General features: G+C 43.0%; 3 protein-coding genes across 5 annotated transcripts in view; 2 read left to right on the top strand and 1 right to left on the bottom strand.

Annotated features, from left to right (window-relative positions):
• The first annotated feature begins 4,805 nt into the window (after nt 1-4,805).
• On the top strand, nt 4,806-15,752 carry taf5l (TAF5-like RNA polymerase II, p300/CBP-associated factor (PCAF)-associated factor). 2 transcript variants are annotated; one of them, XM_084318594.1, is made up of 6 exons: nt 4,806-4,921; nt 5,942-6,086; nt 9,074-9,178; nt 10,794-11,134; nt 12,030-12,500; nt 14,892-15,752. In XM_084318594.1, exons 2-6 carry the CDS (start codon nt 5,945-5,947, stop codon nt 15,705-15,707), a joined length of 1,875 nt encoding a protein of 624 aa, XP_084174720.1. In that variant the 5' UTR covers nt 4,806-4,921; nt 5,942-5,944; the 3' UTR covers nt 15,708-15,752. The 2 variants fall into 2 exon arrangements, with proteins under 2 accessions (XP_084174720.1, XP_084174719.1); XM_084318593.1 differs by having other exon boundaries at nt 4,814-4,968.
• Nucleotides 15,753-22,991: 7,239 nt separating this feature from the next.
• Nucleotides 22,992-56,735, top strand: capn9 (calpain 9). Its single transcript, XM_084319390.1, has 20 exons — nt 22,992-23,338; nt 30,797-30,866; nt 33,080-33,198; nt 35,762-35,895; nt 36,366-36,534; nt 37,957-38,040; nt 38,591-38,676; nt 39,881-39,958; nt 43,350-43,510; nt 44,163-44,320; nt 46,899-47,107; nt 49,453-49,489; nt 49,894-49,974; nt 50,788-50,845; nt 50,933-50,997; nt 53,272-53,340; nt 54,611-54,689; nt 54,864-54,980; nt 55,518-55,576; nt 56,540-56,735. The coding sequence occupies exons 1-20, from the start codon at nt 23,138-23,140 to the stop codon at nt 56,564-56,566; spliced, it is 2,061 nt and encodes a 686-aa protein (XP_084175516.1). The 5' UTR covers nt 22,992-23,137; the 3' UTR covers nt 56,567-56,735.
• A 3,163-nt stretch (nt 56,736-59,898) lies between these two features.
• The window catches only part of LOC311232027 (radial spoke head 1 homolog), a 23,882-nt gene continuing 11,691 nt past the window's right edge, over nt 59,899-72,089 (bottom strand). For both annotated transcript variants that reach the window (XM_084318691.1, XM_084318692.1), the window contains 4 exons: nt 65,649-65,784; nt 63,447-63,509; nt 62,723-62,804; nt 59,899-60,081 (listed from right to left, as the gene is read on the bottom strand). In XM_084318691.1, the coding sequence (XP_084174817.1) occupies nt 59,978-60,081; nt 62,723-62,804; nt 63,447-63,509; nt 65,649-65,784 (385 nt within the window). In that variant the 3' untranslated portion in view covers nt 59,899-59,977. The remainder of the gene's footprint in view (nt 60,082-62,722; nt 62,805-63,446; nt 63,510-65,648; nt 65,785-72,089) is intronic.

Here is a 72,089-nt window from a genome sequence, read left to right as displayed (position 1 = left end):
TACCCCAGACAATGTACCGGCCTGAAGAAGCGAACGGCCGACGAATGTGGAGGTACAGCCAAGTATTAGCCGACAAGTTTTGGAACAGTTTCCTACTGCACTACCTACCGTCTCTACAGACCCGCCAGAAGTGGGTAAAGGAGAGAGACAATTTGACAGAAGGAACAGTCGTCATGATTATTGATCAATCACTGCCCAGAGCTATGTGGCCGGCCGGCCGCGTAAGCAAAGTGATCACCGGTGCCGACGGCAAGGTCCGAGCAGCTGAAGTGCTCGTCCAGGGTCGCACTTACACCCGTCCCGTGGCAAGGCTCATAGAACTGCCTCGACTCCCAGACACAATCGATGATGACCATGACCCTACAACCCTATGACTTTGTGAAGTTGACTGACCCCTACAGCAAACCCTTATGTGTAAATAGACAACGCGATTAATCTGTCTCCGTTTAACTGATTAGGTCTGGGACCTATTCAGGGGGTGGCTGTTGTGAAGGGCCAGATTAAACCGAATATATATATTTATTTATATATATATATTTAATTGTATTTGTATATTCTCTAATATTCCCTGATATCCCTTGTATATTCCTTGTACAATATGCATTGAATATCCATTCTAGCCTACTGAACATCCCATAATAGTCTCCATTCTACTATTGGTCGAGACCTTGGTGCCAGGCTGCCATACCCCTCAGACCCAGTTCAAACGTACCGCTCGACATGTACGAACAAGTCCTAGTTCCGCGTAGGAATTTGGCTACCGCACCACTAATGGGACTATTTGTTCATAGTGCGTATATATACTGCGCTACTAAAGTAGGACTTTCTTTTCAGTCCAGTTTCTTACCCTCCAATAGAGTCACAGACGTAAAGCCTCCCCGCGATGCCACGTGTGGGAGTAAGGCCAAGTTCGGCCTACCATCGGTATTGAGACATCGTGTATATTAATATTTGAATAGTCATATTTGGCACTATATCGTCGAGTTGGACGTAGTCTATTAAGCTAATAATAGTCTGTTAATATATAGTGCTTCGTGCGGTGAGAATACTACCGTAGTCAGTACCCCATCGTTTCGGGCAGAGAACTGGCTGCTTACCCAGGGTGGTTGACCCTATGTGAAGCTGCACCCGAGGAGCCCCAGAGCCGACGAGCGAGTGGACCTGTATACCGGATTATTCTACCGACGACAGCCCGCCTTCCCAGGCACGGATTATGCTTTGGATACTTTGATTATTCTATGGATAAAGACCCCCGACACTACTGTGTGTTGGAACCCCCCCCCTGGAGAGGACGCAAGGTGAGGAGACGCTCTGCAAGACGAGGTCTCTCCACATCTCTCCCCCGTGGACCGGAGAGAGCCGGCCCACAAAGAGTCCACCTGCTTTCATCTGTGGTCCAAGGATCGCCGGCGCATTGAACGGCACTACAGTGGGTTCACCTGGGATACCCTTGGCCGGACGAGGCAGCTGGATTCTACCCCCCCCCCCCCTCCTACTCCTGTCGGCTTACAAGCGACCGGATTAACCCCCTCTAGTGTATCCAGCCTATAATCATTAAAGTATCATTGCTGTTATTCCTTAACTATTCCAGGTCGTATATTTACCACCTGCGCCTTCAGAGATTGGACATTATCTATTGATATACCGACGAATACTCCTTGCCATAAAAGTGCATCCTATTTCAATTCATAAATGTAATTAAGTGATTAAGTGTTTATTCTACACACCATCGCTGTGTAGGAAATAAAGACCTGTTTCTAATTCGTACATTTGTGTTGGATCCGTTTCATCTACGTGAGAGTGTTCATGATAATATATTTATGCCGTGTACTGGGTGGCCGAATATTAAGTACAAAGGTAGTGGTAGTAAGTATCATATCTAGTAATACAGTCAGGGAATTGTACCCCTCAGTTACAATTACTATTGTTTTATTGCACAATCGTAGCGGGCATGGCCAACTGCATTTCACTGTATGCCCTGGTATTTATAAATAAAATATATTATTATTATTATTATGTGATGAATAAACTCTTGAATCTTGCAGGACGGAGGTTGAAAGTGTCTCCAGCTTCAAACTCCTGGGTGTCCGCATCTCAGAGGACCTCTCTTGGACCTTCAACACCTTGACACCATGCATCTCAGAGGACCTCTCCTGGACCTTCAACACCTTGACACCAGCGTCTCTTCTTCCTGAGGAGACTGAGGAAAGTCCACACGTCTCCTCCGGTTCTGGTGAACCTCTCCCAGTGGGCCATAGAAAGGATACTCACTAACCGCATCACAGTCTGGCACGGGAACTGCACTGCCTCCGACCGGAAAGCACTGCAGAGGGTGGTATAGTGAAAGGGTTAACCCTTTGTCGTGTGCCAGTGAAAGGGTTATTATCCTTCTGTAGTGTCGCAGTGAAAGGGTTAACCATTTGGTAGAGTTGTAGTGAAAGGGTGAAAAACGCCCAACACATCATCAGTACTGCTGCACTCCCTGCAATTGACACAGTCCAACACAAACGGTATCGTGAGGAAGGCATGCAATATCATCATGGACAACTCTCACATATATATCTATGAACTCTCACCCCAACCACAGATTGTTTGTCCTTCTCCCCTCTTGGGGGCGCCACAGGAATCACAGCTTCTTCCCCTCAGCTCAGTCAGCTGTCACCTTGTGGAACTCTAGTCTACACACAACAGTGGCAACCCCCAAAAACCCCTCTGACTCAATCTACTCCAGAACTCTGTTGCCTATACACTCAATCCATACTATAATGCCTTACTCTGTACGTACAACTACCTTCGTTATACCACTATATCCAATCTATAATCTATCCATATTACACTGTATAATTACAATGTACAATAATAAGATAAGATAAGATAAGATATTCCTTTATTGATCCCCTTGGGGAAATTCAGGCATCATAGCAGCATGGGGGGGAGGGGGGTACAGGTAGTAAAACAACACAGTGTACAGGTAGTAAAAAAAAAAACACAGGCAGTGTAAAAATTTGGAAATATTCACATTATTCACAGTGTCACATAACATAAGGTGCAGTATGCATAAGGTAGTGTTATAATTTACTATCTACTGAGTATACATTATTCACAGTATCACGGTATCCACTGAAATATACATTATTCACAGTATCACAGTATCCACATAAGGTGCAGTAAGCCTAAGGTAGTGTAGGTTGTCCTCCTTGGGTTCCTATAAGTCCCAGGTCAATGTCTGGTAGCAGTCGCTGTCGCTGCCCCCTGTTGTGGAGCCTGGAGGCTGCTAGTCGCTGCCCACTGTTGTGGAGCCTGATGGCCGCTGGTATGAAGGACTGTCCGAGGCGGTTAGTTGAGTGTCGGGGGGAATGAGTCTGTGGCTGAACGAGCTTCTCATCTTGACTAGCTCGTCGCTGTACACAACACTGTATATACATTTATCTATATCTGTTTATATATCCACGTCTACTCATTAGTTGACCCACTGGCTTGACTGGTTCATTATCATAGTCGTGTATTTGAATAAAAAAATGCATTACAAAAAAGAAAAAGATGTTTAAACACCTCTGGCCCAAGAGAGCAAAACATTTGACCAAATCAGGACAACTGCGACCAAATTAGTTTGAAAGAAAATGCGGCTATAACTTTGAATTGGGTGTTGTACACACAAATAACTAATAATAAATAATAAACAAATAATAACAACGTCAAATAAATACTGTTAAAACAATAATAATAATAAATAAATAAAGGGGGTTGACAGTAGAACGCAGGTGGAACCCCACCCACCGGCACCCAACCACCTCCAATGTACAGTCCCCCCCCCCACCCACCTACCCAACTCCACCCCACCTACCCAACCACCTCCAATGTACAGTTCCCCCCCCCCCCCACCCCACCTACTGTAGCTGTAAAGGAATGTGAATCACTACCCATCTTCAAAAATACTCTCAAAGAACACCTACGGGAGACTGCAATTCGAAACTGGCCCCTACAAATGTCCTAACCCAGTTGTACAGTCAATTACCAAGTATGGCTTTGTCGGTATTCCAATGTACAGTGTACAGTGTCCCCCCCCCTAATCCCACCCCCCCCCCCACCTCCAATGTACAGCCCCCAACCCACCCACCCACCCAACCCCACCCCACCTACCCAACCTCCTCCAATGTACAGTTTCTACGTCAAATGTATATACACTCTTTTTCTGGACACTTTTTGTATCACAAACAGTACTGTATTTGCAAATCTGATATGTCATAAATGTATAGATGTAGCAGTACTGTCTATCTGTATGTCGTGTGTGTCATATATGTTATGATGAATTGAAAATGGGGGACCCTGATGTAAACAAGACGAAAGTCTTTCTCTGGTCTGCATCCCCTTAACAATTGTATGTATTGAGCTGTACTGTACTGTACCCATTCTGCAATCTGTTAATAACGTTTTCAATCAATCAATCAATCAATCAATCATGTATGTCATATTATGTTATGATGAATTGAAAATGGGGGACCCTGATGTAAACAAGACGAAAGTCTTTCTCTGGTCTGCATCCCCTTAACAATTGTGTATATATTGAGCCGTACTGTATTGTGTACCCATTCTGCAATAGTTTTCAATCAATCAATCAAACCACAGGTGGAACGTCGTCCCGCCTCCTCTCTGCGCAGGCGTGTGAGCTGCACACAGAGCAGCAGCAGGCGGAGGCAGCGGATCACCGAGCGCCTCCCTCGCATCGAGATGAAAGCAGGTTAGCTACATGTAGCAGCAGCAGCTAACTAGCTTAGCTTAGCCGCCTGACTGTCTGCAGGGGAGATGATGGACCTGCTGGTGATGATGATCATGGTGGTGATGATGATGGAGCTGCAACAACAACGACGACCAGAGATAATAACAACAACGGCGTTAGTTTGTTGAATAGTTGAATAGTTAAGTGAGTACCTCTGAGCACCGAGGAGGGAGAGAACGGCACGATATGCAGTGAGTAACGACACTGAACTTGGGGGGCTCTCTCAGCTAGTCATCCCGCTAAAAGTTTGGGTCCAGGCCCAGCTAGCTAGCTAGCTCCCCAGCTAACTGGAGGCAGCATCCCCTCTGTGTGTGACACCAGGCAGGGTGGACAGATGAGATGACAACACTAGATGTGTGATCCTGGCCCAGTTATTCTGATGGTGTGTGTGTGTGATGTGTCTCTAGTCTCTACCCTTCAGACAGTTGGCTCCCCATGTATTTTGGTTGAGTGAGCTAGTAGCATTCGCTTTGCTAACCTGGCTACTACTACCCCTGTTGGCTTGCTAGCTAGCTGTAGCTACTACACAAGGTAATAAGATGCTATGCTTGTGTGTCTATTAATGAAGGTTAATGATGGAGAACATCTTAGAGAGAAGATGATAACAAAGCAGAAATGTGTCAGTTTCCTATGAATTGAAAATGGGGGACCCTGATGTAAACAAGACGAAAGTCTTTCTCTGGTCTGCATCCTGTATTGAGCTGTACTGTATTGTACCCCATTCTGCAATCTGTTAATAAAGTTTTCAATCAATCAGTTTCCTTTTTGAATACTAGTCTATATGGAGGAGATGCCACACTGGGGTGGTATATAAAGATGGATTATATGAATGACACAACACAGTTGATGGTTTGGTCTCCTCTGACGTTTCCCTCCATCTCACTATGAATTGAAAATGGGGGACCCTGATGTAAACAAGACGAAAGTCTTTCTCTGGTCTGCATCCCCTTATTAACAATTGTGTGTATTGAGCCGTACTGTATTGTACCCCATTCTGTAATCTGTTAATACAACGTTTTCATTCATTCATTCATCCACACTGGTATGGTATATAAAGATGGATTATATGAATGACAATCCCCTTGATCAACACAGTTGATGGTTTGGTCTCCTCCTGTCTTCTCTGAAGTTTCCCTCCTTGCCCCCCCCCCCCCCCCCCCCCAGGCCATGAAGCGGGTACGAGCTGAGCAGATCCAGTACACGGTGGCTCAGTACCTCAAGAGGAGGCAGTATGTGGACACGGAGAGCTCCGTGCTGAAGGGGGCCAGACTCTTCCAGTCGGCTGAGGAGATGGCTGCCAACCTCACGGGTGAGGAGATGGTGCAAATTGTGTTGATTTTCTGTTCTTTCTTTTTAGTCTCTGCAAATGATGGGATTACCGTACATTACGGGATTAATGAAATAATCTGCAACACGGGACATTGAAGGGCAACTCGCACATGAGCCAAAGTAGAATTCCCCAAACCCTTCCGTCACACATATGGGTGAATGATCACTGTTATGATTCATCTTATCCAAGTGAAGTACCCCCAAATAATCATAACTACCTACCTTAACCTATACTCTACTCATATATCACTGTATTGACAACCATGTACAATAACTGTTGTGAAGGGCCAGATTAAACCGAATATATATATTTATTATATATATATATTTAATTGTATTTGTATATTCTCTAATATTCCCTGATATCCCTTGTATATTCCTTGTACAATATGCATTGAATATCCATTCTAGCCTACTGAACATCCCATAATAGTCTCCATTCTACTATTGGTCGAGACCTTGGTGCCAGGCTGCCATACCCCCCAGACCCAGTTCAAACGTACCGCTCAACATGTACGAACAAGTCCTAGTTCCGCGTAGGAATCTGGCTACCGCACCACTAATGGGACTATTTGTTCATAGTGCGTATATATACTGCGCTACTAAAGTAGGACTTCCTTTTCAGTCCAGTTTCTTACCCTCCAATAGAGTGACAGACGTAAAGCCTCCCCGCGACGCCACGTGTGGGAGTAAGGCCAAGTTCGGCCTACCATCGGTATTGAGACATCGTGTATATTAATATTTGAATAGTCATATTTGGCACTATATCGTCGAGTTGGACGTAGTCTATTAAGCTAATAATAGTCTGTTAATATATAGTGCTTCGTGCGGTGAGAATACTACCGTAGTCAGTACCCCATCGTTTCGGGCAGAGAACTGGCTGCTTATCCAGGATGATCGACCCCATGTGAGATTGCACCCGAGGAGCCCCAGAGCCGACGAGCGAGCGAGTGGACCTGTATACCGGATTATTCTACCGACGACAGCCCGCCTTCCCAGGCACGGATTATGCTTTGTATACGTTGATTATTCCATGGATAAAGACCCCCGACACTGCCGTGTGTTGGAACCCCCCCCCCTGGAGAGGACGCAAGGTGAGGAGACGCTCTGCAAGACGAGGTCGCTTCACGTCTCTCCTCCGTGGACCGGAGGACGCCGGCCCACAAAGAGTCCATCTGCTTTCATCTGTGGTCCAAGGATCGCCGGCGCATTGAACGGCACTACAGTGGGTTCACCTGGGATACCCTTGGCCGGATGAGGCAGCCGGACTCTACCCCCCCCCCCTTCCTACTCCTGTCGGCTTACAAGCGACCGGATTAACCCCCCCCCTAGTGTATCCAGTCTATAATCATTAAAGTATCATTGCTGTTATTCCTTAACTATTCCAGGTCGTATATGTACCACCTGCGCCTTCAGAGATTGGACATTCTCTATTGATATACCGACGAATACTCTTGCCATAAAAGTGCATACTAATTCCCATTCATAAATGTGATTGATTTGATTAAGTGCTTGCTCTACACACCATCGCTGTGTAGAAATAAAGACCTATTTCTAATTCGTACATTTGTGTTGGATCCGTTTCATCTACGTGACAGTGTTCATCATAATATATTTATGCCGAGTACTGGGTGGCCGAATATTAAGTACAAAGGTAGTGGTAGTAAGTATCATATCTAGTAATACAGTCAGGGAATTGTACCCCTCAGTTACAATAACACTGTATGTATATATATTTATATATATATATATATATCCATATGAAGGTATCTGCATATATTCCTGTTTATATACCGATATCCATACCTACATACCTACACTGTACACACTATACTTACTATATCGATTCTACACTATATCTATCCCATACCTACTCTCTTATTAGTTATACCACTGGCCAGTATGGCTTACTACTAGCATAGTGTATTTATACTTCATCACTGTACATAATAATACTGTATATACGTTAGATTATTTATCATATTTACTCTGTAGCTTTGTTATATATATTCCATATACAGTATATATATATATATATATATTAGGGCTGACCCCTATTAGTCGACTAATCGGTCGAAAGAAGCCGTAGTCGACTAGCCAACCTCTTAGTCTAATCCAAAAATATATATATATATATATATATTTATAATTTTATTTAAATTTTTTTTTATCATTCTTTCCAAAAGAAAAGAGGCCTAGAAGCGTGGCTAACGCTAATGGCACGCATACCAGAGGCTAACTGCCTAAGAAAACAGGCACAGAGGCACTGAAAGAGGATTTCACCCATCTAATGAACACACTAGACTAGACAAATATCAAGATGTATCCATCAGTGGACCAATTGCATGCTTTTGCAGAGGACAAGAAGCCTTCAGTCGACTCCTTCAGACATTAAGCACCCCCCACAGCCCAAATGGAATGATAAAAAATAAATAAAAAACAAATATTAAAAATATACGTTTATTTTTAATTTTTTTTAGTCGACCAATAGTCGACTAACGGCAAATTTTGGCCAATCATAGTCGACCATCCAAATCCTTAGTCGGGGACAGCCCTAATATATATATATATATCACTTGTTACATGGTCATATTGTTAATGCACTGTTACCTTACACTCTGGTTGGATGCCAACCTCTTTACATTGCTGTACGATGACAATATATTTGAATCTAACATGAGGCGCCGTTTGATAAAACATTCTTTATACATCATTTATCTCGTTGAGTTTTTCTTCTAGTGAATTAAATAAGACATTATAAACTATTCCTCATTTTACTGGAAACATTTCAAGCACTTAACTTTGATGACCTCTGTCTCTCTCCCTCTCTGTCTCTCTCTCTCTGTCTCCCTCTCTGTCTCCCTCTCTGTCTCTCTCTCTGCCCTCTCTCTCTCTCTCTCTCTCTCTCTCTCTCTCTCTCTCTGTCTCTCTCTCTCACTATGTCTCTCTCTCACTCTCTCTGAGCAGTGCAGACAGAGTCAGGGTGTGTGAACATCGTTGCCGCAGCACCGACCCAGTCTGACCCTCAGCAGTACGAGATCCAGTTCTCCAGGCTACGCAGCTTCCTCTCCGGTACGTCAGACGTCCCCGTTGCATTATCGTTGTTGTTGTTCCTCTCTCCGGTACGTCAGACGTCCCCGTTGCATTATCGTTGTTGTTGTTCCTCTCTCCGGTACGTCAGACGTCCCCGTTGCATTATCGTTGTTGTTGTTCCTCTCTCCGGTACGTCAGACGTCCCCGTTGCATTATCGTTGTTGTTGTTCCTCTCTCCGGTACGTCAGACGTCCCCGTTGCATTATCGTTGTTGTTGTTCCTCTCTCCGGTACGTCAGACGTCCCCGTTGCACTATCGTTGCACCCCTTGGCTTAAAGCAGACCGTGCACTTCCCTCTCGGGTGAACGAGGCGCGTTGTGTGAAAGAATGACCCCGTTTGTTTAGTTTCCCCCTGTGGTTAGAGACGGGTATTGCTCGTCAAATAGTGTCGACCTTGAGTGCTACACTCTTAGTGCATAGTAGTATAGACATTAGCATGATGGGCAGTAGTAGTATAAGTATAGTAAGATAGACATATTAGCATGATAGGTAGTAGTATAAGTATAGTAGGGTAGACATATTAGCATGATAGGTAGTAGGGGTGGGGGGAAAAATCGATACGTAGTAGTATCGCGATACTTTGTGTGGCGATACTGTATCGATACAGGGACGCCAAGTATCGATATTTAATTATTCATAATTTTTTATTTCTTTTTAAAAAAAAATATAAAGAAGTTGCATTGTTAATATCGATACCTCTAATAGTACAGTAGTCCACACACGCACACGTGTGCATTCAGTTAAGTTGGAATATGACTGTAATACAAACAGTTCAGTTTGTCAGGTACATGCAACACAGATTACAGTGTTGACATCTGTCTGCTTGAGAAAATACCATGTTCTGCAATAAAAATGATTGAAGTGAGATGAACAGACTGAAGACTTTATTTTATTAGATAAAACATGTTGACAAAGTTTTACTTGGTTAGTTGAAAAAAGGTAATAAATGTAATTTGATTTAAAAAAAAAAATATATATATTTCTTTTGGAAAATCGCGATCTATTTAGTATCGCGATACTATCGTGACGCAAGTATCGCGATAGTATCGTATCGTGAGGTCTCTGGCGATTCCCACCCCTAATAGGTAGTAGTATAAGTATAGTAGGATAGACATACTAGCATGATTAGGTAGTAGTAAAAGTATAGTAGTGTAATGTATAGACATACTAGCATGATAGGTAGTAGTAGTATAAGGATAGAAACGGTAGTAGCACATAGACATTTACTATAATATCTATATAATATAATTAGGGATGCTCGATATTCGCTTTTTTACCTATACCGATATTGTCCAACTCTTAATTTCCGATACCGATATCAACCGATATCACATTTGAATGCCGATATCGGCCGATAATATCGGTAGGCCGATAATATCGGACATCATTTCTATAGAAATGTTTAAATTTTTTTTTTGGAAAACCGATACCGATATTTTCCGATATCACATTTTAATGCCGATATCGGCCGATAATATCGGACATCCCTAAATATAATATATATCGTTGCGCCCCTGTGCTTCCCTCTCTCGGGTGAACGAGGCGGCCCGTTGCGTCGTGTGACGGCCGTGTGTCTTGTCCCCCGGTGGTCCAGAGACGGAGCTGCCGTGGGCCAAGGAGGTGAGCGGCCTGCTCTACCCGCTCTTCGTCTACCTCCACCTGGACATGGTGCGCTGCGGCCTGAAGGGCGCGGTGGACGGCTTCTACGGCCGCTTCCACGGCGCCTTCCTGCAGGACGCGGAGCAGCGCGCCACCGTGGAGCTCCTGCGCCACGTGCTCACGCTGCAGGACGCCACGGCCAGCCCGCGCCTCGCCGCCCTGCTGGAGCACAAGTACGTGGTGCACTTCTCGGAGCCGGCGCACAGCTACCTGCTGCGCTACCTGCAGAGCGAGGACAACGGCGCCCTCTGCAGGGCCCTCAGCGCCCACGTGCAGGTAGGGGATGGGAATCATCGAGAACCGGTTCCCAATTGTCTGATTCCTGGAATCGCATGCCTCCGTGTGACTTATCGCTTCCTCTTATCGATGCCACGTTTTTCCCCGACAGTTGCAGCATTTTAAAACAATGGATTTACTGTATTAGTTACTTAGTTATGTGTCCGTTGTGTTTTTTTTTACTTTTTTAACCTTTTATTTATACAGGTAGGTTATTGATAACGAATTCTCTTTTGCAACAACGACCTGTTGAATGCAACTACAGTTCAATAGATTAAATTAGTTTAAGAGAATCTCAAATACATAATTTTATTTAAGTGTATAGTTAATTATATTACATTTTTTTTTACAGTTTTTGTATTTTTCTGACATGGGGGCTTAGTTCTGTTGCATTTCCAATTTATTTATTAAAATTATAAATGTAGCAGGAATCGATAAAGAATCGATAATGAATCGTATCGATAATTCAGTTCAGTTCAGAGTTTTTATTTGCCACATGGAATCATACAATCATAGTTTCTTCATTACACAATCATAATTATCATTCCATGGTCAAAAGGAGCAGGAAGAAGAATAAATCTTCTGCCCTGCCCCTTATTCCTAAACTAACAAGTATTTACTTAATGGTCGCCGTACAACCTAATTTACACAAATAATCATTTATACCATTATAAAAAAAACACACAATCCACAGTTAAACAAGAAAAAATTAAATAATAATAATAATGATAAAGAATAAAAGAGAGAGAAAAAAATAAAATAAAAAATCTCACTATTCAGATCACATTTGATTTTCATACTGACTAAATTTTTTATTTTTTTTTATTTTTTTGAATTGTAAAAAATAATGGAATCGTATCGATAAAACCTGATCACTTCCCCTCCCGACCTGCAGGTGGAGGTCACCGCGTCGCAGCGCACCGACTACCAGCTCTACGGCGGGGCCGGCGTCACCGCCGCCGGCCCCGACTCCTCCTCCACCCCGTCCTGGGCGGTGGGCGTCGACGGGGCGGAGGCCGCCGCGGAGGAGGAGGGGGGCGCGGCGGCGGCGGCCGCGGGGGAAGGGGGGGTGGAGGTCCCCGCGGGGGCCCCGCAGAGCGAGGCGGCCCTGGAGGCGCTGCGGGACTGCGTCAGGAAGGTGCGCGAGGGGCCGCCGTCGCTCACCACCGTCTGCTTCTACGCCTTCCACCACACGGAGCAGCTGCTGAACACGGCCGAGGTGTCCGCCGACAGCCGGCTGCTGGCCGCCGGGTTCGACAGCTCGGCGGTGAAGCTGTGGAGCCTCCGCGCCCGCAAGCTGAGGGCCAAGCCGCACCCCGCCGACGTGTCTCTGATCCGCCTGGCCTGCGACCTGCTGGAGGACGACGTGAGTGCATCTTTCTTTCTAGTCGCTCTTTCTAGTCACATGTGTCCCTCTGGAGGACGACGTGAGTCAGTGCATCTTTCTAGTAGGCCTGGGCGATAAAACGATAACGATAATTATCGCGGTATATTTGAATAATCGATAATAAAAATAATAGACAATACATTTTTTTTATTTAAATTGTAAAAGTATTAAAAGCAACAGGGCAGCTTTAAAAATTTAAATATCGATAATTAGCGATATCGAACGATATGCTAAATGTTATCGTGATATATCGTGATAAAATGTTTGCCCATATCGCCCAGCCCTACTTTCTAGTCAAGTCTTTCTAGTCACATGTCCCTCTGGAGGATGACGTGAGTCAGTGCATCTTTCTGGTCGAAGGTAATTACGTGTTCAGTAAAAGTTAGGGATGGGTACCTTTCACATTTGAACCGGTACCTGTGAATCGATACCGGTACCCAACGGTACCTTTTTTCGGTACTTTAGTCTCAAGAAATTTAATTTACCTACCTCAGTCGAAAAAAAAAAAATCCAAACTTCAAATAACTACAATTTCGACAGTTTCCGGCTTGTCATTGCTCCGACTGCTTTGTTGTTGAATCAAGTCAAATCCTAGGTAAGCATATATTGTGCGTGTGAACGTTGACACAAAAAGAAAAAAGTAAAAAAAAAGAAAAAATCAATAAAAAAAAATTATTTTTTTTTTATTTTTTTTTTGGTTTCTCACTTGATTCGATACTCGGTAGTACCGACGTGTTTCGGTTCGGTACCTCAAAAGTACCGAATTCGGTACCCATCCCTAGTAAAAGTAGCGAGGAGACGTTCGTACTATTTAGACTAAGATCCGACTCGTGGAAAGAATCTGAGCAGCTTTGCAGCGCAGAGTGGCTCGCTGTTGTTTTTAGCTGAACGCTTTTATCCAAAGTGACTTATTAGTTCTGTACAAACAAGGGCACAACTCCGGCAGCTCAGGGTATCAGTGGTATTGTTCATCTAGCAGTGTTGAACTTGAGTAGTAGTATAGACATAGCATATAGAGGGTAGTAGTATACGAATAGGAGGGGTGACAGACAGTGGCTCAGTCTCTAGAGCAGTCGTCTGGCAATCGGAAGGTTTCCCGTTTGATTCCCGGGGGCAGCGTGTCGAAGTGTCCTTGAGCAAGACACTTAACCCCTAACTGCTCCCGATGAGCAGGTTGGCACCTCGCACGGTCGCCTCCGCCGCCGGTGAGTCAATGTGTGGGTGAATGTGAGGAACAAAATTGTAAAGCGCTTTGGATAAAAGCTGCTATATAAATGCAGCCATTTAACAGTAGTAGTACATAGTAGGGCTGCAGCACGATTCTTGCTCAAATGTGAATCACGATTTTTCTCTCAAGAATTGAGATCACGATTCTCTCACACGATGATTATTTTTTCAATAAAATTATTTATTGCACTCTTTCTTTTTTTTTTTAAACTTTGGCCATTCCCCTGGCTCTTTTTTGCGTTTATCGCATTTATTCTGGTCAAGGATGACCGACAGAAACAGGCTGAAAGGGTTCAGATGGGGGGGAAGACACTCTGAGAAAGGCACGGCTGCAGTCCGGGATTCGAACTCGCTAAACCCCAGATCCGTGACGAGCACGGTTGTCCCCGGCGCCGAAATAGCGCTCGAGGTACGTGGTGAGCTACTGGAGCTCCCCTATTGCACTCTTTCTTAAACAGACAACATAACATATATCAAAGTGCTTGACTTAAACTTAAGTCTCTTGTAACATTACATACAAAATAACGCAAGTCAGAATCGTCGTCATTTAAAAAAGTAAAAAAAGAAAAGAAAATATATTTATTAAAGAATATCGTCATGGGCGCCCCAGTGGCACATACCATAGTGCCCCGCGCACCTACGCGGCCGACCCGGGTTCGATCCCAGCTCCCGTCGTTATTTGTCGCATGTCTCCCCCACCTCTCCTCCTGTTCGCCCTCTCCTCTGTCGGTCCTGCGTGACCAATAAAGCTGTAAAAATGCTATAAAAAAAAATATAGTCACGGGCGCCCCAGTGGCGAACCACATAACACGCTGAGTCGCGGCACGGCCGACCCGGGTTCGATTCCCGGACCCATCGTTATTTGCCGATAACGTCTTCCCCCCCCCCCACTCGGTCTCCCGTTCCTCCTCTCTCTCTCTCTCTCTCTACTAGTAGCAAAAAGCGATAAACGCTAAAAAATAAATCTTTAAAAAAAAGAATATCGTCATAATTTAGAAATGAGATTGCCATAGGTCTATGAATCGAGATCGTGATTTTATTTTGCTGAATTGTGCAGCCCTAGTACACAGTGCTAAGGTACGTAATAGTAAATCATTCCGAATGTCTCTAATTAATAAATAAATTAATAACTTCTCCCCCCAGACGGACGAGGAGGACGGCAGCGAGATCAAGACGCTGCGCGCCCACAGCGGCCCCGTGTTCCGCACGGCCTTCCTGACGGACGGCTCCGGCCTGCTCTCCTGCTCCGAGGACACCTCGGTGCGCTACTGGGACCTGGGCACCTTCGCCAACACGGCGCTCTACCAGGGCCACGCCTACCCGGTGTGGGACGTGGACGTGAGCCCGTGCAGCCTCTACTTCGCCAGCGCCTCGCACGACCGCAGCGCGCGCCTCTGGACCTTCTCGCGCACCTACCCGCTGCGCCTGTACGCCGGCCACCTGGCGGACGTGGATTGCGTCAAGTTCCACCCCAACTCCAACTACCTGGCGTCGGGCAGCGCCGACAAGACGGTGCGCCTGTGGAGCACCCAGCAGGGGGCGACGGTGCGCCTGTTCACGGGCCACCGGGGCCCCGTGTCATCGCTGGCCTTCTCGCCCGACGGCAAGTACCTGGCGTCGGCGGGCGAGGACCAGCGGGTGAAGCTGTGGGACCTGTCGTCGGGCACGCTGTACAAGGACCTGCGGGGCCACACGGACGCCGTGCGCGGCCTGTCCTTCAGCCCCGACAGCAGCCTGGTGGCGTCGGCCTCCGTGGACAACACGGTCCGCGTGTGGGACGTCCGCAACGCCCACGCTGCCCCCCACGGCGGCGGGACCACCCCCCCCGCCGCCGACGGCTCGTCCGCCGAGCTGGTGGGGCTTTACACCGGGAACACGGGCAACCTGCTCAGCGTCCAGTTCATGGCCTGCAACCTGCTGCTGGTGACCGGCACGGCGCAGGAGAAGACGGAACAGTAGTCGCCGTCACCGCCGCCGCCACGCGGTACTCCCTTCGGTCCCCGGGGGGGGGGGGAGCTTCGCATCGAGGTCAAAAAGGTCACTTGCCGTGCAGGTCACCGTGCGCTCGCTACTACCGGCGTCTCCTCGCGTCGCCGCTTCTCGTGGGGAAAGCGCGCTTCTTCGGTGTCATCATCGCCACTTCTGCTTCTTCTGACGGAGAGAGAGTTTGTAGTCGAGATAATCACTCGTAGGAAAAGTATTATTTCTGTTTTTTGTTTTTCTAGATACCAGAGAGAGGCGGCAGCGCCGGACGTCTCAGAGATTCTGTCTCGGCCAATCGCACCTCGGTATGAGTGGGGCGATTTGAAAAGGGGGCACTTCACCAGAAAAAAACAATGCTGCACATGATATCACACATTTTCGTTTGGCTGTTATTGAGAGTAAAGGAGTTTGAACGTGGCCACCACACCAGTGATTATGGTAGAAAAAGGGGGTAACCACTGCGCTCAGACAGGTGCGTAGTCCAACATTAATTATGCAAAAAAGGAGGTAGGGACCGCACTCGGAATATCGTTGTTTTTATTTTCAATTTGTTAAAGGGCACAAAACGTTTTCAGCCATCCGGCACACTGATGAAGGCCGGATGGCTGAAAACGTTTTGTGCCCTTTAACAAATTGAAAATAAAAACAACGATATTCCGAGTGCGGTCCCTACCTCCTTTTTTGCACCACACCAGTGATGTCATCAGACGGGGACACTGAATCCCCGTGTCGCGTTAATTACAGCTCAATGAAACGACGAGGTAGCGGCTCCCTATAAGACGAGGCGTTGCTTATGTTATGTTTTCATCTACAATCATTTCACGGAGCTGTAATTAACACGACGCAAGGATTCAATGTCCCCCGATGACATCACTGGTGGCCACGTTCAAACTCATTTACCCTCGATAACTGTCAAACTAAATGAATGTGTGCGAAGAGGTTTAGAGTTATTGGACGTGTGTGAGATTATGTGCAAAATAACTGCATTGTTTTTTGGTGTAGTGCCCCTTTTCAAGGGTTATTATGGTCTGGTGTCTTGCTGGTCAACAACTGTTCTACACCCATCTACGAAAAGCGCTTATACATGTAACCATCACATTACACACGGAACCTTTATATAGTTCTCAGTCTTCCAACATGGCTGCCTGCAACATGTACTGTACTGTACCGTACAAAGCGATGGAAGAGAGACGGCGGCTGCTAGGTGTTGATTGATATGTGAGGAATGTGTCAACAAAAAGGAGGATCTTTGTTAACAAGTCACAGTAAAACAGTTAGGGCCGTCTTAAATACTTCGAAGCTTCGTTCGATGGGCATGGGATTCGAATATGAAAAAAAAAAATCTAATATATAAAAATAAAATAAAAACTATATATATATTTTTTGCTAAATCAACTCTGCCTCTCTTTGTTAACTACAACAAGCAATGCTGTTTGTTATTTAAGATGAGGTCGGACTCGGCACTGACAGATTTGTGTTCATTGTGCTGCTTTTATAAAGCCTCAAATGACGGCTTACAATATTTCATGAAAGCAAAGTGTTTTGTTTGTCTAAGATTTTAAAAGGTTTAAACTTTACAGCACTGGCAAAGTTGAACAAAGTGCTGTACAAGTCCCACAACATAAAAAAAATTAAATTTATTTATTAAAAATTTATTATTCCAAAAAGATTATTCCAATTCCTGATCGCCATTCCAAATATCGATCGCGTTTATTGATTCAGCGCTGGGTACTGTAAATATGTATTCCACATTGTCTTGCGGCTCTGCGATCACTTTGGTCTCTTCAGATGGCTTGACGGAAAAGTAAAATGAGGAAACTGGACCCCCCCCCCCCCCCCCCCCATCAGTCTAATCCAATGGGGTGCAGTACCACAGGGAGAGACGATAGGGGGCGGTATTTTCCCAATGGAGCTCAGAGAGAGTCTGCAGCACTAGCGTGAGGCTCGATTGATGAAATATGAATTCAAATCGCTAATAAAAAAAAATACGACAAACAACCGCTCTATATACCGTTGCTGGCGACAAAAAGCGTCCATGGCACTCAAAGTGTTAACAAGTGCCCCAATGAGTGATTAGGAGCGATTTTGGTAAACTATGTACCCAAAAAAAAAAACTCACCACATTTCCATTTCCTCTTCCTCATTGACTTCAATTAATTCTGCGTTTTTTTCTCTTCCAGTATTCACTCGTGACTTTTCACCTAGATCCCTGATTCGCACATCCCCACCTGTGGTATCATTGGAAAGCCACACTCATTGGCTACAACCCTGTCCAATAATTTCAGAGATCGTCAAATGATTGACGGAGCTAGCGTCCCGGGAGTCAGGGGTGGTAATCTGACTCTGCCGTGTACAATGGCGCACGCCTCGCATATCGGCATGTAACTCGGCGCACCAACCGACCTGTAGGAGTCGCTGTTCACAACGTCCGATCCCCACCCACCGGCTTTCCCACCCCCTAACACTGCCAATTGTATTAGTATGAACGACCAGCCAAGCCGGAAGCAACGCCGAGAGCTGGGCTCGAACCCAGCATCTCCTGTGTTAGTGGCGAGCGCCTTGTCCACTGCGCCACTTAGCCGCCTATAGGCCTTTAATTCTATATATATATATATATTGTATTAAAAAGAAAATGCACACCGAGCCGCTAGAGGTGGTCAAAGTGGCGCATCGCGCCGGTGGGCAAATCGTCCTCAAGAGGGCGCCGGTGCACGTTATGAACAGTATGGACTCGGACCGTCATTTTGGGGTCATTGGACAAAAGGTATTGAGATATTAATTTCTTCTCTTACATTAGTTAACATGTCGTGTGAGACGTGTCTCCTGGTATCGGAAACTCTTCGACGCCGATATTCCATCAGTGCAGCCCTAGTTACCGTGGTTACAGGCCGCCATGTTGGAAGGAAGGAGAACTACACAAACATTCCGTGCAGAGACTCTTGCGGTCTACCCAGAGTCCTCGGCGTGACTTTGTGTGTTTACGTTACGCCGGGTAGACGACGCTGAGTCACGTCTGACGTGACCGAGTGGGAGTAGAGGTGTTTCACTGTACGCCAGCAGCTGGTAAAGGAGATGTACGAGATCCGGCGCTTGAAAGCCGCGCGTACTGAAGCCACTGGGACGAGCTCTCGTGTTGAGCAGAAACAAAATGTGTAAATAGCCCCCCCCTTTTTTTTTAAGAAGTTTCTAAAAAAAGATGGCCGTATTCTCCGCACTGTTCCGCGCTAGTAGCATTATTTGTACTATGCGAGGAAGAAAAAGAAAAAAAGTGTAAATATATTTTTGTAATGTCTCGGATACTTTTGTTTTTTGTATTTCGGGAGAGATTTCTAGCCTCCTGGCGCGTGTGTTTCTATGTGGGTGAAAAGAGTTATTCAGTTTATTTGGTCTTCCTTGTTCCACTTCATATCATTATGGCTGCTCCGATTCAGCGACATTGTTTCAGTTTTTTTTGCAACATTGTTTCAGTTTTCCTTTTTATTTCGATTATAATTTCAGTTGGTTCCCACGTGAACTCTTATTATAACTTCAGTTGGTTCGGTTCCCACGTAGACTCGATTTGGCTAAATGATCAGACAGGATGTTGTCCATTTTGTTGACCTGAACATGAAGCGATTATGCTTTTGATCCATCGTGTAGATCATGATCAAAAAATAAATAATGTTTTATTTGAACTTTATGTGCTTCACTAACTTGTTTCAAAGTGGCAATCCTGAAGATCCTCGTTCTTGTTTATTTTGGTGACATTTAGTGGTCATTGCCGTTCTAGTTTTGCACTGTATTGACTTGATTTCCATCAAAAAAATCCATACCAACTAGTAACTAGTTAATCTTCTATTGATTGCTGCTTGTGATGTAAAACGCATCACTTCGGTTCCTGCTGGTTATGTAAAACGCATCACTTCCTGCTGCTGCTGGTTATGTAAAACGCATCACTTCCTGTTGCTGCTGGTGATGTAAAACGCATCACTTCCTGCTGCTGCTGGTTATGTAAAACGCATCACTTCCTGCTGCTGCTGGTTATGTAAAACGCATCACTTCCTGTTGCTGCTGGTGATGTAAAACGCATCACTTCCTGTTGCTGCTGGTGATGTAAAACGCATCACTTCCTGTTGCTGCTGGTGATGTAAAACGCATCACTTCCTGTGTGGCCGGATGATTTCTCCAGGAATGTCCTGCCAGACACCAGTGTTCACAACGGCCAAGAACAGAAAATGTTGTAAAATGAACTGGTTACAGGTAGAATCACTATTGTGTTATCAGGTGATGGAGAGAGACAAAAGACATTTATATGTAAATGTTAGCGATTATTGCTTTGAAAGCAAATTAATTGTGCTCAAAAGTTACTACGTTCTGAATCCTAAGCTTAAGCTTCTGCCCCACATTCTTGGTTTGTCATTCCTTACAAGGCATTTAATGACTCCACTAAACCTGACATTCCAGACTGCATTCTGTAGTGAAGTCTAACTGTAGAACTAGAACGACTAGAGTAGAACACAAACTGAATAAAGGACCTGCTAGTGAATCAAACTGAATAAAGGACCTACTAGTGAATCAAACTGAATAAATGACCTCTGCTAGTGAATCAAACTGAATAAAGGACCTACTAGTGAATCAAACTGAATAAATGACCTGCTAGTGAATCAAACTGAATAAAGGACCTCTGCTAGTGAATCAAACTGAATAAAGGACCTAGTGAATCAAACTGAATAAATTACCTACTAGTGAATCAAACTGAATAAATGACCTACTAGTCAATCAAACTGAATAAATGACCTACTAGTCAATCAAACTGAATAAATTACCTGCTAGTGAATCAAACTGAATAAATGACCTGCTAGTGAATCAAACTGAATAAAGGACCTGCTAGTGAATCAAACTGAATAAAGTACCTGCTAGTGAATCAAACTGAATAAAGGACCTGCTAGTGAATCAAACTGAATAAAGTACTTGCTAGTGAATCAAACTGAATAAAGGACCTCTGCTAGTGAATCAAACTGAATAAAGGACCTCTGCTAGTGAATCAAACTGAATAAAGGACCTGCTAGTGAATCAAACTGAATAAAGGACCTGCTAGTGAATCAAACTGAATAAAGTACCTGCTAGTGAATCAAACTGAATAAAGGACCTGCTAGTGAATCAAACTGAATAAAGTACCTGCTAGTGAATCAAACTGAATAAAGTACTTGCTAGTGAATCAAACTGAATAAAGGACCTCTGCTAGTGAATCAAACTGAATAAAGGACCTGCTAGTGAATCAAACTGAATAAATTACCTGCTAGTGAATCAAACTGAATAAAGGACCTGCTAGTGAATCAAACTGAATAAAGTACCTGCTAGTGAATCAAACTGAATAAAGGACCTGCTAGTGAATCAAACTGAATAAAGGACCTCTGCTAGTGAATCAAACTGAATAAAGGACCTGCTAGTGAATCAAACTGAATAAAGGACCTGCTAGTGAATCAAACTGAATAAAGTACCTGCTAGTGAATCAAACTGAATAAAGGACCTGCTAGTGAATCAAACTGAATAAAGGACCTGCTAGTGAATCAAACTGAATAAAGTACTTGCTAGTGAATCAAACTGAATAAAGGACCTCTGCTAGTGAATCAAACTGAATAAATCCGAATGGTACCGCCAACTTTCCGAGTTGACCCGACACCGATCTCCATTTTTTCCGTACTTAACTCTCTGTAATAACAAAAATGTTTATTTCAGTTGTAAATAAGTCCAAACTTCTCAATTTCAACATTATTTATTTTGGAACATTTTGTTTATTTATTGTTGTAACACACCTCGCAAAATAAATTGCATTATTATTATGTTTGTAAATGTTTTAAACATCAACATTATTTGATATACGATCAAACTCCTCTCTGACCTCGTCCGGTCAAAGGCCCAAGAGACGGGACAGTAATGTACCGTAATTCCTCTAATAGTGACCGGTATTCAAATATAAGCCCGGGTCACTATTAGAGGAATTACGGTATATACTTGTGGAAAAGGCTCCCTCTTGTCTAGTAATATTATTATTACACTCTTATACTAAAAATGTAATTTGGACGGTACCCTTAAACCCTTTCACTGCAGCACTACATAAGGTTAACCCTTTCACTACCACACTACCGACGGTTAACCCTTTCACTACCACACTACCAAAACGGTTAACCCTTTCACTGCGACGATACAGAAGGTTAACCCTTTCACTGCCACGCGACAAAGGGTTAACCCTTTCACTACCACACCACCAGGCACGTGCACACGTAGAGGCCAAGGGGTGCTTGAGCATCTGCCTTTTTGAGCCTCATCAAAAAAGTGCCCTTTTTGAATTTTATTTTATTTATTTTATTTTTTTACCGTTACGCATATAATGCCCTTCCAACTGAAAAATGTCAGGATAGAATCAAAATATTAGGTAAAGAGGGAGAGATGCCCCATATTCCATTGCAGTTTGCACGGCCTCCTCAGCGTGCCTCTCCGTGGATCTATATATTTTATGCATAGAATGATAGAAACCGCTGTGGCGCATAGAGTTGAATGCTGGTATTACACTCATTGAGGGACACAAAGAAGTCAAATCCGATGGGATTTGGGAATCTCAAATACAAATCGGGATTGGAATAAAAAATGCATTTATATTAAACAATACAGAATATACAGCACTTCTTGGGGTCTGTAGGGTAAGCACTTATTCCCTCACCCCTGAACATTGATGGGCCTTTTAAGTCAGTGATAAAAGTGTCTTTCAAGGATAAGTGAGCTCCTGCACTGATTATTATAGTTCAATATTCAATATTTGATCACCAAAACCCCCCAAAAAGCATAAAAAGAGGGCCCCCCGCCCGAAAAGGGCCCTTAAAAATCACGCTTGCGCGCTTGGTTAATATATACACACAAGTGTATAGTGCCCTTTTCAGCCTTTGAGCACCTGCCCCTCTAAAGTCCTGTGCACGTCCCTGCACACCACAGAAGGTTAACCCTTTACTATCACACTACAGACGGTTACGTGTAGTAGTAAAGGGTTAACCTTCTGTAGTGTTGGCAGTGAAAGGGTTATTAAAAGTACCAAACCCTAGTAGACGTTGAAAAGGTCTGGTATGTCCACTTCCTGTTCTACGAGTCCAAAAGTCCCTCGGAGAAGGAATTCCTGTCGCCTGCCGCTGGGAGCCGAGCCCCAGGGCAGCCTGTGTGCGGTGGTGGGGTGTGTCTGTCCAACCTGTTCCTGGTCCGGAGGGTGTGTACCTACCTTCCATACCCACCTGACGGGCTCTCGTGCCTGGCTATACATCAACACACCTCCCACACACACCCCGGTCACCGCTCACACTCACACCGAGCACGGATCAGCTCGGACACAGTACACACATCTCTCTCTCTCTCTGACGCCGAGGAGGTCCCGAGTGAAGATGCCCGTCCAGTCCACGTTGTCAGCCGGGGGCAGAGGCCGGGCGGTCGACGCGCAGGCGGACGGCCGCTCCTTCGAGGAGCTGCGGCGCGACTGTCTGCGGAGGAAGGTGCTGTTCGAGGACCCTGACTTCCCCGCCGAGGCCTCGTCCCTGTTCTACAGCCAGAGCGTGCCCATCAACTTCGAGTGGAAGAGGCCCGGGGTAGGTTCTGATTGATTGATTGATTGATTGATTGATTGATTGATTTGATTTGATTGAAAACTTTTAACAGATTGCAGAATGGGTGAATGAATGAAAACTTTATTTAACAGGTTGCAGAATGGGGTACAATACAGTACGGCTCAATACACACAATTGTTAAGGGGATGCAGACCAGAGAAAGACTTTCGTCTCGTTTACATCAGGGTCCCCCATTTTCAATTCATAGTGAATTGTAAGTAAGGGTGCAATTAGCAGCACCGTGCAATCCATTCTTTGTGGATCTAGCCCAAAGTGTTAACCCTTTCACTGCCACAGTACAGAAGGTTAAACCTTTACCATCGTCGCACTACAGACGGTTAACCCGTCTGTAGTGTGATGGTAAAGGGTTGACCTTCTGTACTGTGGCAGTGAAAGGGTTTTAAGGTGCAGTAATAAAATCACACGAGTAGTAAAAGATTAACATAAAATACTATACAAGAAACATTCAAATACTATACAATAAGGCAATGTTACAATACTGTACAATATACAAAATAACAACAATAATATACAAAATAACAACAATATACAAAATAACAATACACAAACAATAACAATCACAGACGGTAGTGGGTGGGTATTGCACATCAGGATGGTGCACAGTGTGGGAGGAGGGGGGGGGAGGTGAGTTATTAGTGCTATATGTTAGAGTTCAGGGTGGTGATGTCTCTGGGGAAGAAACAGTCTCTGAGCCTCTTTGTTCTGGCTCTGATGCCCCTGTAACACCTGCCCGATGGCAACAGGTCCAACAGGGGGAAGCCAGGGTGTGAGCTGTCCTTGGTAATGTGTTTTGCTCCGTTGAGGCAGCGGGAGTTGTGCAAGTCCTTCAGGGGGGGGAGGGGGCAGCCGAGGCTTCTCTGTGCCGACTTTATGACCCTCTGAATCGCCCTTCTGTCTGCTTCAGTGCAGCTGGCCCACCACACTGTTATGCAGCACGTCAGCAGGCTCTCAACAGCTAGGGCTGAGCCCAAACGTTCGAACCTTCGTTCGTTACGTTGGCATTCGAATTCTAAATCAACATTAGAATTTTTAATTTTTAATAAAAAATTATTATTCATTCTGGTTTCTCTTCACAGTTGCAGATAAAGATTAGGCTATTATAGTATTAAAAGAAACGGATGAGTTATATTTATTAAAGAAAGTTGATTTCATTGATTTAGTTGGGCTGGGGCTTCTCCCTGGGCTGGGGCTGGGGCTGGAAAGTTGATTAAAAAAAAAAAAAAAAAAAAGCTAATTTATTCAAATTGAGGATTTAGTTTGAGGATATTTTATAGAAATGTGATTTTTTTTGAATATTTTTATTTTAATTAAAAACGAAGGTTCGAACGTTCGTTCGGAAAAACCCTGACGAAGTTCGAATCCCAAAAACAGGCTTCGGGGAAACAGCCTCATCAACGGCAGAGCGATAGAAGGTCACCATCAGCTGCTCCTCCAGTCTGTTCTTCCTCAGCACCCTCAGGACGTGAAGTCTCTGCTGGGCGTTCCTTATGACCGCCGCTGTGTTTGTGGTCCAGGAGAGCTCAGCAGATTAGTGCTGTCAGGCGATTAAAAAAATGTATCTAATTAATTACGGTATTTGTAATTAATTAATCTAATTAATCGCATAACCATTTTAGGCCTGATATTCTATATTCTATAATCATATTTCAAATGGCATGTGTCCGGATGGCGGAATTCAGTACTGTATCTACAAAACCTTCTGTTTAATCATCTTCTATCTATTAATTTGCTTAGATTTTTCAGGTCTGGTCAATTTGAGCATGGTGTTATTCACAGTCAAAGATAAAAAAAATTATTATTGATATTCTCATTTGGTTCATTACAATTTACTCAAGCCTAGTAACAGACACAGTATTTCTGACAATACATTCTATGAGATCCATAGATGTCCCTAGAATCAGATACCAAGAACATGCAAATGGACCATATTAAATAAAAAATTGTAAATGTCTGTAAATGTTTATTCTACTTTCTTATGGAATTAATGAGATTAAAAAAATTTATTAAAAAAAGAATAAAAATTAAAATATTTTTTTTAATAAATTGAGTACATTTTCATAACGCGATAATTTGCTGTGTAATTAATTAATATGCAGATATGAGGGTTCCGAGGAACTTGAAGGAGCTGACTCTCTCCACATCCTCACCGTTGAGGCAGAGGGGGGGGGGGGGTCTGCACTGTTCTTGCTGAAGTCAATGATGAGCTCCTTGGTTTTTGTGGTGTTCAGTCCTATAGGTTATTCACCGAACACCACGCTGTTAGTTTCAGGACCTCATCTCTGTATGCAGACTCATCCCCCCCCCCCCCCCCCCCCTGCGATAAGTCGAGGTCTGACCATCATCGTGTCGTCAGCTAATTTTACAATGATGTTCTCCGGGTGGGCTGGACTACAGTCATCATGGGTGTAGAGGGAGTACAGCAGGGGGCTCAGCACACAGCCCTGGGGGGAGGTGAATGAATAAATGAAAACTTTATTTAACACATTGCAGAATGGGTACAATACAGTACGGCTCAATACACACAATTGTTAAGGGGATGCAGACCAGAGAAAGAAGTTTTGTCTTGTTTACATCAGGGTCCCCCATTTTCAATTCATAGTGAGGTGCGGGAGGAGGAGGAGAGGTGGGGTTGGTTGGTCAGAGTTTCACCGTCTGCGGTCGGTTGGTCAGAAAGTCCTTAATCCAGGAGCAGGTGGGTGTGGGGAGGCCTTCTGGAGGAACGAGGCGGTGTTACAGGCTTCACTGAAGCTTTGTTTTTATAATAAGCACTTATCCAGCCATCGTAGTAAAAACCAGTTCTGCAGGAGAGACCTTTATTTGACCTTTTATTCACACCCTGTAGCGTAGCAGCAGACCTGGGATCTGCCCAGTATACTGTCACAGGTCTCGTTCGACAGCACTAATAAGAGCCCACTACTACCATGCTAGTCGCTCACCTTTTGACCTTTCCTGTCCAGATTTTCCCCGCTGATCTGAACGGGGCAACTTTTCACGCACGCACACACACACACACACGCACGCACACACACACACACACACTCACACTCACACTCACACACACACACGCACGCACTTACTTTTGCTCTCATGCCACTCACTCCAGGGTGGAAAGGAACCCAACCTGAGCAGCCGTCGTCGTGTGACTGTGAATATGGTCACAAATGATGCTATAGAGATGTATAGTGTTGAGCGTGTCATTTATTGCAGCAGCATCACACAGCATTTGAACCCTTTCACTGCCACACAACAGCCGGTTAACCCTTTCACTGTGACAATACAGAAGGTTAGCCCTTTACTAATGATGGAGCATCGCCGTCGGTTGTGTGATAGTAAAGGGTTAACCTTCTGTCATGTGGCAGTGAAAGGGTTAAATGAATCATGTCCCTCCCTGCCTGGATGCCCTGCCCCAAGAGTAACGCACCTTTACGAAACAGGAGCAGTACATTAGATAAACTTCCTGGCTTCCTGGCTCCAAACAGCACGGCTAATTGAGTCATCAAAGCTAATTAATTGCTTGTGACATCTACCGAGGGCAATCATTCTGAACAGCTTGTTTAATTTCCCCCCAGAGAGCCTAAATAACATTTCAGAATGTCAAATCCATACAAAGACTAACCCTAAAGAACATTTCCATACAAAGACTAACCCTAAATAACATTTCCATACAAAGACTAGACAAAACTGCTCAACGAACAATAACACTATGTAACAACCATCAAATGCACTCACAGCACACACATCCACACACACACACACTCACTTTAAACAAACAACTCATTGCAGCACCCACTTTACCCACTTTAGAACACCTAAACACACTTTATATTTATTGGTAAAGAATTTGCACTATAACCCATACCTCATTACACCTTACTGTAAATTATACCTAAATTGTACCTTATCCCATTTCTGCTTTGCACTGTATTGTATTGTACCTCAGTTACTTCTACTCTGCATTGTACATTGTATATACCGGTATGTATATACTGAACACTTTTGTCTACGTACTTGACTTCTTTTTTATACTTGCTACACTTATTTTATACTTATCTAGTAAGTAAGCGTAACAGAAAGAAACATTTTGTATAAAAGTATTCTGTACTTCTGTATGACAACTAATTAAAGAAACTTGAAACCCATTTCCCAAAACATGGCCCCTTTAAATGACTGTAAATAATGACTGATTTAGAAATGAGTAACTAACTAAAACTAAAGCCATTGACGAGCTCCCGGGGCGTCTTATCTGCTTATCTGCTAAGAAAGAGGTCAGGAGCCATCGATGTAAATATTCTAGTTTTGCAGGCTGCATGACATGGGCTGGTCCTCAGCAAGACGGCATGAAGGTATGAATAGAATGCGTTCTGTTGACTTTGTAGAGCTGGTTGACAGACGATGAGGGTGGTTGGTTGAGTTAGATGGTTTGGTTTAGTTTAGTTTGGTTTGGTTTGGTTTAAAATAGTATTTTATTTTGACTATCAATAACGAACGCACAGCCAACAGTCCTGCACACATTATAAAATCATCAAGGTTGACGCGATAAAGTTTCCAAAGCGTATTTCCATTGTGGACCTTGTTTAAAAGATGAGATGAATAGGCAGACATGACAGAGGCAGGTCTAACACAGCTTGAGTCATACAATACATAAATGTTCAAGAAAATACATTATATATGATGTAAAATGAACTCGCAGCTCAAATAAAACTACTAGTTGACCTCCTGAGTGTAAAGCAGTGGTTTAGTCTGTAACGCTACTCAACATCACCTCCGTTACCTGCAGCTTGAAAGACATGGTAACTAATGGCTGCTTTTTTATATAGCGCTTTTATCCAAAGCGCTTTACAATTTGTTACATCAGGCCGACTGTTCCGTTCCCAGGCGCTCTGATACGCAAAATGTACATTTTCCTGTCCGGTGTTTAATAACTGTGCAGAGACGCACATTGGCTAAGCTACCTCTGGTGTTTGTGATTGTGACTGTCTCTTACACATGAGGTGGTTGACAACACTATGCTTTGAGGTTGGAATGATCTCATTCACTAAGGTCCATTAAAGTAAAAGGTTACTGCTAACACCTCCGCCTTCGCCACTTCCATTCACAGAAACACTAAACACTAAAACTCCTCCTAATTGCCACTAGTACACTACTACACATTTCTCCGTTGGGCGTTTTACCTTGAGAGTAAATACCTGTCTCTTTGTATACTGTGATCCATCAGGTTAATATGCTAGGAATGTGAACACGCCTACTAGGGATGGGTACCTTTCACATTTGAACCGATACGGTACCGGTACCTGTGAATCGATACCGGTACCCAACGGTACCTTTTTTCTGTACTTTAGTCTCAAGAAATTTAATTTACCCACCTCAGTCGTAAAAAAAATATCCAAACTTCAAATAACTACAATTTCGACAGTTTTCGGCTTGCCATTGCTCCGACTGCTTTGTTGTTGAATCAAGTCAAATCCTAGGTAAGCATATTGTGCGTGTGAACGTTGACATGAAAAGAAAAAAAGGTAAAAAAAAATATATATATATATCTTTTTTTTTTCTTTCTTTTTTTTCTGCATCTCACTTGAATCGATACTCGGTAGTACCGATGTGTTTCGGTTCGGTACCTCAAAAGTACAGAATTCGGTACCCATCCCTAACGCCTACACACCTGTTCCACCCCCTCACCTGTCAATCTTTCATGAACCCTTTTAAGGAGTTTTTAATTTATTTTATTATTATTAATTTATTTATATCAGAATTCTATCTTGGGAATTCTAGAACTCTCTACACCTCGAAAGGAACGCGCCAACATTAGGGGAAAGGCGCTTACCGTCTTCTCCAGAGTCTGACAAGAAGATAGACACCGACTTCCTCTCTGTGTGCGTTCAGTAGAAAGCTATCCGGCTGCAAGCTAGCCTAGCTTAGCACAAATGAATGGAAGCGGATACGGACCACTAGCCTATAGGGGTGGGAATCACCAGTTTCATCATGATACGATACGATATCGATTCTTTGGACAACGATACGATATTTGCCGATATCACAAAGTCTCTCACGATACAATAAGATTAGATTAGATTCAGGTGCCTGCAATCGATATGAGATGATATCATATGCCCATTTAACACAATCAGTAACATTTAGATCAACTAAAAAAAAGGTAACGAAAATATCATTTGACATTTGTATTTTTGAGCTCTTCCAGACATTTAAAGGAAAATCGTTTTGATATATTGAGCTTTAAACTTTAAGCTAAATTTTTTGGAACTCAAAACTCACAACCTAAAACCCCTCCCTCTCCCAAACCGTTCCTAAAACAATTTGTTGATGTTGCATGATCATGTATAGGCCTACATTTATTATGTATTATATTGTTTATGTTTAAATAACATTTAAACATCAAACTCCTCTGACCTCATCTGGTCTTTCCAAAGACGCGCGCGCACACACACACACACAGAAAGGGAGAATGCTATGCTGTAACGTCTACACACACGGAGCTACTGCTGTTGTTCTTGGGCGGATATGAGACTCGCCACAGGATTTTCAAAATAAGAGTATCGATATGAATCGATCTTATTACATTGCATCGATCCGATTCGATCGTTGATAATTACATCGATGTATCGTCCCACCCCTACGTAGCCTCGCTTGAAACCCCGGGAGAGGTGTTTCTGGCCAATGGCTAGGCTAGCAGGTCCGTATCCATCTTCTTGCAACAAGCGTATTTCCCATAATGTTGGCCTTTCCTTTCAATTGCTGGCAGCCTTGGTGACATCATCACTAGAACGTTCAGTTCAGAACATTCTAATACATCTACATCTGAAGGGAGTCATAAAGGGTCGCCCATTGATTGATTGATTGATTGAACATTTTATTAACAGATTGCAGAATGGTACAGTACGGCTCAATACACACAATTGTTAAGGGGATGCAGACCAGAGAAAGACTTTCGTCTTGTTTACATCAGGGTCCCCCATTTTCAATTCATCATAACATATATGACATACATGACATACTGTTACATCTAGACATTTATGACATACCAGATTTACAAATATACAGTACTGTTTATGAGTACAAAAAGAGTAAACCCCAGTTAGGACAGCCGAAACCCGTCCAATCTTTCGCCGTCGACTAAAGACGCACTTCTTCAACCATTATCTGAAATGAGAAAAATAAAAATAATAATCTAACCCCAACTAACCTTACTGTCATGCACTTAATGTCCTAATATACTAACCTACACTGTAGCACTCAACACTTTGATGAACATTGTTACTCAGCTGATAGAGTTGTATCCTTCCTGATGACTTGTCGTACAGAACTTGTAAGTCGCTTTGTATAAAAGCGTCAGCTAAATGACTAAATGTAAATGTAAAGAACATAATGTACTTAACGTGCCACCTTCTCCTCTCTGGTCCACAGGAGTTCTGCCAGGACCCCAAGTTCATCGTCGGCACCGCGAGTCGGACGGACATATGTCAAGGACAACTCGGTGGGTACCCATGTGAATGAATGAATGAATGAATAAAAAACGTTATTTAACAGATTGCAGAATGGGTACAATACAGTACGGCTCAATACACACAATTGTTAAGGGGATGCAGACCAGAGAAAGACGTTCGTCTTGTTTACATCAGGGTCCCCCATTTTCAATTCATAGTGACATTTATGACATACAGGTATATAGTACGGTTACATTTGTGACATATACGATATGCAAATATACAGTACTGTTACCCAGAAACAGAAAACAGAAACAGAAAATCTATACATACGGTGGGGAGAAAATATATACGTACGTCACCTGCAACACGTCCAAATAAGGGATCAGAGACACTTTATTTTGCCATTAACCGCATGTAATAATAATAATAATACATCCATTTTATATAGCGCTTTTCCAGGTGCTCAAAGACGCTTAAGGTGCTGAAAGTTAACCTTCTGTAGTGTGGTAGTGAAAGGGTTAACCGCATGTAGTGGTAGTGAAAGGGTTAACCTTCTGTGGTAATAATAATAATAATAATTTAGGACCTGCTCAGAGGTCATCAATCGGCACATCAAAATGGCCTGTTTGACATGACGATTGATGACGTTTTGAGGGTTCCTCTGATTGGCTGACTGACATCCCTACGACCAATTAGATAACTTAGGTCGCTTTCACATATAGTTTTGGTGGACTCGGTGCGGTTCTGGTGGTGAAGTTGCAACATTGTTGCATTCTTCATTTGGTTCGCCTGCATTCACATAGAAATATGTGAGGCACACCGAACCTTCTGAACAATGTCACGCGGTCGAAAAGGGCGCTTGTCTATTGAACAGTGGAAATGTGTGTGTGGCTGCGAGCCCGTGTGTGTGCGCGCGCGCGCGTGTGTGTGTCTGTGTGTGGAGGACTGCGAGCCCTCCAGAGTCCAGATCAGCGGAGGCTAGTTTTGACATGGCATTGATCCATTGTTCTATTGAAGCACATTACCACCATCCTCTCGCTAAACAACTTGTACACCACGTTGTTTTTATGAGTGCCCACAAGTAGCTGTTTTATTAATAATATAATAAGCTGCGTTTTTTCTTCTTTCTTCCCAAGATGCACACAGTTAGATATATAGATAGAGAGATAGAGAGATAGAGAGATAGAGAGATAGAGAGATAGATAGAGAGATAGATGCAGTGTGCTTGTTTTGCAGTGAGTGCTGCGAGCAGTGGTAATAATAATCACTTCCTATATTTGGTTCGCGTTTGGTCCGATGAAGCGAACCGAGACCGACGTTTTCAGGCGGACCAGAGTTCTGTCTATCGAATTCTGGTCCGAAAGTCCGGACCAAACAGCCCCTGTGTGAAAGCGACCTAAGAGGGCCTTAAAGGTGCTAGTATAGGTAACATTCAGCCACTAGATGTCGCACTAGAGCACCAGCATGTCATTTATCCAATCGGGTGCATTTACATGGGGACATGGGAAGTAGGGAGGGGATACATGCAACAAATAAAATGTAAATAAAAAGAAATTGGGGAGGGGAAGCAATACTTTTATTCCGCACCTTAACATTATTTTTTATCTATAGCACCTTTCATTAAAAAGTATATATTCTATATCTTTGAAATAGAATTCTGTATGGTTGGGGGCCCTATTTAAGGAAAGCGGTCTTTTTTTTATCCACTTTTTCTCCTTATTTTTCTATTTTTCTCCCATCCCAATTTCGTATTGCCAATTCTCCCCTCCCCTGTCTTGAACGTTGCTAGACTATGCCCCCCACTGGTCGGTTGTAGTGAGGATAGAAGCCTTGCATCACGTGTCCCCTCCGGTACACGAGGAGGCAGCCGTCACATGTTTTCACCTGAACAGCGCGATCTCTCAGTGGCGAGGAGTAACGCGTGGGAGGCTCACGCTGCCCCCACTACTTCCTGCTTCCGCCGCACAGGCTTCACCAACCGACCTGTAGGAGTCGCTGTCCACAACGTCCAATCCCCACCCACCGGCTTTCCCACCCCTAACACTGCCAATTGTGTTAGTATGAACGACCAGCCAAGCTGGTAGCAACGCTGAGAGCTGGGCTCGAACCCAACACCTCCTGCGTCAGTGGCGAGCGCCTTGCCCACTGCGCCACTTAGCCGCCCTTAGGAAGGCGGTCTTTGATCTCAGTACTGGCCTTTGATTCTCTTCAGATCACATTAACACTCCATTTCCCACAATGCACCTGTTCACTTCCACAGGGGACTGCTGGCTCCTGGCGGCCATCGCCTCGCTGACGCTCCACAAGGACACCTTGGCCAGGGTGGTCCCGCGGGACCAGGGCTTCGGACACGACTACGCCGGGATCTTCCACTTCCAGGTACAGAGGCCCCCCCATCCCATAATATCACCAGACTAGAGCTGCCATCCCATAATATCACCATACTAGAGCTGCCATACCATAATATCACCATACTAGAGCTGCCATCCCATAATATCACCATACTAGAGCTGCCATACCACCATACTAGAGCTGCCATACCATAATATCACCATACTAGAGCTGCCATCCCATAATATCACCATACTAGAGCTGCCATACCATAATATCACCATACTAGGGCTGCCATACCATAATATCACCATACTAGAGCTGCCGTCCCATAATATCACCATACTAGAGCTGCCATCCCATAATATCACCATACTAGAGCTGCCATACCATAATATCACCATACTAGAGCTGCCATACCATAATATCACCATACTAGAGCTGCCATCCCATAATATCACCATACTAGAGCTGCCATACCATAATATCACCATACTAGGGCTGCCATACCATAATATCACCATACTAGAGCTGCCGTCCCATAATATCACCATACTAGAGCTGCCATCCCATAATATCACCATACTAGAGCTGCCATACCATAATATCACCATACTAGAGCTGCCATACCATAATATCACCATACTAGAGCTGCCATACCATAATATCACCATACTAGAGCTGCCATACCATAATATCCCCATACTAGAGCTGCCATACCATAATATCACCATACTAGAGCTGCCATACCATAATATCACCATACTAGAGCTGCCATACCATAATATTCCCATACTAGAGCTGCCATATTGTAATATTGCGATATATTACCTTTTCTCAACTGCAAATCATGTCCCAGACGGAAAACCTTGTTAACATCTGCAATACATCTGCAATAGAAATATATATACATTACATCATCTGTTTTTATCTAATAAGCTAACGTTTTCAGTCTGCTCACCTCCTTACAATCCTTTTTATTGCAGTCAAATGAAATTGTCAAGCAAATTTATTAAAAAAATTTATAAACAAAAAATATATATATTTTGTGTGCCAATATCATATTGATACAGTGATGCCAAGTATCAATATTTATAAAAAAAAATATCAAAAATAATGGCGTCACTGTATCAATATAATATCGTGATATATTGCTGTATAAATGTCCACCCCCCCCCCCTACTAGTTCTGGGGTCTACTGCTGTATAAATGCCCCCGCCCCCCACTAGTTCTGGGGTCTACTGCTGTATAAATGCCCCCCCCCCCCACTAGTTCTGGGGTCTACTGCTGTATAAATGCCCCCCCCCCCCCCCCCCCTACTAGTTCTGGGGTCTACTGCTGTATAAATGCCCCCCCCCCCCCCCCCCCTACTAGTTCTGGGGTCTACTTTCCTAGTGGGCTGGTAGAAATCACAACATCTGAGGTTAACATCTGATGGTAGAATATAGTAGAGACAGCTATGGAATAGTAGAATATAGTAGAGACTGCTATGGAATAGTAGAATATAGTAGAGACAGCTATGGAATAGTAGAATATAGTAGAGACAGCTATGGTAGAATATAGTAGAGACAGCTATGGAATAGTAGAATATAGTAGAGACAGCTATAGTAGAATATAGTAGAGACAGCTATGGAATAGTAGAATATAGTAGAGACAGCTATGGTAGAATATAGTAGAGACAGCTATGGAATAATATAATATAGTAGAGACAGCTATGGAATAGTAGAATATAGTAGAGACAGCTATGGTAGAATATAGTAGAGACAGCTATGGTAGAATATAGTAGAGACAGCTATGGAATAATATAATATAGTAGAGACAGCTATGGAATAATATAATATAGTAGAGACAGCTATGGAATAATATAATATAGTAGAGACAGCTATGGAATAATATAATATAGCAGAGACGGTTATGGAATAATATAATATAGTAGAGACGGTTATGGAATAATATAATATAGTAGAGACAGCTATGGAATAATATAATATAGTAGAGACAGCTATGGTAGAATATAGTAGAGACAGCTATGGAATAGTAGAATATAGTAGAGACAGCTATGGAATAATAGAATATAGTAGAGAATAATATAATATAGTAGAGACAGCTATGGAATAATATAATATAGTAGAGACAGCTATGGAATAGTAGAACATAGTAGAGACGGCTATGGAATAATATAATATAGTAGAGACAGCTATGGTAGAATATAATATAGTAGAGACAGCTATGGAATAATATAATATAGTAGAGACGGTTATGGAATAGTAGACTTAAAGGTACTGTAGATAACATTCAGCCACTAGATTTCTGATATCTTAACCCTTTCACCGCCGCACTGCCAAAACGGCTAACCCTTTCAGTGCGACAATTCACAGAAGGTGAACCCTTTCACTGCCACACGACAGCCGGTTAACCCTTTCACTGCCACACACAACAGAAGGTTAACCCTTTACTATCATACAACCGATGACAACCGTCGGTTGTGTGATGGTAAAGGGTTAACCTTCTGTCGTGTGGCAGTGAAAGGGTTAAGAGAGGTGTTTTCACTGAGACCTGACCCCCTCCCCTGCACGTGTGTGTGTCCCCCCCCCCCCCCCCCCCCCCTCAGTTCTGGCGTCACAACCAGTGGCTGGACGTGGTGATAGACGACAGACTGCCCACCGTGAGGGACCGCCTGGTTCTGGTCCACTCTGCCTCCAACAACGAGTTCTGGAGCGCCCTGCTGGAGAAGGCCTACGCTAAGTACTACCTTTTATTATTATTGTTATATTATTATTATATTATTTTTTTTACAATGATAAATAATAATATAAGTAAAAAATAAAAGGTAAAAAGTTAAATATATATATTTTTTAATTAAATAATATGTTGTCACATGGCATCAAGGCACAACACACTGATGTTGGTGGACAGTCAGAGGGGTAATAATAATAATAATAATAATAATAATAATAATAATAATAATAATAATAATAATAATAATAATAATGATAATAATAATAATAATAATAATAATGATAATGATAATGATAATAATAATAATGATAACAATAATGGTTTCTGGCTTTGGGGCGAGAGAGTAGCTCATGTTCACCAGTATTGATGGAAATAATAACATGTTTAAATTCTTAATTTTGGTGGCGATGCCTTAATAAGTGTGTCTCTTCACTGTATTGGTGTATTAACCTCTGCCTGTCTGCTCTGTCCTCCAGACTGCATGGCAGCTACGAGTCCCTGAAGGGGGGCAGCACGCTGGAGGCCATGGAGGACTTCACGGGGGGCGTGGGGGAGATGTACGACACCCACCAGGCTCCAGGGAACCTCTTCACCGTCCTGAAGAAGGCCCACGACAGAGGCTCCATGCTGGGCTGCTCTATTAACGTGAGGAGGCCTATAAAGCTGGCTACTCCAGGGGGCCATTAATGGAACACGTTATGGGAAATGTGCTTCTCCGGGCAACAGGGGGCGGGCGACAGTGGCTCAGGAGGTAGAGCGGTCGTCTGGTAATCGGGAGGGTCCCCGGTTCGATTCCCGGGCAGCATGTTGAAGTGTCCTTGAGCAAAGACACTTAACCCCCTAACTGCTCCTGATGAGCAGGTTGGCACCGTGCATGGTGGTCACATGACCATATACACCTCACTATGTACTGATCTAGGATCAGTGTTCAGGTCACATGACCATATACACCTCACTATGTACTGATCTAGGATCAGTGCTCAGGTCACATGACCATATACACCTCACTATGTACTGATCTAGGATCAGTGTTCGGGTCACATGACCATAATATACACCTCGCTATGATTTATGAGCCAATCTGGTCTCATACCAGCACTTTCACTTTAAAGGTGCTAAGGTAACATTCAGCCACTAGGGGTCGCACTAGAGCAACAGCACGTAATTTATCCAATCAGGTGGATTCCACGTAAACGGCTGCATTTATATCATCGCTCTTTTATCCAAAGCGCTTTACAATTTGTTACTCACATTTGACACATTCACACACCGACGGCGGGGGCGACCGTGCCAAGGTGCCAACCTTGTTAGGGGGTTAAGTGTCTTTGCTCAACAAGGAGGACACATCGACACGCTGCCCGGGAGGAGCGGGAATCGAACCGGGAACCCTCCCGATTACCAGACGATCGCTCTACCTCCTGAGCCGCTGTCGCCCCGGAAACAGGAAGTAGGGAGGGGATCCATGCAACATGCAAACAACAACATTCATTTTGGACCCACCACTTTTTTCTTTATAATAATAATAATAATAATAATAATAATAATAATAATAATAATAATAATAATAATAATAACTTTATTTGCATAGCACCTTTCGCCTGTCTGTCTTCTGCAACGCTGCTCCAGTTCCGCGTTGCCGTTTTGCGCTCTGATTGGCTGAGCAGAAGACACACGCTTCCTGGTCTGTGTGTTTTGGAGATTGGTTCATAAATAAATGAAAACCACGCAACCCTAACCCTAAGAGTAGGCCTCAAACTGGGCGCTCTTTCGAAGTTGGTTAAGGTTAGAGTTTGTCTTAGAGCAGGGCGATAGAACACCAGCCCTGATTCCAAAGAGTGCCTAAGCTTAACCAGTGTAGAAACAGGCGTTAGGTAGTTTGCTGCTGTTAGACCCGGAAATAGGCGCAGAACTTTCCGTCCCACGATTGGCGCACATGTCACATGACCAGAAACGTCAGTGGCCAATCAGATAGCGCAAAAGTACAACTGGCTTAGGGAAAGTATTCACGCGCCCTGGTCTGGGGTTTTGATTGACAGACGGATGATGTTGTGTGTGTTTGCCCCCCAGATCACCAGCTCTGCAGAGTCCGAGGCACAGACCTCCAGTGGGTTGGTGAAGGGACACGCCTACTCCATCACGGGCCTGGAAGAGGTATGACATCATTTCCTGTATCGGGTGTAATTTAACCCTTTGCGTGTTTTTCTTTATTTTTATTCCCAGTGACCAGCAGCCGCTGTTGTGACATTGTCGTTTTGAATGTCCGGCTCTCACACCTGAAAGGGTTAATATACGATGTACATCTCCCCTTGTTCCAGTTCTCTTGCACCCGAGAATGTTAAAGGAACATTACACGATACCAATTTATTCTCTTGTGTGTGTGTTCGGTAGAAAGCTATCCGGCGGCAAGTTAGCCTAGCTTAGCACAAATGAATGGAAGTGGATACGGAACCAGCTAGCCTAGCTTAAAACTCCGGGAAAGGTGTTTTTTTCACCCCAACAGCTAGGCTAGCTGGTCCGTATCCGCATCCTTTCATTTGTGCTATGCTAGGCTAACGTATCGGAGGAGGCGTGTGGTGGTCTTCTACACACCCTCCCCAGACCGACGGTGGCGTAGTGACCTCAGTCTAGGCTCTGTGGGTTGGAGTTGAGTAACTTGTTATAACTTATATATAAACGCAGTCCATTTGACTCTCATCCCCAGGTGACCTACAGAGGAGGGAAGGTCCAGCTGGTCCGCGTCAGGAACCCCTGGGGTCAGGTGGAATGGAACGGCCCGTGGAGTGACAAGTACGTTTAAAGGGGAATTCCACTGTATTTCCACATTTAACGGTCATTGCTGTACTTGGGATGGAAGTTCAATACCTGTACTTGAAGGTCAATCTTTCGCCGTCGGCTAAAGGCGCACTTCTTCAATCAATATCTGAAATGAAAGGGAAAAGGAAAAAAACACTAACCTTCTTACTGTCCTCTACTCTTCCTACTATACTAATATGTCTCTACTACTATGATACATTTATTTATATTGCGCCCCTCAACCAATAGTTACATCGGCCCGGGGCACATCCCGGGAGAGAAAGAGAAACAAAAAAGACACGAAACAATACGAAAAACAGAAAAAAATACAGGCGGTCCAACCAAGCAGATAGAGAACAGACGGACATAATACACCACACATACAACAATACAAAAAACTAGCTCATGGATTGTTTATGGCGAAAAGGTGGGTTTTGAGCCTTAAAGGTCTGTAGAGTGCTTGCAGATTTCCGGTTGAGTGGGAGCTCGTTCCAGAGGGTACTGTGCACTCACCACTGCAGCTCCCAAGTTTCAACACTTTGATGAACATTGTTACTCAGCTGATAGAGTTGTGCCCTTCCTGCTGACTTGTTGAACAGAACTTGTAAGTCGCTTTAGATAAAAGTGTTCTGCTAAATGACTAAATGTAAATGTAATGTAAGGGAGGATATTAGTCTTACTAGGCTTCAGGTCAAGGGAGATATCAGTCTTACTAGGCTTCAGACCAAGGGAGATATCAGGCTTACTGGGCTTCAGACTAAGGGAGATATCAGTCTTACTAGGCTTCAGGTCAAGGGAGATATTAGTCTTACTAGGCTTCAGACCAAGGGAGATATCAGTCTTACTAGGCTTCAGACCAAGGGAGATATCAGGCTTACTGGGCTTCAGACTAAGGGAGATATCAGTCTTACTAGGCTTCAGACCAAGGGAGATATCAGTCTTACTGGGCTTCAGACCAAGGGAGATATCAGTCTTACTAGGCTTCAGACTAAGTGAGATATTAGTCTTACTAGGCTTCAGACCAAGGGAGATATCAGTCTTACTAGGCTTCAGACCAAGGGAGATATTAGGCTTAGGCTACTCTGCTACAGGCAAAATGGCTTCTTCAAATGTCCCACAAAGAACACACAAAATAAATGTTATAAATACTGTATGATTATAAAATGTTGTGCTGAAAGTGAAATATTGTTCTCCTCAGGTCAAGAGAGTGGGACGTGATCGACAGGGCGGAGAAAACCCGTATTCTTCACAACTCCATGGAGGACGGTGAATTCTGGTGAGTCTTAACCCTTTCACTACCAAACGGTTAACCCCTTACACTGTGACAACACAGACGGTTAACCCTTTACTATCACACTACAGACGGTTCCGAGATACAAGATTCATACAACTACTGACTAACTATCACAATGTAGTGGAGGCTAGACCTGCCTAAACTCCAAACTCCTGCCTAAACTCAGTCTACACACCTTTTATAGATTATATACATCTCTTCATGATTGAAATCCATGTTACAGATTATATTTTTAAGGTGCTATAGATAGAAATTGTATATAGAGTACTTTTTTTTATTATTATACATCAACAGAGCTTTTAGAAAAGTGTGGAATGAAAGTATTGCTTTCCTGCCCCAAAAAAATTACTGATTAATAATGAATTTATCATTAAAGAAAAAGATAAGATAAGATATTCCTTTATTGATCCTCTTGGGGAAATTCAGGCATCATAGCAGCATGGGGGAGGGGGGGGGTGCGGGTGGCTACAGGTATGGGCAGGTTAACCCTTTCACTGCCACACGACAGAAGGTTAGCCCTTTACTATCGCACAACCGACGGCGATGCTCCATCATTAGCATCATTAGCTCCGCAAATGCGGAGCTAATGATGCTAATGATGGAGCATCGCCGTCGGTTGTGTGATAGTAAAGGGCTAACCTTCTGTATTGTCACAGTGAAAGGGTTAACCGGCTGTCGTGTGGCAGTGAAAGGGTTAATAGTAGAAGACATAAATACAGGCAATAAAATTATAGTACAGTAGAAAAGTACAAATAGGCAGTGTAAACAATAGAATTAACTCTGAATATAAGTATGAGCCAGTAGGCAAGGTGCTATCGGTTAAATGAATGTTGTTGTTTACCGGTACGTGTTGCCTGCATGTATCCCCTCCTCCCTACTTCCTGTTTCCCCCACGTGGAAGGCACCTGATTGGATAAATGACATGCTGGTGCTCTAGTGCGACATCTAGTGGCTGAATGTTCTCTATAGCAGTGGTTCCCAAAGTGGGGTCTAGGGGTCGCGAGCAGCCGTGATGATTTCCAGAAATTATTGATTTGATAAAAAAAATTGAAATGATACTTTTATTTTTATTTTTTTAATGCAGTCAGGCCACTGAACTTAGAAGCAGGCCAGTCCAGTGTTTCTAGTTGCAGCGGCGTGATAGTTAGATAACCTAGGTGGGGAACAACCAGGAGATCACTGCGACAGAGGGTGACGCAGTCTAAACTCACACAAGCTGGAGAACTATCTCTCTCTTTCTCTCTCGCTCACACACACACACACACACACACACACACACACACACACACACACACACACACACACACACACACACACACACACACACACACACACACACACACACACACACACAGAAAAAACAAAAAATCCATCAAAACCAGTGTTGTTGCTAATCATTGACACATGCTAGACTGTAATAATCCCCCCCAGAAAAATCTACTTTGCATTTGATATATTGCAAATATTTCTTTTTTTTTCTTCTTTTTTTTTACAAAATTTGTGATGCCATCACACACACTGGCATTTAAAGGGTACGAATTCAAAAATGCCTGCACCAGAATGCAGGAAATTAAGTAACAAAAAAAAATCCTGGTGGGGGACCCCCAAGACCCCCTGCTTAAAAAGTGGCCTGACTGGGGCTATATTTCGCACTATATTTCCTGGCCTGAATGATTTCCCCAGTCCGGCCCTGGGCCCCGTTCCCCGTACCTGGTTCAACTAAGTCGATCAAGATGTCATTATCCAGATTCAGTTAACCCGATGTTTGAAGCCGGGATTTTCCTGTTCCTCGAAGGTGGATTCAGTCTCGTTAACTCAAGCCAGACTTGAGACCCAGGATAAGTGCGCGTGCCCGCCTCAGCCGAGAAGGCAGCAAGTGTCGAGAGCAGAGATCCTGATTCTCTAGCGGCATTGATTGATTAATTGATTTAAAACTTTAGTAACATATTGCAGTACGGCTCAATCGCCTCGCCGACAAGTTAAATGCGTTATCTATAGGCTAATTTTAAGTCCCTCATTACCTCAATCAATCAGATTATATTTCTTTAAACTTGCCTGCTGGATTGAATAATCAAATGAGATCTTGCTAGCGAAAATAATTAGTTAAACTGTTATACAAAATAATGATACGGCTCTCTTCCCATTGATTGATGTATAGTCGATCTTTTACTTATCTCCACTGTGGTGTAACGGGTTCTTCTTTTGACTTTCACGCAGACGACCGGGGTTCGAAACCTAGTCTTCCCCTTCTTTTTGCGATGTAGGAATAATTCAATTTGGTGCACGTTGAGAGCTATATAAAGAATGACATCCTCAATGCATGTAGATTTATAATATTTTAACTTGAAACTAGGCTACTTTGGCGTATAATCATTAATATTATATTCCCAAAAATTATATTGGAAACACGGGGTTTCGAACACCGGTCGCTGGGTTGCCAGGATTGAGCACTACCGCTGAGCCACTGTGCCATATGGGATAAATTCATTGTTTATACATTAATGAACGAGACAAGATCCACAATCCACGCATAGACACTTCAATTTTATGCTTGAATGAAACACAATCCAGGCGCTCCATTAAACATCCACAGCGGAGAATATGAAAGGAATCAGAGCCAAACGAGCGATAGGTTTCAATCATTAAAAATATCCCCGCGGGATTCACATTTGCAATGCTGCGCGTTGTTAGAATAACCACATAATGTGTACATCGCACCGAGCGAGCGCCACGGTATATATAACGTGCATTATTTAGGACAAAGTGAATTTAGTATCAGCATTTTGGGTCTATTTTACATTTCAAAAGCCCCCTCTGGAAGAATGGAGCACAAAAACGTAATTCAGAATGGTATAAAGCAGATCCTAGACTGTGGGAATAATTTCAGGAAACGCGCTGTCACTTTCTTTGCGGGGGCGTGGCTGTGCTTCATCCGGCTAACTTGAACTTAAACCCTGCTTTCGACCAGGCTCAAACTTTTGGATCTGTTGTCATGGTGATTTGGACAATCCAGGTACGGGGAGCCGGAAAGTCCGGCTTAAGTCAGACTTAACCGAAAGTTATCCGGCTAACTCAGTTATCCAGGTACGGGGAACGGGGCCCTGGTTAAAAGCCTCCAATGCTTATTAGTGCGTGTGCGTTTGAACATTTGCATGTTTCAACCATACATAAAAAAAAAAAAAAAAAAATTTAGTATTTTTTTAAAAATATATATATACCACCCCTATATTATACTCTCCGACACGTTATTTCGGGGGTCGCGGCCTGACAACGTTGGGAACCCCTGCTCTATAGCACCCATTATTTAAACGTCTGTAAATCCCAGGAGGTTAAAAACCCAACGATGAAACGTTATCACTCGTGTCCGTTCCAGGATGGAGTTTGAGGACTTCAAGAAGAACTACGACAAGATTGAGATCTGCAACCTGACCCCCGACTCTCTGACCGACAACACCAAGCGCCACTGGGAGGTCAGCCTGTTCGAGGGCAACTGGACCCGCGGGTCGACCGCAGGCGGCTGCCGGAACTACACCGGTGAGACCAAACACACCAGCAGTCTAGTCCAGTCCAGTCTAGTCTAGTCTCCTGGATCTTTTTAACTTTTAAAAACAACACTGTTCAATATTACACTTACTGTTAGACTTCTGTATATTTTTACTGTATATTTTATTCTATTCTTATTCTTAGGCAATTTGTTTTTGTTATTGTTATTCTTATACGTGACCTTGTTCCGTCTAAATGTTTACTGTGGGCGATTTGTAGTGTCAAATTTCCCTTGGGATGATTAAAGTATTTGATTGATTGATTGAATTTATTTGACAATCAAAATTACATACAATACCGGTACACACACGTACAGCCATCACATATAATCTAAAATCGTCGAGGATTAAAATGTAAAACACAATAAAACCTTACGGTTTATTTCCATTGTGGTCCTCACAATGGACAATGGACAAGATGACTAGTATCCACCATGCACAAATAAGACATATAAATACAATACAAAATAAATGCAATAACACAAACAAACACAAAGTCTACAGCACACCCCCATATATCATCATCCTACGTGACTAAGCCATTTCTTCATCTCTTTTTTAAAAAGTCCTTCTGAGACAATAATTTTTTCCATTTTTATTTTTTAAAATGTCACCTGGTGGTAAACCGCTCTCTCTCCCTGCAGACACGTTCTGGACCAACCCCCAGTTCAAGCTGACGCTGCAGGACGCGGACGACGAGGACGACGAGTGCAGCGTGGTGATCGCCCTGATGCAGAAGAACCGGCGGCAGCTCAGGAAGGAGGGCCAGGACCTGGAGACCATCGGCTTCGCCCTGTACGAGGTCAGAGGTCAACCCGGACACGGCTCACGGTTCTGCTGACGGATTGGGTTTAGGGTTACTTTATTTGTTCAAGGGGGACGGCGTACATTAATAAAATAGTAAAAAAAAAACGTAAATGCACCAAGTTTTTGCCAAAAGGCTAATTTCTATTGGCAGTCCCCCTGCCAGAAGGTACAGGCTAAAATCCTGTGTGAAAAAAGAGGGTTAGCAATACAAACAGAATAAAAGAATAAGGAAATGATGTTCACAAGGTACAGGGATGAGGAAGGGACTTGTTATTCACGGGTGTTTACATTTTTATTTTTTTTTCATGTTTTACATATATAGTTTTTGTTTTTTGTTTTGCATATATATATATATTTTTTTTTTTCTTTTTTATGTTTTAAAATAGTACACTCATTTGAGTAATGGAAAAGGGGTAGGATTAAATAAGTGTATACTTCTTCCTACTCCTTTTCGAACATGTAGGTTGAGTTGTTTTGCTTTTGTTATTCATTGCATGTTCGAAATAAAGATTTCAAATCAAAAAAAGATTTCAAAGCGAGATAAATAACATTAGAATAAAAACACAAACAAAAGCACATATAGTAGAACATACGACAGGGATACAGGGCACAATACAGTCAATGGACACAAGGACAGAGCACATCATGACATTAGAAGACCCAGGCATAGACAAACACACCATAACCATACATACCATAATATATTGTTAACCGTATCTCAGTTACAAGGAATCCAAATATCTATATGGTTAATATTTGCCATTTACGTCTGCTAGATCACATTTATCAATAAAAGTGCCATTCGTTTTTTGTGATAAGATGCAATGTTTAATTTTTTTTTAAATAATAATAAACACTTTGGGGGTTTTATGTTATTCACAGAAAATGAGCCACTGAGTCTCAGATAAAAAAAGAAGATCATTCATTGTATCATTTCCCTTTTAGTAAACATTGAAAACGGGTCCCTCAGACCTGAACACCATGCAAGGGTTAATGAAGGAAAGCGTTAGAGAAAGGTGGTTGTGGTTTATCTTAGTGGCTTATCTTATCTTATCTTATATTTATCTTATATTATCTTATCTAATCTTATCCTATCTTATTTTATCTTATCTTATTGTATCTTATCTTATCCTATTTTATCTTATCTTATCCTATCTTATAATATCCTATCTTATTTGATCTTATCTTATTGTATCTTATCTTATCCTATTTTATCTTATCCTATCCTATCTTATCCTATCCTATCTTATTTGATCTTATCCTATCTTATTTGATCTTATCTTATCTTATTGTATATTATCTTATTTTATCTTGTCTTGTTTATTTGATCTCACCTCATCTCATCGCTGCATGCTCTCCTCTGTCAGATGTGAAATGATGACGCTTGCTCATCTGAAAGCTACATCGTTATCATCCTCCTCTCACGGCTCCGTCTCCGCACTCAGACCAAACCACGTGATCCGTGATCGCCTTCTCATTCTAAGATATAGACTTTGACCCTTAGGGGAACTTGTGTATTCAATATCGCAAAGGCAAGGACAAATATAAAAAGTCGATGTGTATCTGTTAAAGGGGCAAAATTATGCAATAGCTTTGACAAAGAAGTAAAAATGTGTAGTTCGCTACATACTTTTAAGAAATTACTCAAATATAAGGTGATACATAAATATAAAACCTCATTATTATCCTAGTTATATTTTATCTATAACATAGCTGTGTTCCGGGGCGGCTGATTGGCGCAGTGGGCAAGGCGCTCGCCTCTAACGCAGGAGACGCTGGGTTCGAGCCCAGCTCTCGGCGTTGCTACCGGCTGGCCGGTCGTTCATACTAACACAATTGGCAAGTGTTAGAGGGTGGGAAAGCCGGTGGGTGGGGATTGGACGTTGTGGACAGCGACTCCTACAGGTCGGTTTGGTGACACCGGTGCGGCGGAAACAGGAAGTAGCGGGGGCAGCGTGAGCCTCCCACGCGTTACTCCTCGCCACTGAGAGCTCGAGCTGCTGCGGCGAAAAGATGCGACAGGCTGCCTCCTCGTGTGCCGGAGGGGGACACGTGATGCAAGGCTTCTGTCCTCACTGCAGCCGACCAGTGGGAGGCATGGCCTAGCAACGTTCAAGACAGGGGAGGGGAGAATTGGATACACGAAATTGGGATGGGAGAAAAAATAGAAAATGGGGAGAAAAAGTGGATAAAAAAACCATAGCTGTGTTCAAATAGAAAAAAATATATATATATTAAATACATAAATAAATGTGTATACGTTTTGTACATAAAACTATGAAACGTTTGTAACCTTTGCTAAATGATATACTGAATATATTTTATTTAATATATATATATATATATATATATATTTAATATATATATATTTTTTGTATTTTAAATTTTTTGTGTGTAAATAGTGTAATGTAAAAAGCATAGGCAAGTATAAGCCTCTGCTTCAGCCTACACCTTTTCGGTAATTTAATAAAAAAAAAAAAATTGGAAGTTCTACTACTATGCTTTGTAAAAAACAAAAAAAAAGACAGAAATAAAACCATCCATTCATTCATCCTGTGCCTCTCCTTCTTCAGGCCCCGGACGACTCTGAGCACCAGGGCAAGGACTTCTTCCGCTACCACGGCTCCAAGGCGCGCAGCAAGACCTACATCAACACCCGGGAGGTGTCTGAGCGCTTCACGCTGCCCCCCGGGAACTACCTGCTGGTGCCAACCACCTTCCAGCCGCACCACGAAGCAGACTTCCTCATCCGCGTCTTCTCCGAGAAGGCGGCCGGGGCCTTGTGAGTAGGGGGGGGGGGGGGGGGGGGTAATCACCAGAGGAGGGCCTTGTGAGTAGGGGGGGGGGGGGGTGGGCATCACCAGAGGAGGGCCTTGTGAGTAGGGGGGGGGGTGGGCATCACCAGAGGAGGGCCTTGTGAGTAGGGGGGGGGGTGGGAATCACCAGAGGGCCTTGTGAGTAGGGGGGGGGGGATCACCAGAGGGCCTTGTGAGTAGGGGGGGTGGGGGGGAATCACCAGAGGGCCTTGTGAGTAGGGGGGGTGGGGTGGGCATCACCAGAGGGCCTTGTGAGTAGGGGGGGTGGGGGGGATCACCAGAGGGCCTTGTGAGTAGGGGGGGGGTGGGGGGGATCACCAGAGGGCCTTGTGAGTAGGGGGGGTGGGGGGATCACCAGAGGGCCTTGTGAGTAGGGGGGGGTGGGGGGGATCACCAGAGGGCCTTGTGAGTAGGGGGGGTGGGGGGGATCACCAGAGGGCCTTGTGAGTAGGGGGGGTGGGGGGATCACCAGAGGGCCTTGTGAGTAGGGGGGGTGGGGGGGTCACCAGAGGGCCTTGTGAGTAGGGGGGGGGGGTGGGAATCACCAGAGGGCCTTGTGAGTAGGGGGGGGGGATCACCAGAGGGCCTTGTGAGTAGGGTGGGGGGGATCACCAGAGGAGGGCCTTGTGAGTAGGGGGGGGGGGTCACCAGAGGGCCTTGTGAGTAGGGGGGGTGGGGGGGAATCACCAGAGGGCCTTGTGAGTAGGGGGGGGTGGGGGGGATCACCAGAGGGCCTTGTGAGTAGGGGGGGGTGGGAATCACCAGAGGGCCTTGTGAGTAGGGGGGGGTGGGAATCACCAGAGGGCCTTGTGAGTAGGGAGGGGTGGGAATCACCAGAGGGCCTTGTGAGTAGGGGGGGTGGGGGGGATCACCAGAGGGCCTTGTGAGTAGGGGGGGGTGGGGGGGATCACCAGAGGGCCTTGTGAGTAGGGGGGGTGGGAATCACCAGAGGGCCTTGCCATGCGATAGTATCACGATACTTGGGTCACGATACGATAGTATTGCGATTAAAAATATATTGCGATATGCTGAGTATTGCGATATTAATATTGCGATATATTGCGATTTATTACCTCTTTTCTTTTTTTTATCCACTTTTTTTCCTTATTTTAAATTTTTCTCCCATTCCAATTTCGCATCGCCAATTCTCCCCTCCAATTCTCCCCTCCCCTGTCTTGAACGTTGCTAGACTATGCCTCCCACTGGTCGGCTGTAGTGAGGATAGAAGCCTTGCATCACGCGTCCCCTCCGGTACACGAGGAGGCAGCCTGTCGCATCTTTTCACCAGACAGCGCAGACTCTCAGTGGCGAGGAGTAACGCGTGGGAGGCTCACACTACCCCCGATACTTCCTGTCTCTGCTGTACAGGCGTCCCCCAACCGACCTGTAGGAGTCGCTGTCCACAACATCCAATCCCCACCCATCGACTTTCCACCCGCTACCTCTGCCAATTGAGATAGTATGACGACTGGCCCAAGCCGGAGGCAATGCTGACTCGGGGAGTCGAGACCGGAGTCTCTTGCATTGGTGACGAGCGCAATCTCCGCTACGCCACCCAGCCGCCACGATTTATTACCTTTTTTCAACTGCAAAGTAAAACTTTGTCGACATGTTTTATCTAATAAAATAAAGTTTTCAGTCCGTTCATCTCACTTCAATCATTTGTATTGAAGCAAATGGTATTTTCTCAAGCAGACGGATGTCAACACTGTAATCTGTGTTGCATGTACCTGACAAACTGAACTGTTTGTATTACAGTCATATTCCAACTTAACTGAATGCACGTGTGTGTGTGCGTGTGTGTGTGTGTGGACTACTGTACTATTACAGGTATTGAAATGAACAATGCAACTTCCTTATACAAATTTTTTTTTATTTTTTTGCACAATAAAATATCCATACTCTCAGACGGGTTCACACTACGATACATGTGTACTAGTGGTGCACGATATATCGGCCGCCGATATAATATCGGCCAACATGGTAATTGTTTTACACATCGGTATCGTTCCGATGTCAAAATATTATATCGGCGGCCGATATATCGTGCACCACTAGTTGTATCACCACACATGTATCACCACTAATTTCTTTTTAAATATTTATTTTTATTTAACATGTTTTGGTCTTAAATTGTTAAAGAATATCAGTCATTTCTGAATTTTTTTTACAAGCGTAAAAAAATTTATTCGTATAAGGCCACGTATAATGTGGCCTATTCTAATTGATTGAAAGTATTATGTGGCCTATTAGTATATACTAAAAGTATTATGTAGTCTATATTAAAAGTATTATGTGGTCTATTCTACAGGGAGATGGGGGACACTATTGAAGCTGATTTTCCAGATGTAAGTAGATCAATTAATGAACACACTTAACACTAAATAATTATAATACTATACCTTTTGTTACACTTTCCAGTTATTCTGCAAAAGTTTAAATGCATCAAATACAATATGGTTGAGTTATGAGCTCTCGACATCAGGGAAATGCATAAACTTGAGAAAATTGACAGACAATTTTGTGTACCTTTTATTAAATATATCCAGTTTTTATTTCCATGGTTTATAGATGTTTATTATGAAAAAATGTATAGCATGTTGCATGATTTTGTGCACTCACTCATAACTCAAACCGAAAAGATCTTCTTTTCGTGGAAAAATTTTAAACTAAACATTTTGGGGGAACTTTCTACTTTTGTAAAAGTGAATTTGAGTGTAATTTCCCTTCACTGACATGTTGGTTCCTTCAGCCCCCCATGCCCAGCCAACCAGAGGAGGAGAGCGATGAGGAGAAAGGTCTCAGGAGGCTGTTTGAGAAGCTTGCTGGTTCGGTAAGAAGATGGAAACTAGAATAATGTGGCACGCTGCAAGGCTGGGATCCATCCCATTTAAATTCAATAATTTAAAAAAATATTGACAACTGCAATTCAGAGTATTCGGTCTCAATAATCTTTTTATGGACTGGATGTAAGAACCTCTTTATTGCAAAATATTTCCATCCGTAGGCTACCAGTATTCGAATAAAGGTTATAAAGAACCTACACTGGTAAATAAAGGTTATAAAGAACCTACCCTGGTAAATAAAGGTTATAAAGAACCTACCCTGGTAAATACAGGTTATAAAGAACCTACACTGGGTAAATAAAGGTCATAAAGAACCTACACTGGTAAATGAAGGTTATAAAGAACCTACCCTGGTAAATAAAGGTCATAAAGAACCTACCCTGGTAAATAAAGGTTATAAAGAACCTACCCTGGGTAAATAAAGGTCATAAAGAACCTACCCTGGTAAATAAAGGTTATAAAGAACCTACCCTGGTAAATAAAGGTTATAAAGAACCTACCCTGGTAAACATCGATTATAAAGAACCTACCCTGGTAAATAAAGGTTATAAAGAACCTACCCTGGTAAACATCGATTATATAGAACCTACCCTGGTAAATAAAGGTTATAAAGAACCTACCCTGTGTAAATGAAGGTTATAAAGAACCTACCCTGGTAAATAAAGGTTATAAAGAACCTACCCTGGTAAACATCGATTATAAAGAACCTACCCTGGTAAATAAAGGTTAAAAAAGTTCTACTATATTCTTATTGTATCGTATCACACCATGTTAGTTCATCTCAATACTTTGATCCTCAGGACGAGGCCATTTCCGCTCTGGAGCTGCAGCAGATGTTGAACGGCGTGCTCAGCAGAAGTACGTTCACACAATTTATATACCTTCTCGTTTTGTTGCAACTCCGTCTGCATCCGTCGCTCACCGACGCGTTTCCTTTTTCCTCAGGGCGGGAAATCAAGTTCGACGGTCTGAGTATGAGCACCTGCCACAGCATCATCAACCTGATGGACGTATCCTTTTACTCCCTGTAGAGCTGCCACTGTGCTCTCTCTGACCAGCCTCTCACCCTCCACTCACCAGCTTTACTCCCTGTAGAGCTGCCACTGTGCTCTCTCTGACCAGCCTCTCACCCTCCACTCACCCGCTTTACTCCCTGTAGAGCTGCCACTGTGCTCTCTCTGACCAGCCTCTCACCCTCCACTCACCCGCTTTACTCCCTGTAGAGCTGCCACTGTGCTCTCTCTGACCAGCCTCTCACCCTCCACCCATCACAGGTTTAATACCCCAGTCTAGTCCGGTCCGCCGGTCAGGTAGCGAGACAGGGGTAATTAAAGGTGCTATAGATGACATTCTTTTGTAGAGTAATCATTAAAGAACATTAAAAAATGGGCGGCTAGGTGGTGTAGTGGGCAAGGCACTCGCCACCAGTGTGGAGACGCTAGGATTCGCGTGTTCGAATCCAGCTCTCCACATTGTTTTCAGTTTAGCTGGTCGTCCGCAGTAATACACATTGGCCGTATTACGGGGAGGGAAAACTGAAGGGTGGGGATCGAACGTTGTGAACAAGCGACTCCTACAGGTCGGTTGGTGTGCCTGCGCAGTAGAATCAGGAAGTGTCGGGGGCAGCGTGAGCCTCCCACGCGTTACTCCTCGCCACTGAGAGATCGAGCTGCGCAGGTGAAAAGATGCGACTGCTGTTACCTCAAGTACCGGAGGGGACTTGTGCTATGTATGACTTAGTCCACATTGCAGCCGGCTTGTGGGAGGCAAGAAACAGCGTTCGTGACAGGGGAGGGTTGAATTGGGTAATACGAAATTGGGATGGGAGAAAAATATGAAAAATGGGAGAAAAAGTGGATCAAAAAAAAAAAAACATTAAAAAATATCCACAGAGACCAAATCTTTTAACTTTCTCCTCGCCATCTGTACATCTCCCCTTCATAATCTTAGTGGATTTAATAGGTAACACTCATATTGGGAATAGGGATGGTCGTTTTCAACGTTTTATAGACCACTTTAAACCCAACATTAAATAATCCATTACATCCTGGTTTCATAACCTATGGGCCAAGACAAGGGTGCCCCATGTTGCCAATTCCGTTTAGTCTGTGCTTAGAACCGTTAACCGAAGCAATAATACAAGAAAGTATACGAGGTATTATTATTGGGAAATAAATTGGCCCTGTACGCAGATGATGTTATTGTTTTTACAAAACCAAAAGATATCGGTGAAAGGTTGCTTGTTTTAATGGATAAATATACGAAACAATCTAGTATTAACTGGAGAAAGACTGAAGGTATTCCATTGAATGATGCATGTAACAAAGACTAATGAATAGCTTTGATTTCCTATGGAAACCAGAACCCACTACCTAAACTTTACATCTTAGATTACATCTTAAACTAGACGGGTGGACAAGAGTTGTAACATTGTTTCAGGTGCTTCCCTCCAGCCTCTTAACTAAATATATACAGTATTTATAATATATATATATATATATATGGAGAGATTAATTCCTGATCTTTTTAGACATGGTCAAATTATGGAATGTAAAGACTTAAGAGAAAAAGCTGAATCTTCTGACCCCGGCCTTTAAGTGTATATAGTGTACATTTATTTATTTATTTATTATTTTATTTAACCTTTATTTAACCAGGAAGTCCCATTGAGATACAAGATCTCTTTTGCAAGGAAGACCTGGCCCAGATGACGGCAATAACATTTGCAATATATCCGACCGCAATCAAATGTGCGGTACATCACACGAGAACATAATAAAAGTGCATGTGTATACAATATACAATACATCACATGTAAACACAAAAACACAAAACGGAATAAACTACAAGCGGTTAAATCCTCTGATTAAAACAGTTAACTTTACTCACAAATTAAAAGGATGCTAAATGTCTGTTAAAAGACAATGTCTCTGTGAGGAAATTAGCTTATTCATATACGTATGGTTCAATGAACACCGACGCAAATTACTGTTGCTTCAATTTAATATCGAAAAGTCACTCCCAACAGATTGACTGAGAGACGCTGAACTAACCTACCTGTCCTTAACCTACCTGTCCTTAACCTACCTGTCCTTAACCTACCTGTCCTTAACCTACCTGTCCTTAACCTACCTCCCCTTAACCTACCTGTCCTTAACCTACCTATACCTTTAACCTCTATGAGTGATGCTTTGTTTTATTCTACTGTATTCTAATGTTTTTTTTATTGCCCAATCGATTGCCTCGATGCTCTGAAGAGTGTTTGCCTTGACGGAGTAAATCAGGTCGACCAATCGGGGCAGCTGGAGTTCCAGGAGTTTAAAATCTTCTGGGAGAAGATGAAGAAATGGATTGTATGTGTTCAGTTGGGCCTACGTGTGTTCAGTTAGGCCTATATATATTCAGTTAGGCCTATATATGTTCAGTTAGGTCTTTATATGTTCAGTTGGGCCTACATATGTTCAGTTGGGCCTACGTGTGTTCAGTTAGGCCTATGTATGTTCAGTTAGGCTTATATATATTCAGTTAGGCCTATATATGTTCAGTTAGGTCTTTATATGTTCAGTTAGGCCTATATATGTTCAGTTAGGTCCTAGATATGTTCAGTCAGGCCTATATATGTTCAGTTAGGCTTATATATGTTCAGTTAGGCCTATGTGTGGTCAGTTAGGCCTATGTGTGGTCAGTTAGGCCTATGTGTGGTTAGTTAGGCCTATATATGTTCAGTTAGGCCTATATATGTTCAGTTAGGCCTATATATGTTCAGTTAGGCCTATATATGTTCAGTTAGGCCTATATATGTTCAGTTAGGCCTATGTGTGTTCAGTTAGGCCTATATATGTTCAGTTGGGCCTACATATGTTCAGTTAGGCCTATGTATGTTCAGTTAGGCCTATGTGTGTTCAGTTAGGCCTACGTGTGTTCAGTTAGAGGCCGGAAAAGATTATAATAATAGCGATAGTAATAATAATAGAGTAGAACATAGTAATAATAATGGCTTGTCGTACAGAACTTGTAAGTCGCTTTGGATAAAAGCGTCAGCTAAATGACTAAATGTAAATGTAGATGTAATAATAGTAGAATGTGGTATATTATATCAATGATTATAATAATGGTATTAGGGATGGGCATTTTTAAGAAGAATCCAGATCGATTGATCGCACGCTATACTCGAGTGATCGTGTATTACTCGAAAAGGGAAAAAAACTCAACTTAATTGTGTTCATTCACGTATATGTTTAAGGAAACCAACAAACGGTTATAATCTTACACATACACGTGAAACAAATATGTAAAAAAATAAATCATAAAAATTTCATAAAAATTATTAATAATTTAAGATCGATTTCTCATAGCTACGAGTAATCGATTACTCACGCCCATCCCTAAATAGTATACATGGTATATATAGTAGTATATATATATATATAACTTGATATAAACAACAAACATTCTAAATTAATGTATTTCCTGTTGCAGTGTCTTCAATGTCACTAAGTCAAAGTTAAGAGATATAAACTGGGGCTTCAAGCTGTCCCCTAGCGACACAATTCACACACACATCAGTCTATAGAGTAGTGTCTGTCTGTGTCGGTTGTAAAAGGTCTCTTGGTGTCGTTTCAGATGCTCTTCCTGTCTTTCGACACGGACCGCTCAGGGAAGATGTCCTCCTACGAGCTTCGTATTGCCCTCAACGCTGCAGGTGAGAGAGACCAACCACACGAGGTTTAAACTTAAGGGAACACGTCGACATTTTGGGAAATGGGAACTCTAATCACAATGTGTTTCCTCTAAAGTTTGAACTCTAATCACAATGTGTTTCCTCTAAAGGCTGAACTCTAATCACAATGTGTTTCCTCTGACCTCTAACCCTAAGGCATGCACCTGAACTCCCAGCTGCTGCAGCTCCTGGGTTTGAGGTTTGCTGACGACAACTATGACATCGACTTCGACGACTACCTCACCTGCATCGTGCGTCTGGAGAACATGTTCAGTGAGTAACGCCAGTGATACACCTGCTGGGGGCGCTGCAATCATGATGCATTGAAAACGGGGCACCCTGATGTAAACGAGACGAAAGTCTTTCTCTGGTCTGCATCCCCTTAACAATTGTGTGTATTGAGCCGTACTGTATTGTACCCATTCTGCAATCTGTTAATACAATTTTCAATCAATCAGCAGTGGCTCTGGGGGGTAGAGCCGCCGTCTGGTTGCAGTCATTTATCGGATGTATTTAAACAGGGAGAGGGGACAGAAAATATACAATATACATACATTTAGTTTATATTCCATTTTATCTCATTCTACCTTTTATTTTATTCTACCGTAATTATCCGTTAATGTCGCACCAAATTACCAAATCAAATTCCTTTAGCCTAAAGTGTAAGCTACTTGGCAATAAAGACTTTTCTGATTCTGATGAAAGAGAACCTGGTATTGGTGCAAATTATGTTTATAACGGGTACGCTGGCTGTTGTATTATATTACATATATTATTATATATTGTACTGACTGAAGCTTCTTCTACCAGGAGCCTTCCAGGCATTTGACCACCAGAAGACGGGACGTGTGAACATGAACTTGATGCAGGTAAACAAACCCTCACAGACTCAAACTGACCTCAGACCAACAACCATATCAGTCTGTTCTATGTTTTCAGAGGAACAATGTTTTCAAAGGTTATTATCTAAAGATGGTAAGTTAGAGTGTTGTGTTCATTCATAGTTAAAGACAGTAGAGGTTGAGTACTTTATTATCTAAAGATGGTAAGTTAGAGTGTTGTGTTCATTCACAGTTAAAGACAGTAGAGGTTGAGTACTTTATTATCTAAAGATGGTGAGTTAGAGTGTTGTGTTCATTCACAGTTAAAGACAGTAGAGGTTGAGTACTTTATTATCTAAAGATGGTAAGTTAGAGTGTTGTGTTCATTCATAGTTAAAGACAGTAGAGGTTGAGTACTTTATTATCTAAAGATGGTAAGTTAGAGTGTTGTGTTCATTCACAGTTAAAGACAGTAGAGGTTGAGTACTTTATTATCTAAAGATGGTAAGTTAGAGTGTTGTGTTCATTCATAGTTAGACATTAGAGGTTGAGTACTTTATTATCTAAAGATGGTAAGTTAGAGTGTTGTGTTCATTCATAGTTAAAGACAGTAGAGGTTGAGTACTTTATTATCTAAAGATGGTAAGTTAGAGTGTTGTGTTCATTCACAGTTAAAGACAGTAGAGGTTGAGTACTTTATTATCTAAAGATGGTAAGTTAGAGTGTTGTGTTCATTCACAGTTAAAGACAGTAGAGGTTGAGTACTTTCTGGTGATGCATCACATTCACACTCCAAGTGATTTAGATTTCACAACTACAAACACATAGGCTGTCCAAAGAAAATTCAAAACGGACTTATATGGTCCTTCAGTGCAAAGGTTAAATTATTGTGCAACGTATAACTTTGTGGGACCTTTTGAATATAATATATATAAAGGTTTAAGGTCGTCTTTGCTTCATGTTATATAATGTGATTTAAATGCCATGATTTGTTTTCTCCTCACATCACAGTTCCTCATGCTGTCGATGAACGTCTGAAGATGCACTGAAACCACGAGGAAGCGGCCAGAAGAACTGAACACTGCAGAACAATATGTGCATTGAATCTGCATGCTATTAAAAAGCATACGTACAGTACACACAGACAATCTCTATCATAATAATGTCTGAACTGGTGTTTGCAGACAGGGGGTTGTGTGTGTGTGTGTGTGTGTGGGGGGGGGGGGGTTACTGTTATGTTGAATTCTTGAATTTCCCCAAGGAATTATTAATAAAGGTTGAATGAATGATCTTTGTTGTCATTGTACGGGCACAACCAAATTAAAATGCAAACCCATAGTGCTAATAGGGAGGTGTAGTCTGACGTCACTTTAGTTCCCCGCGCGGTGCACCCGTTTAGGGATTCATCGTTGGGAAAATGTATCATCGGCTATTGTAATAATTCTGCCTCGTGAACATTGGCAAGCTTTCCATTTTTGCACAAAATGAGTTCCCTTCTATCACTAACATTATTGTTTAAGCATTTTTGGTTGAAATACAATTATACGTAATTCTTTTACGATTAATTGCGAATTGTTTCATGTTGAGCTATAGATTGTGGATGAATACACACAGAAAGGTACACCGTGCCAATGTTCATGCTTTATTTGTTTTAAACTAGACTATTTAGAAATGTGTCCGTTGGAAATACATTGCAATTTCAAGCGAGGTGGACCGGCCGGAAACAACAATGACGTAACCACTACGCCTCCCTATAAGACACAATAATAAAAGATAATATAAAAACAAGCAATGAGACATAAATAAAAAAGATACAGTATACAGTACATAAAACATAAATAGGAGTAAACTAAGCATATAGTACATTATTGAACTAGCGTTGGCCGATAACAAGCCTACTTGAAGAGCAAAGTCACTGGTAGCTAGTGTGCTAGTAAACAACACCATTACCATAGCAACATGCCGTCCCGTCTTTCCCGTGCGGTTTTAAAAGTGCCGTTACCGTGCCAACCCGTCGGCCTGAGTCCATGTGAACGCAGCGTTGTTGTGTTAACTTGCGGTGAATGCAATAATAGTGATCTATAACCTATTCCTCATCTTGCTGGGGGGGGACCCTTGGAACTACCCCAACCACCCCTGAGGGTCCACAAATCCCACTTTGAGAACCACTAGTATAGTAGTAGTAGTAGTTTACTTGTCACGTATAAAGTACAGGTACATTACAGTGTGATGCTTGGTTCATACTTCATACACATACAGCTCTTTATAGTAATATTCCACAATCATTACAGTTGGTAGTAATAACGGCACACATAAATGCACACCAACATGCGCATTTGTTGATACATGCAGGACTAAGTCTTGAGACAGACGTATATCTCCGCTGCCATGTTAGGCACGGAGTCAGCCTTTTTTTTGCCTATTGTCAGCAACTTTGGGTCATTGAAAAGCGCTATACACAATAAATGAATTATTATTATTTAGAAAGGTAAAGGTCAATGTGGCTTTTAAAAGGTTTGTTTATTTTACACTTTATTTATTTTATTTCAGATATTGAAGTCAACGGGACAATTGGGCGGGTTTGGTGTGGTGGGAAGTTCGTTCCACCACTATGGAGCAAAGACAGAGAATAGCCTGCTTCCCTTTGATGACCCCCCCCCCCCTACACAAGATGCAGAGCGGAGGGGTCTTGAGGGTGTGTAGTAGTACAAAATCATATTCATGTTTTTGTTTTTAAATATATTGGTTTGATTGGCAGCATGCAAACAAGGTACATGTCATTTATTTACCGACTTGAAATGTTGGCTTTCCCTTCCACTGGTAAATTATTAATTTGGAAGACGAAAAAAATGTGCGCCCAACGTGGGGCTCGAACCCACAACCCTGAGATTAAGAGTCTCATGCTCTACCGGCTGCACTAGCCGGGCCTGTTTGCAGCTATAAAACTGGTCAAATTTGGAGAATGTCTCAAAAGAATTGGCAGATAAAAGCTGCTTGCGCCAACTAGATCAGTATGCAGCTGATTTTCGCCACAGCAACAGTAGACCCACACTAAGCAGAAAACAGGTGAAACGGTCTGATTGGTGTAATAATTTTGTAACCTCGTACTGTCTGGAAATAACTAACTTACCTCGGGGCAAAATAGCAGTACCCCCAACACGTGCTGTGTGGCGCAATCAAACCATAACCTTAATTAACATTGTTTTTTAATTAGCTAGCTGGAAAAACGAATAATAAGGAACTGATACCAAATTGCACGATCACAAAATGGCATCCAATGTAATAAAAAAAAGTCAACCAACGAACTCGATTCTTGTACCGGATCTCCTCTCTGGTAAACAAGAATACCCTGAAGACTCTGGCAGGAGCACTCATTCAAGGGTACTACGACTATGCTTGCACCTCATGGTACCAAAGCACCTCAAAGGCGCTAAAAACAAGATTACAAACATCTCAAAACAAACTGGTCAGACTACTACTTGACCTGACTCCTAGAACCCACCTCACCCCTGCCCACTTTGACAACCTAGGATGGCTTAGAGTAGACGACAGAGTACAGCAACTTGCAATGGGCCTGGTCTACAAGATACACTACACGACCAAGGTACCCATGTACATGTCAAAATACTTCCCAAAGGTCAGTGAATACCACGACCACAACACCAGAGGGAGCTCCACAAATCATGTTAAACCCAGATTCAGCTCAATCAAGGGACTAAACACGTTTCGCAATTATGCCACATCAATGTGGAACGCCCTACCCACAGCTGTAAAGGAATGTGAATCACTACCCACTTTCAAAACCACTCTCAAAGAGCACCTACGGGGGACTGCAATTCGAACCTGGCCCCTGTAAATGTCCAAACCCAACCCCCTCCAATGTACAGTTCCCCCCCCACCCGCCTACCCAATCACAACCCCCACACCCCACCCACCCAACCACCTCCAATGTATAGTTTCCCACCCACCCACCTACCCAACCCCCCCCCCCCCCACCTACTCCAATGTAGTTTCTTCCCCCTCAAATGTATATACCGGTACTCTCTTTTTAGACTCTTTTTGTACTCTGGTATGTCATAAATGTCTAAATGTAACAGTACTGTCTACCTGTATGTCATGTATGATCAGGGGTTCTCAACCTTTCTGCTGCCAAGGCACCACTGTGTTCAATAAAATATTCCAGGGCAGCCCTACATACGATAAAGACTTTTCCGGTCCTGTCTTTTTTGCTACAATGATGACAAAAGTGCTTGCTTTCAAAATAATGTTTATTTAAGAAACCGGGAAACACATTTGTGTGTATATGCAGGCTATATAATGCATTATCTTTTTTTAATCTCAAGGCACCCCTGGGCAGCTCTCTGCAGCACCCCTGTTGAGAACCGCTGCTGTAGAGGCTGTTCCAGCCAGGTCTCCCCCGACAGAAGGGCCTTGGAATATGGGGAGAGATTACACAACACTCTGGGCCTCTCGTTCCACTTGCTCAGAGTGTTTGCTCAAATGCAACTCTTCGACTGCCTCCATGGGAGACTCTGTGGGAGGATTTATATGATCTGCGGAGGATGTAAACATAATTTCAAGTTTAGCCAAAATCTTTTGTAATGAATTCATTATTTAGTATTTAGTAGTATCATGTTTTTACAGTTAAAATACATTACAGTGTGTAGCAGTGGCCAAACAAGCTACTGTTTGTCTTTGCCTCATAGCCTAAACCAGGGGTTCCCAAACTTTTTCAGATCGAGACCCAAAAGAGAAATTTGGTGTTTCCCCCGGGACCCAAACTTACAAAAATACATCATGAATTGCCATAACATACATTTATAAACTACTGATAAAGAACAAAACAAACCATACATTTCAAATGTATATGAAATGTATTTATTTAATTATAAAAGTACATCACAGCAATAATCAGAGTGTAATGTTAAGTTGCTCACCACCTCATAATATATGTACAGTAAATACAATTTTGTAACACTTTTAACCATTGTGCCTCCCTAGAACTGCTGACACTCACTGGGCTTAAGAGATGAAATTATCAAAGCCATATCATTTTAACTGTTTACTATTTTAAAAAATCCCCATGATTAACATTAATAGCCTAATCTCAAGATATCTGTAACAAATTAGAAATATTTCCGAATTTTAACCACTTATATTCGTGTTCGTTTGATACCAAGTCCGTTTTTATTGAAAAAAAACTGAGAAACGGCCATATTCATCATCTATACATTTTTGACACCACATTACAGCGTGTGAAAACTCGACAAAATCCCTGTGAATAAGAATCTGCCATTATAAAAAAGAAAGGTTGACTAATTCGGTCAGAAATAGCGGAGACGCTAAACGTTAGTAAGCGCTGATTATTATTATTATATTCTGCGGGCGAGCACTACTCGATCTCCCGGTATTATTCTGAACACAGATCGCTGTCGGCCGAGCACCAGAGCACTTCCGCGCATGGAGCTCTAGTCACAGTTCCACATAGAAGCGGGGGCCGGCCTGGGGGGCTCGTTTTTCAGCGTGTGACACGCGATAGGGGAGAGGGAGCGGAGGAGAGGTGGAGGATGTGGTTGTTTTGGGCTGAGCGCTCTCTCGCTAGAGCGTTTCAAATCCTAATATTTTGACATAATGAAAATATATGTAAAATGAAGATATGGTACCAATTTCATGAAATAATAATAAACACAGACACCGCTGTGCTCACACCCCAAGAGTCTGGAGTGGTATTTTGTGCAATACCGTGTACTTTGCACAAGCCTCAAATACCGGCATGTAACTCGAGAACCGATGAACGGATTTTGTCGGATTTTGTCGCTATCGACAGGCAAGAAATAAGCCTTCAATTCAATATATATATATATATATATATTACAAAATATGCACACCCGAGCCACTAGGGGTCACCAAAGTGCTGGTGGGCAAATCGTCCTTAAAATGGCCCACATGTGGTACGTTGCAGGTTAAGAGGTTAACGTTATCCCCGGGGAGGAACTGCCAATGGTTGGAAGAGAAAGTACAAGGGGCAAATAAGAACATAAAAGAAAGAGATCATAAATATAATATAAGGTGCGGAATTCCTATACAGTACATACTGACAACATATCTACAGGAGTTGGCAGACATCTACAGATACGTACACAGAGTTATGTACACAGTAAGCCTGTTTGAATCACGATTGCAGAAATAAACATGATACTACTGTAGTGTACATACTGATATAGGCCTATATGCTATGACTAAAACATATGCTGGACTAGCATCCTGTCTGCCTGAGGTCTGGGCCATCACAACACTATAGGCACTGTAGAGACAGAGGGCAGATAGAAACACACTATATATCAACCACAATGATCATGTCCAATTCTTAATTCCTCGTGAAAAAAGCATTTCATAGAAAAGTATTCTGTATTTTTTTATGACAACTAATAAAGAAACTTGAAACTTGAAGACAATATCTCCCATCAGAAAACCTGCCTATATGATCACTTTTAGGCAATGCTCATCAGTTTTACTTCTGATTAGAGCAGTGCTTCTCAAACTTTTTCTGTCAGGCCCCCCTTTGGCGGACCAAAATATTTTGCCCCCCCCCCCCCCCCCCCCCTCGCCCCAACAAAATAGTCATGAAATGGGCCATGTTTAAATTTATTGAAATAACACCAATATCGTGACCTTTCATATTGGCCCTGTATTTTGTTTTCAGAGCTGTCATGGATGAAAAGCCAGCTTCACACAGATACTGTATGTGGTGCTGAATGGTATCAACACCTTAACTGCTGCATCATGAGATACTTGGTGGGCCATGAGATGAGATACTTGGTACTCAGCACCACATTCTGAAACTAGCTCTCCAGGTGGTATCAGATGAGATTTCAATGAGTTATTCCAAGAGTTTGGATGGAGATGTGTCAGGAAGCTTTGTCTCAATGTTGTCTGTAAAGGTTTTTTTTTATCCAGAGTAACTTGGTGATCCTTTTCTGTGTTTTATTAAATAATGATTTTCAGATTTTGAGAAATGGTATTTTCATGGAGAACAGTGCAGCTGCAACAGATAGCACTTTAGTGATAATTTTCTGTAATAAAAAAAAAAACCTTTTTTTTTTTTTTTTTTTTTAATAAATCTCAATGCCCCCCCTGTGATGCCTCTGCCCCCCACTTTGAGAAACACTGGATTAGAGGATGGTCCAGGTTCACCTGAGGTCTGCCTGGGTGGGGAGGTCTTGGGGAGCCATTGGAGGACAGCCGTCTCCTCCTCCTCCTCCTCCTCTGCTTTTTCCTGATTAGCACAGAGGAAGGATGAGGGGAAAGAAAACAATGTACAAAGAAACAATATAATGAAATATATTTCGATTTTCCTCTGCTTTCAATTTCTTTATATTCTTTTTTTTTATCCACTTTTTCTCCCATTTTCTATATCTTCTCCCATCCCAATTTCGTATCATCCAATTCAACCCTCCCCTGTCACGAACGCTGTTTCTTGCCTCCCACAAGCCGGCTGCAATGTGGACTAAGTCATACATAGCACAAGTCCCCTCCGGTACTTGAGGTAACAGCAGTCGCATCTTTTCACCTGCGCAGCTCGATCTCTCAGTGGCGAGGAGTAACGCGTGGGAGGCTCACGCTGCCCCCGACACTTCCTGATTCTACTGCGCAGGCGCACCAACCGACCTGTAGGAGTCGCTGTCCACAACGCCCGATCCCCACCCATCAGTTTCCCTCCCCCTAATACTGCCAATGTGTATTAGTACGAACGACCAGCTAAACTGAAAGCAATGTGGAGCGCTGGGCTCGAACAGGCGAGCCCAGCGTCTCCGTCATTCGTGGCGAGCGCCTTGCCCACTACGCCACGTAGCCGCCCATTATTAGTACATATGTTATGAATAGTTAAGACATTTAATGTGTATTTCTGGTACAGTACCTTGATGTATTCTCCGTGCTGCACACACCCTATGTCAAATACATACTTCCCAGGGCCAAGCGGCTGAAACACAAGGAAATAATAGTAGGACTAACGCTGCAGTAACATTCATTCATTCAATCTTTATTTAATCTGGAAGGATCATCGAGGGCTCTCATTTACAATGACGTCGAGAAATACAAAACATAATAAATCCAAAAAAAGAAAACAATATAGAAACAGAAAGTCAATCAATTAAACATAAAATTATTTAAAAACAACTGCAGACTGTGGTGAAGTGGTTTGCTATTAAATATTTTAACTGACTGATGGATACTAATGAATTGAGTTTTAAAATGCATTGCAAAACATTCCATGTTTCTGGGACACAGAAGCTAAAAGCTGCTAATTCAGTGCAAACTCTAGGAATCTTTTATTTTTTTATTTTTTTATCCCAATTTAGTCGTTATGCCAATCCCCCCCCCCCCCCTCCCCTACATGGTTGTTGTGCGCATGTTCCACCTACTGGTCGGTACAAGGGAACCCTGAAGTCTTCCCACATGCTTCCTCCGACACATGTGGAGACAGCCAGTGGCTCTCTTCTCACCTGGCAGCGAGGACTCTCATTGGTGAAGCGTAACGCGTGGGAGGTCACGCTGCCTTCACCATTTCCTGCCTTTCGCTGAGCAGGCGCCCAGACCTGACCTGTAGGTGTCGCTGTCCACAACGCCAGATTACCACCCTCGACTTCCCTCCCCCCTAACTCAGCCAAACGAGTTAGTATGATGATCGGCCCAAGTCGCAGGCAATGCTGACTCCGGGAGTCGAGACCGCAGCCTCTCGCATTGGTGTCCCCCAGGGTTCAGTACTTGGTCCCCTGCTGTTCTTCCTCTACATTCTCCCACTTGAACAGATCATCCGCAAACACGGCCTCCGATTCCACTGCTATGCTGATGACACACAGCTCTACCTTTCCACCAAGACCATCACTGCCGCCACCCACTCCACCCTCATCACCTGCCTTTCTGACATAAAAATCTGGATACAAAAAAACGTTCTTAAACTCAACTGTGACAAATCTGAACTACTCATCATTGGCCCAAATTCCCTGACCCGCCCCACCCAGGATTTTTCAGTCAACATCGAACGGCTCCATTGTCACCCCCTCCACCCACGTGCCTTCTTCCACCTCAGGAACATTGCCCGTCTACGCCCTTCACTATCCTTCTCTGCTGCCGAAACACTGACCCATGCACTCATCACTTCCCGACTGGACTATTGCAACAGCATCCTTTATGGCACATCCACCAAAATCCTCAACAAACTACAATACGTCCAAAACTCTGCTGCTCGCATGCTCACCTCCACCCGCCGCTCCGACCACATCACCCCCATCCTCCATGATCTCCACTGGCTCCCCATCATGTACAGGATTCAGTTAAAAATTCTACTCATCACCTTCAAAGCCCTCAACAACCTGGCCCCCTCCTACCTCTCTGACCCCTGACCTCCACCACACGCCTACCCTCAACAACCTGGCCCCCTCCTACCTCTCTGACCCCTGACCTCCACCACACGCCTACCCACTACCTCAGGTCTGCAGATGCTAACCTCCTCCAACCCATCAGGACTGAGCTCCGGACCTGGGGGGGCGACAGCCAGGGCCTTCGCTGCAGCTGCCCCCACCCTCTGGAACACCCTGCCCAACCATATCCGTCATGTCAGACACCCTCTCATCATTTAAAAAAGCCCTAAAAACCCACCTTTTTACCCTCGCCTTCAAGCCTTGAACTCCTTCCTCTCTCACCTTTTATATCATTTTTTAATTTTCATTTATTTCTTCTACTAAAACTGTATTGTTTATTTTGCTCTGTAACGTGTCTTCGGAAAAGCGCTATATAAAATGTATGTATTATTATTATTATTATTATTATTATTATTATTATTATTATTATTATTATTATTATTATTATTATTATTATTATTATTATTTTTTATTATTATTATTATTATTATTATTATTATCATATAGAGAATCTATAATATTATGACTGAAGACAATGACTGAAATTTTCTTTTTTTAAAGTCCCACATTTCCCGCTTAATATCCCACTCAATTCCGTGCTGGCATGTTGCAATGAGTTGCCGGACCATCTCGCACACTTCAGCTGAGGCTACATCCGATGCTCACATGGAAAGGACGTTAATTAAGGTCTGGCTTACGCTGTTGTTGACAAACGTCCCTTCGTATCTGTGGTTGGAGTGGACCATCTTTCCATCCGACTCCATCTTACCCTCTAGCCAAGAGCCCTCGCGCTTGGAGCCGGTGTCATGGTGACGGTATGAGCCCTTGCCGTGCCTGGTAATGAGAGAGGAGTATGTGTCTTTTAGATTAGATTAGATTGAAATATATTGTCATTATACAGCACAAGTACAGTACGACGAAAAGAAGTTTGGAATCCAACCATGGAGTGCAAATGTAACAGTAAAGTGCAACAGCAATATACAATGTACAGGTGATTAAACTGGGTACAAAATATATAAATGAGTACTACTGAGTGTAGTGCTAATCAGATGTATGTGCAGAGTTGTAATACCAATATGTACAGTCAGGGGCGTAGCTGGGGGGGGGGGGTAGTTTAGGATGATTCCAAGGGCCCAGCACTGGGGGGGGGGGCCCAACATTTTTTTTTTTTTCTTTTTTACTAGACATCACTCAGGTGCATTCTTGATGCTCTCATTGATACTATGTTTGTTTCTGAAGTGTGTGTGTGTGTGTGTGTGTGTGTGTGTGTGTGTGTGTGTGTGTGTGTGTGTGTGTGTGTGTGTGTGTGAGATATATAGAGAGAGAGGGGGGGCTTTGGTAGACTATTGCATTGGTCCATTCATTGAAGATGAACGCAATGCGACATCCTTTACTAGGCTCACCCACCAACAGTGCAGGTGCTGAACTGCTGATCCGAATGTATAGGTAAAAACCATATTATGCGTTTTCATCAATAAAAAGATTGCCAAAAAAAAATCCACTCGCGCGCTCACGCGCGCTCGCATTCACTGGGGGCCTACAAATACATTCTTTCATGGGGCCCAGAATCTGGAGATACACCCCTGTGTACAGTGATACAGGTATAAAGACACTATGGTAGTAAGTCATACTGGCCAGCAGCATAACTGAGTAGATAAGGGATATGTTCAGATAGATATAGTATCTACAGATATGCAAAAGGATTATGTGCCGGTATGTAGCCTACAGACAGGTAGATTATAGATATATACACGGTAAGAATAAATATATATAACGGTATATTCAGCATTATTGTAATGTACATGCTATCATACAGAGTTATATGGGTTATATGCAGGTGTATAAATAGGTATATAGGAGGATTATATGCATACAGATATGTATATATATATGCGGTAAATATGTAATGTATATATGCTGTATATACAGCACTGTTGTACATGCAATCATACAGAGTATATGGGTAGACTATAGTGAGGTGGGCAGTTAAGATTATTATGATTACTATATACTATGTTTACACCTGTTATCTTTTAATCTCTACATCCAGTGTTGCTACCCAGGAAATTATTTTGGAGTTATGACTATGAAAATAAGATGTGGGGGAGCCAGGAGTGTGACCTAAATATATGGGCCAGTGAGTGTGTAACGGACATTTTCAGATTTGATATGAATTTAGATTCGATTCGATTTTCGAATTCTTTACGTGTGAAAATGTGTTCCTACTACAGAGCTCTAATCATAGGGCTCTGTAGTAGGAGCACCATCGAGGTCATGGATCAGCTTCATACCGTCTTCTGTCCGACCTACAACATCTAAACCATGCCTGTTCTACTTCATTGCTGGGCTAAGTACTTCTATTCTATTCACATATGCTTACTACATGTATCTATTGCTCCTACTGTATGTCCGCCCACTGTCTACCCCTGTCCCCGTCTCCCTGTCTCTGTGAGTGGATGTCTCGTGGTGATGGCCAAGGTGGTGGATGTCTTGTGGTGATGGCCAAGGTGGTGGATGTCTCGTGGTGATGGCCAAGATGGTGGATGTCTCGTGGTGATGGCCAAGATGGTGGATGTCTCGTGGTGATGACCAAGGTGGTGGATGTCTCGTGGTGATGGCCAAGGTGGTGGATGTCTTGTGGTGATGGCCAAGGTGGTGGATGTCTCGTGGTGATGGCCAAGGTGGTGGATGTCTCGTGGTGATGGCCAAGGTGGTGGATGTCTCGTGGTGATGGCCAAGGTGGTGGATGTCTCGTGGTGATGGCCAAGGTGGTGGATGTCTCGTGGTGATGGCCAAGGTGGTGGATGTCTCGTGGTGATGGCCAAGGTGGTGGATGTCTCGTGGTGATGGCCAAGGTGGTGGATGTCTCGTGGTGATGGCCAAGGTGGTGGATGTCTCGTGGTGATGGCCAAGGTGGTGGATGTCTCGTGGTGATGGCCAAGATGGTGCGATCTTCTCTACGTCACCCGGGTCACCCCCATACTTCAAATGGATCAGAGCGGAATACATATACGTGTGCAAATGGAATATGACTCTGATATTTTGAGCTCCGAGCGTTTGACATTTAGCCTTTATCCTATTTTCATACTAGCCCTCGTTTCCCTATGCTTTTTCTGTTGTTGTTGTCCTTAGCTCTATTCTATTTAAATCTTTCAAAAGTTTTCTTATGTACCCCAGTTGCTATTGCATGTTGTACATATATGTGTTTTATATACCCATCGATCATCCATAGCAACACTATATCAAGTTCAAGTTGCTTTATTAGTTGTCATACAGAATACAGAATACTTTGCATGAAATGTTTCTTTCTGTGTTGCTCCTGAGAGTGTGCTAGATAATAACAAGATAGTGTAAAATAAGTATAATAAGTATAAAATAGAAAGTCAAGAAGTCAAGTACGTAAACAAGTGTAAACAACTAAATTGTTCAGTGTATCTATATATATATACTGGGGTGTACAGTGCGATATATATGTTGCACGTGCGACACTGACGTCAGTCTGTGCGATGAAAGGATTGACTTCAATAGCACTGGTGCGATGGCCCGCGATGGCCCGCTATCCACTTGGTACTTGTAGTCTTGTGCGATTAAATACAATGTCCCTTCTGCGTAAGACTCCATATATCAAACAACAAATCCCATAATCCCTAGCGAACAATATCCCCGCGAGTTGCGAGCAGTGACGTCATACCCGCTCGGCTCAGATCACAACACAGCAGGACTCGTCTGTCTCAGCAGCAGCAGCTCGTCTCAGCAGCGTTTGGAACGCGGACATTGAAACAGAGCTAGTGGATATTGTTGTCGCGACCCAAAACAAATCCCTGCTGTTTTATTCGGCAACGGGTCAAATGCATATAACATGCTTTGCAATCCTCGCATCATAAAGTCCGAAATGAACGTTACATTAGCATGAACTAACAACAAGCTGTTCAGAGCCATATAGAGAGAACAGCAGACGGGCAGAGTGAGGGGCAGACATTCTCCCTTCTCTGTGTGTGTGTGTGTGTGTGTGTGTGCGTTTGAAAAGATCACATGAAGTCAGACGAGTATATTATATTGATAGTAAATGTACTGAGGGTGGACAGATAATGTTGATATTTAAACATAAAAAATACAATACAAAATAAATGTATTCATGATCATGCAACATAAAACGGTTGCGTGTTGTGAGTTCCAAAACATTTAACTTAAAGTTTAAAGCTCAATATATCAAAACGTGGCACTTTACAGTGAACAGGAGGTCTATGTGTATTAAAAACAATAGATTGTTTTTCCTTTAAAAGTCTGGATGAGGTCAAAAATAAAAATGTCAAATGATATTTCCGTTGCCTTTTTTGAGTTGATCTAATGTTACTGATTGTGTTAAATGGGCTTATGTTATGATATCGTCTCATATCGATTGCAGGCACCTGCATCGTATCATATCGTGGCATATATCAGCAAATATCGTATTGTTGTCCAAAGAATCTATATCGTATCGTATCGTGATGAAACTGGTGATTCCCACCCCTAGTAGAGTCCATACACCCAACACCAAATCCCATAATTCCTTACACGTAACGTGTCTGGCTGTGTGACGTCAACTTGTCAGCATAAAATGACAGCCAAACATGGCACTGCAACTAAATAACACAAATACAATAGGCACATTTGTGACTGTTACAAATATAACACATTTTATACTTGTGCTACAAGATTTTGGCCTGTGCTACAAAACGATCAACCTCTGTAGCACCAGTGCTATGTGCAAAAAAAGTTAACGTACAGCCCTGTGGTACAAAAAATATTATCACCGACATCCAAGTTGGGGGATCCCTCTTTGAACGGCCCTTCTAAGGTTTCTCTCCTCCACATCGCCTGTGGTGCTTTTTTCCTATTGCTAGGTTTTTAGTGAGTTTTTCCTTACCTTCGCGTGGGGTATGTCTGGGAGTGTTGCATTTATTTAGGATTTTATGATGGTTTTTGTTCTTGGTTTATTATGATGTTTCTTCTTGACTTATTTAAAGAAGACTTGTCCAGCCCATAGGGGCATTACCTTGTGATTTCGGGCTTTACAAATCAATTTGATTTGATTTGATAGATGATATATACTGTGGACTACATAGCTTGGTTTTCCTCAGAAAAATACCAAATCTTATGTCAAATTCGCAAACAAAATGCAGTCTTAAAATCTGTAATGCCAATCTCAAACCGCAAACTCTATAGGCAAAAGAAAAAATCCCTGCTTGGTATTGTACTTTGTTTACGTGCTTATTATACTGTGCATTTGTCCAGATTTCACTTGACAGAGCCTGAGTTCAAGTTCAAGTTTCAAGTTTGTTTATTAATTGTCATAGTAAAATACAGAATACTTTATCAGAATCTCAAGATATGCAAAGGACAGACATACAGTCACCCCCCCCCCTCCTTTCTCTCTTTCTCTCTCTCTCTCTCCCCCCCCCCCCCTCTCTCTCTCTCTCTCTCTCTCTCTCTCTCTCTCTCTCTCTCTCTCTCTCTCTCTCTAACAGTAGGCTCTAACAGTAGGCTCGCCTCTAACAGTAGGCTCTATGCTTTTCCAAGAAGCATATTATTATGCACAAGTTACAACACCCATGCACACACACACACGCACAGACACACGTACAAACGCACACACACACACACAAACACACGCACACACACAAACACACACACGCAGCAGAAACACACACGTAGTAGACACCTGATTAGATTTTTCCAAGAACTAAACACCCGCATGCACACGCGCGGCACATGCATACACACACGTACAAACGCATACAGTACTGTAATTGCAAATCTGGTATGTCATGATAAATGTATAGATGTAGCAGTACTGTCTATCTGTATGTCATGTATGTCATATATGTTACGATGAATTGAAAATGGGGGACCCTGATGTAAACAAGACGAAAGTCTTTCTCTGGTCTGCATCCCCTTAACAATTGTATGTATTGAGCTGTACTGTACTGTACCCATTCTGCAATCTGTTAATAAAGTTTTCATTCATTCATTCATTCATACGCACACACCGTTTCAGTATATGTTCTGAATCACCCTTCCGCGGCAGAACAGATGAGGACAGTCAGCTGTCTTGTTGAGAGGGACCCCCTGTCTGGTGGTCAAGAGCCAGCCAGCGACTGCATAGTGACTGATCACATGCTTTGCCTAAACAGTAAAGCTGTGTGTGTGTGTGTGTGTCAGTGTGCGCACGGACGTGTGTGCGCGGGTGATTGATGGGCTGCACGCGGGCGCAGCAGAGAGGCGCGTGGCTGCTCTCAAGTCCGTGACGGACGTGACGTCTCAGAGGCGGAGAAAGACAACAAGACCCTTTTCCTTCCTCCTGGCGAGAGAGACGAGGAGGAAGAGCATAGATATCCATATAGAACACTAGATAGCTTAAGGCGGAGTCACCAGCGTCACTGAACCGCCGCCATCTTGCCAGGGGCAGCCTTGAGTGAGAGTGAGTGAGCTGCACAGACAAAAATACTCATAACTCGCTGAAATATTGACGGATTTACAAACGGGTTGGTTTGCTATAAACATCAAAGATGTAGTTATGATACTGCATACTTATAAAAAAAAATCTTTTTAAAGATGTTTTTTTTTTACAAACCGCTTGAATCATAGCCACGTTAATAATGCTTGTAATAAACCAAACCGTTTGTAAATCCGTCAATATTTCAGCGAGTTATGAGTATTTTTGTCTGTGCAGCTCACTCACTCTCACTCAAGGCTGCCCCTGGCAAGATGGCGGCGGTTCAGTGACGTCGCTCTCCAAATTGGCCGGCAGCGCGGGCAAGCTATCTAGTGTTCTATATATATATATGTGTTCTATATATATATCTATGAGGAAGAGTCCCAGGGACAGATATGGGGAGCGGTTTAGCGCCGGTTTACTCTGGTTAGGGGAGAATATTTTAGGTGATGATGCACGCCATTAGCATGTAGATGGAGTGAGGTTTCAAAACCAAGGTTTTTATAGCAATAGTCTACTGTTATACCAGTACATTTCAAGTAGTATACAGTCTGTTATACCAGTAAAGTAGAAATAGCCTACTGCTATCAGTAAAGTAGAAGTAGTATACTCTAGTCTATACTGTTATATCAGTAAAGTAGAGGTATTAAATCTACTGTTATAT

Source organism: Notolepis coatsorum (assembly GCF_963971535.1).
Source record: "Notolepis coatsorum genome assembly, chromosome: 7".
NCBI classification, from domain to species: Eukaryota; Metazoa; Chordata; class Actinopteri; order Aulopiformes; family Paralepididae; genus Notolepis; species Notolepis coatsorum.
Note: the sequence above shows the minus strand (reverse complement) of the source record. Positions and strands in the feature narration are given on the sequence as shown.

Coding starts and splice junctions, on each gene's coding strand:
- taf5l (XM_084318594.1), top strand. CDS start 5,945: ATGAAGCGGGTACGAGCTGAGCAGATCCAGTACACGGTGGCTCAGTAC. Junction 9,179..10,793: donor GCTACGCAGCTTCCTCTCCG/GTACGTCAGACG, acceptor CCGGTGGTCCAG/AGACGGAGCTGCCGTGGGCC. Junction 11,135..12,029: donor CCCTCAGCGCCCACGTGCAG/GTAGGGGATGGG, acceptor CCCGACCTGCAG/GTGGAGGTCACCGCGTCGCA.
- capn9 (XM_084319390.1), top strand. CDS start 23,138: ATGCCCGTCCAGTCCACGTTGTCAGCCGGGGGCAGAGGCCGGGCGGTC. Junction 47,108..49,452: donor GAGAAGGCGGCCGGGGCCTT/GTGAGTAGGGGG, acceptor TCTATTCTACAG/GGAGATGGGGGACACTATTG. Junction 49,975..50,787: donor TTGAGAAGCTTGCTGGTTCG/GTAAGAAGATGG, acceptor TTTGATCCTCAG/GACGAGGCCATTTCCGCTCT.